The sequence below is a fragment of the Scyliorhinus torazame genome, unplaced genomic scaffold (assembly GCF_047496885.1).
Source record: "Scyliorhinus torazame isolate Kashiwa2021f unplaced genomic scaffold, sScyTor2.1 scaffold_111, whole genome shotgun sequence".
Lineage (NCBI taxonomy): Eukaryota > Metazoa > Chordata > Chondrichthyes > Carcharhiniformes > Scyliorhinidae > Scyliorhinus > Scyliorhinus torazame.
The window spans coordinates 312585-384673 of record NW_027307838.1 but is presented as its reverse complement, the minus strand read 5'-3'; positions in this window follow the sequence as shown (position 1 = coordinate 384673).

Below are 72089 nucleotides of genomic sequence, written 5' to 3'. Positions count from 1 at the left end.
CACTGTGTGGCCAGGGTGTGCTCTGTATAACACCTGCAGCTCCTGGTCAACATTCCCATCTCTGTGTGACCAGTGTGTGCTCTGCATAACCCCTGCAGCTCCTGGTCAACATTCCCATCTCTGTGTGTCCAGTGTGTGCTCTGCATAACCCCTGCAGCTCCTGGTCAACATTCCCATCTCTGTGTGTCCAGTGTGTGCTCTGCATACCCCCTGCAGCTCCTGGTCAACATTCCCATCTCTGTGTGTCCAGTGTGTGCTCTGTATAACACCTGCAGCTCCTGGTCAACATTCCCATCTCTTTGTGTCCAGTGTGTGCTCTGCATAACCCCTGCAGCTCCTGGTCAACATTCCCATCTCTGTGTGGACAGTGTGTGCTCTGCATAACCCCTGCAGCTCCTGATCAACATTCCCATCTCTGTGAGGCCAGGGTGTGCTCTGTATAACTCCAGCAGCTACAGGTCAACATTCCCATGTCTGTGTGGACTGGGTGTGCTCTGTATAATCCCTGCAGCTCCTGGTCAACATTCCCATCTCTGCGTGGCCAGGGTGTGCTCTGTATATCCCCTGCTCCTGGTCAACATTCCCATCTCTGTGTGGCCAGGGTGTGCTCTGTATAACCCCTGCTACAGTTTAAAATTCCCATCTCACTGTGTGGCCAGTGTGTGCTCTGTCTAACCACAGCAGCTACTGGTCAACACTCCCATCTGTCTGTGGCCAGGGTGTGCTCTGTATAACCCCTGCATCGCCTGGTCAACATTCCCATCTCTGTGTGGCCAGGGTGTGCTCTGTATAACCCCTGCAGCCCCTGGTCAACTTTCCCATCTCTGTGTGGCCAGGGTGTGCTCGGTATAACCCCTGCAGCTCCTGGTCAACATTCCCATCTCTGTGTGGCCAGGGTGTGCTCTGTATAACCCCTGCAGCCCCTGGTCAACATTCCCATCTCTGTGTGGCCAGGGTGTGCTCTGTATAACCCCTGCAGCTCCTGGTCAACATTCCCATCTCTGTGTGGCCAGAGTGTGCTCTGTATAGCCCGTGAAGCTCCTGTTTAACATTCCCTTCCCTGTGTGGCCAGGGTGTGCTCTGTATAGCTCCAGCAGCTCCTGGTCAACATTCCCATGTCTGTGTGGCCAGGATGTGCTCTGTATAACCCCACCAGCTCCTGGTCAACATTCCCATCTCTGTGTGGCCAGGGTGTGCTCTGTATAACCCCAGCAGCTCCTGGAGTGCATTCCCATCTCTGTGTGAACAAGGTGTGCACTGTTTAACCCGCTCAGCTCCTGGTCAACATTCCCATCTCTGTGTGAGGCCAGGGTGTGCTCTGTATAACCCCTGCAGCTCCTGGTCAACATTCCCAACTCTGTTTGAGGCCAGAGTGTGCTCTGTATAACTCCTGCAGCTCCTGGTCAACATTCACATCTGTGTGTGTGGCCAGGGTGTGCTCTGTATATCCCCAGCAGGTCCTGGTCAACATTCCCATCTCTGTGTGGCCAGGGTGTGCTCTGTGTAACCCCTGCAGCTCCTGGTCAACATTCCCTCTCTGTGTGGCCAGGGTGTGCTCTCTATAACTACTGCAGCTCCTGGTCAACATTCCCATCTCTGTGTGGCCAGGGTGTGTTCTGTGTAACCCCTGCAGCCCCTGGTCAACATTCCCATCTCTGTGTGGCCAGTGAGCGCTCTGTATAACCCCTGCAGCTCCTGGTCAACATTTGGATTTCTGTGTGGCCAGAGTGTGCTCTGTATATCCCCATCAGCTCCTGGTCAACATTCCCATCTCTGTGTGGCCAGGGTGTGCTCTGTATAACCCCAGCAGCTCCTGGAGAACATTCCCATCTCTGTGTGGACAAGGTGTGCACTGTATAACCCGCTCAGCTCCTGGTCAAAATTCCCATCTCTGTGTCTGGCCTGGGTGTGCTCTGTATAACTCCTGCAGCTCCTGGTCAACATTCACATCTGTCTGTGTGGCCAGGTTGTGCTCTGTATAACTCCAGCAGATACAGGTCAACATTCCCATGTCTGTGTGGACTGGGTGTGCTCTGTATAATCCCTGCAGCTTCTGGTCAACATTCCCATCTCTGTGTGGCCAGTGTGCGCTCTGTGTAACCCCGGCTCCTGGTCAACATTCCCATCTCTGTGTGGCCAGTGTGCGCTCTGTATAACCCCTGCAGCTCCTGGTCAACATTTGGATTTCTGTGTGGCCAGGGTGTGCTCTGTATAACCCCTGCAGCTCCTGGTCAACATTCCCATCTCTGTGTGGCCAATGCGCGCTCTGTGTAACCCCGGCTCCTGGTCAACATTCCCATCTCTGTGTGGCCAGTGTGCGCTCTGTATAACCCCTGCAGCTCCTGGTCAACATTTGGATTTCTGTGTGGCCAGGGTGTGCTCTGTATAACCCCTGCAGCTCCTGGTCAACATTCCCATCTCTGTGTGGCCAGGGTGTGCTCTGTTTAGCCCCTGCAGCTTCTGGTCAACATTCCCATCTCAGTGTGGCCAGGGTGTGCTCTGTATAACCCCAGCAGCTCCTGGTCTACATTCCCATCTCTGTGTGGCCAGGGTGTGCTCTGTATGATCCCTGCATCTCCTGGGCAACATTCCCATCTCTGTGGGTCCAGGGTGTGCTCTGTATAACACCTGCTACTGTTTAACATTCCCTTCCCTGTGTGGCCAGGGTGTGCTCTGTATAACCCCTGCAGCTCCTGGTCAACATTCCCATCTCTGTGTGGCCAGGGTGTGCTCTGTATAACCCCTGCATCTCCTGGACAACATTCCCATCTCTGTGTGGCCAGGGTGTGCTCTGTATAGCCCCTGCAGCTCCTGGTAAACAGTCCCAACTCAGTGTGGCCAGGGTGTGCTCTGTAAAACTTCTGCAGCTCCTGGTCAACATGCCCATCTCTGTGTGGCCAGGGTGTGCTCTGTATAACCCCTGCAGCTCCTGGTCAACATTCCCATCACTGTGTGGCCAGGGTGTGCTCTGTATAACACCTGCAGCTCCTGGTCAACATTCCCATCTCTGTGTGTCCAGTGTGTGCTCTGCATAACCCCTGCAGCTCCTGGTCAACATTCCCATCTCTGTGTGTCCAGTGTGTGCTCGGCATAACCCCTGCAGCTCCTGGTCAACATTCCCATCTCTGTGTGTCCAGTGTGTGCTCTGCATACCCCCTGCAGCTCCTGGTCAACATTCCCATCTCTGTGTGTCCAGTGTGTGCTCTGTATAACACCTGCAGATCCTGGTCAACATTCCCATCTCTTTGTGTCCAGTGTGTGCTCTGCATAACCCCTGCAGCTCCTGGTCAACATTCCCATCTCTGTGTGGACAGTGTGTGCTCTGCATAACCCCTGCAGCTCCTGGTCAACATTCCCATCTATATGTGGCCAGGGTGTGCTCTGTATAACCCCTGCATCTCCTCGTCAACATCCCTATCTCTGTGTGGCCAGGGTGTGCTCTGTATAACCCCTGCAGCTCCTGGTCAACATTCCCATCTCTGTGTGGCCAGGGTGTGCTCTGTATAACACCTGCAGCTCCTGGTCAACATTCCCATCTCTGTGTGTCCAGTGTGTGCTCTGCAAAACCCCTGCAGCTCCTGGTCAACATTCCCATCTCTGTGTGGACAGGGTGTGCTCTGCATAACCCCTGCAGCTCCTGGTCAACATTCCCATCTATGTGTGGCCAGGGTGTGCTCTGTATAACTCCTGCAGCTCCTGGTCAACATTCTCATCTCTGTGTGGCCAGGGTGTGCTCTGTATATCCCCTGCTCTTGGTCAACATTCCCATCTCTGTGTGGCCAGGCTGTGCTCTGTATAACCCCTGCTACAGTTTAACATTCACATCTCACTGTGTGGCCAGTGTGTGCTTTGTCTAACCACAGCAGTTACTGGTCAACACTCCCATATCTGTGTGGCCAAGGTGTGTTCTGTATAACTCCTGCAGCTCCTCGTCAACATTCTCATCTCTGTGTGGCCAGAGTGTGCTCTGTATAACTCCTGCAGCTCCTGGTCAACACTCCCATCTCTGTGAGGCCAGGGTGTGCTCTGTATAACCCCTGCAGCTCCTGGACAACAATCCCATCTCTGTGTGGCCAGGGTGTGCTCTGTATAACCCCTGCAGCTACTGGTCAACATTCCCATGTCTGTGTGGACAGGGTGTGCTCTGTATTATCCCTGCAGCTCCTGGTCAACATTCCCATCACTGTGTGGCCAGGGTGTGCTCTGTATAACACCTGCAGCTCCTGGTCAACATTCCCATCTCTGTGTGACCAGTGTGTGCTCTGCATAACCCCTGCAGCTCCTGGTCAACATTCCCATCTCTGTGTGTCCAGTGTGTGCTCTGCATAACCCCTGCAGCTCCTGGTCAACATTCCCATCTCTGTGTGTCCAGTGTGTGCTCTGCATACCCCCTGCAGCTCCTGGTCAACATTCCCATCTCTGTGTGTCCAGTGTGTGCTCTGTATAACACCTGCAGCTCCTGGTCAACATTCCCATCTCTTTGTGTCCAGTGTGTGCTCTGCATAACCCCTGCAGCTCCTGGTCAACATTCCCATCTCTGTGTGGACAGTGTGTGCTCTGCATAACCCCTGCAGCTCCTGATCAACATTCCCATCTCTGTGAGGCCAGGGTGTGCTCTGTATAACTCCAGCAGCTACAGGTCAACATTCCCATGTCTGTGTGGACTGGGTGTGCTCTGTATAATCCCTGCAGCTCCTGGTCAACATTCCCATCTCTGCGTGGCCAGGGTGTGCTCTGTATATCCCCTGCTCCTGGTCAACATTCCCATCTCTGTGTGGCCAGGGTGTGCTCTGTATAACCCCTGCTACAGTTTAAAATTCCCATCTCACTGTGTGGCCAGTGTGTGCTCTGTCTAACCACAGCAGCTACTGGTCAACACTCCCATCTGTCTGTGGCCAGGGTGTGCTCTGTATAACCCCTGCATCGCCTGGTCAACATTCCCATCTCTGTGTGGCCAGGGTGTGCTCTGTATAACCCCTGCAGCCCCTGGTCAACTTTCCCATCTCTGTGTGGCCAGGGTGTGCTCGGTATAACCCCTGCAGCTCCTGGTCAACATTCCCATCTCTGTGTGGCCAGGGTGTGCTCTGTATAACCCCTGCAGCCCCTGGTCAACATTCCCATCTCTGTGTGGCCAGGGTGTGCTCTGTATAACCCCTGCAGCTCCTGGTCAACATTCCCATCTCTGTGTGGCCAGAGTGTGCTCTGTATAGCCCGTGAAGCTCCTGTTTAACATTCCCTTCCCTGTGTGGCCAGGGTGTGCTCTGTATAACCCCACCAGCTCCTGGTCAACATTCCCATCTCTGTGTGGCCAGGGTGTGCTCTGTATAACCCCAGCAGCTCCTGGAGAGCATTCCCATCTCTGTGTGAACAAGGTGTGCACTGTTTAACCCGCTCAGCTCCTGGTCAACATTCCCATCTCTGTGTGAGGCCAGGGTGTGCTCTGTATAACCCCTGCAGCTCCTGGTCAACATTCCCAACTCTGTTTGAGGCCAGAGTGTGCTCTGTATAACTCCTGCAGCTCCTGGTCAACATTCACATCTGTGTGTGTGGCCAGGGTGTGCTCTGTATATCCCCAGCAGGTCCTGGTCAACATTCCCATCTCTGTGTGGCCAGGGTGTGCTCTGTGTAACCCCTGCAGCTCCTGGTCAACATTCCCTCTCTGTGTGGCCAGGGTGTGCTCTCTATAACTACTGCAGCTCCTGGTCAACATTCCCATCTCTGTGTGGCCAGGGTGTGTTCTGTGTAACCCCTGCAGCCCCTGGTCAACATTCCCATCTCTGTGTGGCCAGTGAGCGCTCTGTATAACCCCTGCAGCTCCTGGTCAACATTTGGATTTCTGTGTGGCCAGAGTGTGCTCTGTATATCCCCATCAGCTCCTGGTCAACATTCCCATCTCTGTGTGGCCAGGGTGTGCTCTGTATAACCCCAGCAGCTCCTGGAGAACATTCCCATCTCTGTGTGGACAAGGTGTGCACTGTATAACCCGCTCAGCTCCTGGTCAAAATTCCCATCTCTGTGTCTGGCCTGGGTGTGCTCTGTATAACTCCTGCAGCTCCTGGTCAACATTCACATCTGTCTGTGTGGCCAGGTTGTGCTCTGTATAACTCCAGCAGATACAGGTCAACATTCCCATGTCTGTGTGGACTGGGTGTGCTCTGTATAATCCCTGCAGCTTCTGGTCAACATTCCCATCTCTGTGTGGCCAGTGTGCGCTCTGTGTAACCCCGGCTTCTGGTCAACATTCCCATCTCTGTGTGGCCAGTGTGCGCTATGTATAACCCCTGCAGCTCCTGGTCAACATTTCCATCTCTGTGTGGCCAGGGTGTGCTCTGTATAACCCCTGCAGCTCCTGGTCAACATTCCCATCTCTGTGTGGCCAATGCGCGCTCTGTGTAACCCCGGCTCCTGGTCAACATTCCCATCTCTGTGTGGCCAGTGTGCGCTCTGTATAACCCCTGCAGCTCCTGGTCAACATTTGGATTTCTGTGTGGCCAGGGTGTGCTCTGTATAACCCCTGCAGCTCCTGGTCAACATTCCCATCTCTGTGTGGCCAGGGTGTGCTCTGTATAGCCCCTGCAGCTTCTGGTCAACATTCCCATCTCAGTGTGGCCAGGGTGTGCTCTGTCTCACCCCAGCAGCTCCTGGTCTACATTCCCATCTCTGTGTGGCCAGGGTGTGCTCTGTATGATCCCTGCATCTCCTGGGCAACATTCCCATCTCTGTGGGTCCAGGGTGTGCTCTGTATAACACCTGCTACTGTTTAACATTCCCTTCCCTGTGTGGCCAGGGTGTGCTCTGTATAACCCCTGCAGCTCCTGGTCAACATTCCCATCTCTGTGTGGCCAGGGTGTGCTCTGTATAACCCCTGCATCTCCTGGACAACATTCCCATCTCTGTGTGGCCAGGGTGTGCTCTGTATAGCCCCTGCAGCTCCTGGTAAACAGTCCCAACTCAGTGTGGCCAGGGTGTGCTCTGTAAAACTTCTGCAGCTCCTGGTCAACATGCCCATCTCTGTGTGGCCAGGGTGTGCTCTGTATAACCCCTGCAGCTCCTGGTCAACATTCCCATCACTGTGTGGCCAGGGTGTGCTCTGTATAACACCTGCAGCTCCTGGTCAACATTCCCATCTCTGTGTGTCCAGTGTGTGCTCTGCATAACCCCTGCAGCTCCTGGTCAACATTTCCATCTCTGTGTGTGGTCAGGGTGTGCTCTGTATAACCCCTGCAGCTCCTGGTCAACATTCCCATCTCTGTGTGGCCAGTGTGTGCTCTGTATAACCCCTGCAGCTCCTGGTCAACATTCCCATCTCTGTGTGGCTAGGATGTGCACTGTATAATCCCAGTAGCTCCTGGTCAACATTCCCATCTTTGTGTGTGGTCAGGGTGTGCTCTGTGTAACCCCTGCAGCTCCTGGTTAACATTCCCATCTCTGTGTGTGGCCAGGATGTGCTCTGTATAACTCCTGCAGCTCCTGGTCAACAATCCCATCTCTGTGTGGCCAGGGTGTGCTCTGTATAACCCCTGCAGCTCCTGGTCAACATTCCCATCTCTGTGTGGCCAGTGTGTGCTCTGTATAACCCCTGCAGCTCCTGGTCAACATTCCCATCTCTGTGTGGCCAGGGTGTGCTCTGTATAACTCCTGCAGCTCCTGGTCAACATGTCGTTCTCTGTGAGGCCAGGTGGCGCTCTGTATAACCCCTGCAGCTCCTGGTCAATATTCCCATTTCTGTGTGTTAGGGTGTGCTCTGTATAATCCCTGCAGCTCCTGGTCAACATTCCCATCAGTGTGTGGCCAGGGTGTGCTCTGTATAACCCCTGCAGCTCCTGGTCCACATTCCCATCTGTGTGTGTGTCCAGGGTGTGCTCTGTATAACCCCTGCAGCTCCTGGTCAACATTCCAATCTCTGTGTGGCCAGGGTGTGCTCTGTATAATCCCTGCAGCTCCTGGTCAACATTTCCATCTCTGTGTGGCCAGAGTGCGCTCTGTATAACTCCTGCAGCTCCTGGTCAACATTTCCATCTCTGTGTGGCCAGAGTGTGCTCTGTATAACCCCTGCAGCTCCTGGTCAACATTCCCATCTCTGTGTGGCCAGGATGTGCTCTGTATACTCCTGCAGCTCCTGTTCAACATTCCCATCTCTGTGTGTGGTCAGGGTGTGCTCTGTATAACTCCTGCAGCTCCTGGTCAACATTCCCATCTCTGTGTGGCCAGGATGTGCTCTGTATACTCCTGCAGCTCCTGGTCAACATTCCCATCTCTGTGTGTGGTCAGGATGTGCTCTGTATAACCCCTGCAGCTGCTGGTCAACATTCCCATCTCTGTGTGGCCAGGGTGTGCTCTGTATAACCCCTGCAGCTCCTGGTCAACATTCCTATCTCTGTGTGGCCAGGATGTGCACTGTATAATCCCAGTAGCTCCTGGTCAACATTCCCATCTCTGTGTGTGGTCAGGGTGTGCTCTGTATAACTCCTGCAGCTTCTGGTCAACATTCCCATCTCTGTGTGGCCAGGGTGTGCTCTGCATAACCGCTGCAGCTCCTGGTTAACATTCCCATCTCTGTGTGTGGCCTGGATGTGCTCTGTATAACCCCTGCAGCTCCTGGTCAATATTCCCATTTCTGTGTGCCAGGGTGTGCTCTGTATAATCCCTGCAGCTCCTGGTCAACATTCCCATCTCTGTGTGGCCAGGGTGTGCTCTGTATAACCCCTGCAGCTCCTGGTCAATATTCCCATTTCTGTGTGCCAGGGTGTGCTCTGTATAATCCCTGCAGCTCCTGGTCAACATTCCCATCTGTGTGTGGCCAGGGTGTGCTCTGTATAACCCCTGCAGCTCCTGGTCCACATTCCCATCTGTGTGTGTGTCCACGGTGTGCTCTGTATAACCCCAGCAGCTCCTGGTCAACGCTCCCATCTGTGTGTGGACAGCGTGCGCACTGTATAACCCCTGCAGCTCCTGGTTAACATTCCCATCTCTGTGTGTGTCCAAGGTGTGCTCTGTATAACCCCTGCAGCTCCTGGTCAACATTCCTATCACTGTGTGGCCAGGATGTGCTCTGTATAACCCCAGCAGCACCTGGTCAACATTTCCATCTCTGTGTGGCCAGGATGTGCTCTGTCTAACCCCTGCATCTCCTGGTCATCATTCCCATCTCTGTGTGGCCAGGGTGTGCTCTGTATAACCCCAGCAGCACCTGGTCAACACTTCCATCTCTGTATGGCCAGGATGTGCTCTGTATAACACCTGCAGCTCCTGGTCATCATTCCCATCTCTGTGTGGCCAGGGGGTGCTCTGTATAAAACCTGCAGCTCCTGGTCAACATTCCCATCTGTGTGTGGCCAGGGTGTGCTCTGTATAACCCCTGCAGCCCCTGGTCAACATTCCCATCTGTGTGTGCCCAGGGTATGCTCTGTATAACTCCTGCAGCTCCTGGTTAACATTCCCATCTGTGTGTGGCCAGGTTGTGCTCTGTATAACTCCTGCAGCTCCTGGTCAATATTCCCATTTCTGTGTGCCAGGATGTGCTCTGTATAATCCCTGCAGCTCCTGGTCAACATTCCCATCTGTGTGTGGCCAGGGTGTGCTCTGTATAACCCCTGAAGCTCCTGGTCAACGCTCCCATCTGTGTGTGGCCAGGATGTGCTCTGTACAACCCCAGCAGCACCTGGTCAACATTTCCATCTCTGTGTGGCCAGAGTGTGCTCTGTATAACCCCAGCAGCTCCTGGTCAACATTCCCATCTCTGTGTGGCCAGGATGTGCTCTGTCTAACCCCTGCATCTCCTGGTCAACATTCCCATCTATATGTGGCCAGGGTGTGCTCTGTATACCCCCTGCAGCTCCTCGTCAACATTCCCATCTCTGTGTGGCCAGGGTGTGCTCTGTATAACTCCTGCAGCTCCTGGTCAACATTCCCATCTCTGTGTGGCCAGTGTGTGCACTGTATAACACCTGCAGCTCCTGGTCAACATTCCCATCTCTGTGTGGCCAGTGTGTGCTCTGTATAACCCCTGCAGCTCCTGGTCAACATTCCCATCTCTGTGTGGCCAGGGTGTGCTCAGTATAACTCCTGCAGCTCCTGGTCGACATTCCCATGTCTGTATGACCAGGGTGTGCTCTGTATAACCTCAGCAGCTCCTGGTCAACATTCCCATATCTGTGTGGCCAGGGTGTGCTCTGTATAACCCCAGCAGCTCCTGGTCAACATTCCATCTCAGTGTATCCAGGCTGTGCTCTGTATAACCCCTGCAGCTCCTGGTCAACATTCCCATCTCTGTGTGGCCAGACTGCGCTCTGTATAACCCCTGCAGCTCCTGGTCAACATTCCCAACTCTCTGTGGCCAGGATGTGCTCTGTATAACTCCTGCAGCTCCTGGTCAACATTCCCATCTTTGTGTGGCCAGGATGTGCTCTGTATACTCCTGCAGCTCCTGGTCAACATTCCCATCTCTGTGTGTGGTCAGGGTGTGCTCTGTACACTCCTGCAGCTCCTGGTCAACATTTCCATCTCTGTGTGTGGTCAGGGTGTGCTCTGTATAACCCCTGCAGCTCCTGGTCAACATTCCCATCTCTGTGTGGCCAGTGTGTGCTCTGTATAACCCCTGCAGCTCCTGGTCAACATTCCCATCTCTGTGTGGCTAGGATGTGCACTGTATAATCCCAGTAGCTCCTGGTCAACATTCCCATCTTTGTGTGTGGTCAGGGTGTGCTCTGTGTAACCCCTGCAGCTCCTGGTTAACATTCCCATCTCTGTGTGTGGCCAGGATGTGCTCTGTATAACTCCTGCAGCTCCTGGTCAACATTCCCATCTCTGTGTGGCCAGGGTGTGCTCTGTATAACCTCAGCAGCTCCTGGTCAACATTCCCATATCTGTGTGGCCAGGGTGTGCTCTGTATAACCCCAGCAGCTCCTGGTCAACATTCCATCTCAGTGTATCCAGGCTGTGCTCTGTATAACCCCTGCAGCTCCTGGTCAACATTCCCATCTCTGTGTGGCCAGAGTGCGCTCTGTATAACCCCTGCAGCTCCTGGTCAACATTCCCAACTCTCTGTGGCCAGGATGTGCTCTGTATAACTCCTGCAGCTCCTGGTCAACATTCCCATCTTTGTGTGGCCAGGATGTGCTCTGTATACTCCTGCAGCTCCTGGTCAACATTCCCATCTCTGTGTGTGGTCAGGGTGTGCTCTGTACACTCCTGCAGCTCCTGGTCAACATTTCCATCTCTGTGTGTGGTCAGGGTGTGCTCTGTATAACCCCTGCAGCTCCTGGTCAACATTCCCATCTCTGTGTGGCCAGTGTGTGCTCTGTATAACCCCTGCAGCGCCTGGTCAACATTCCCATCTCTGTGTGGCTAGGATGTGCACTGTATAATCCCAGTAGCTCCTGGTCAACATTCCCATCTTTGTGTGTGGTCAGGGTGTGCTCTGTGTAACCCCTGCAGCTCCTGGTTAACATTCCCATCTCTGTGTGTGGCCAGGATGTGCTCTGTATAACTCCTGCAGCTCCTGGTCAACATTCCCATCTCTGTGTGGCCAGGGTGTGCTCTGTATAACCCCTGCAGCTCCTGGTCAACATTCCCATCTCTGTGTGGCCAGTGTGTGCTCTGTATAACCCCTGCAGCTCCTGGTCAACATTCCCATCTCTGTGTGGCCAGGGTGTGCTCTGTATAACTCCTGCAGCTCCTGGTCAACATGTCGTTCTCTGTGAGGCCAGGTGGCGCTCTGTATAACCCCTGCAGCTCCTGGTCAATATTCCCATTTCTGTGTGTTAGGGTGTGCTCTGTATAATCCCTGCAGCTCCTGGTCAACATTCCCATCAGTGTGTGGCCAGGGTGTGCTCTGTATAACCCCTGCAGCTCCTGGTCCACATTCCCATCTGTGTGTGTGTCCAGTGTGTGCTCTGTATAACCCCAGCAGCTCCTGGTCAACGCTCCCATCTGTGTGTGGACAGCGTGCGCACTGTATAACCCCTGCAGCTCCTGGTCAACATTCCCATCTCTGTGTGTCCAGGGTGTGCTCTGCATAACCCTGCAGCACCTGGTCAACATTTCCATCTCTGTGTGGCCAGAGTGTGCTCTGTATAACCCCAGCAGCTCCTGGTCAACATTCCCATCTCTGTGTGGCCAGGATGTGCTCTGTATAACCCCTGCAGCTCCTGGTCAACATTCCCATCTATGTGTGGCCACGGTGTGCTCTGTATAACCCCAGCAGCTCCTGGTCAACATTCCCATCTCTGTGTGTCCAGGGTGCGCTCTGTATACCCCCTGCAGCTCCTGGTCAACATTTCCATCTCTGTGTGGCCAGGGTGTGCTCTGTACAACTCCTGCAGCTCCTGGTCAACATTCCCATCTCTGTGTGGCCAGGGTGTGCTCTGTATACCCCCTGCAGCTCCTGGTCAACATTTCCATCTCTGTGTGGCCAGGGTGTGCTCTGTATAACTCCTGCAGCTCCTGGTCAACATTCCCATCTCTGTGTGGCCAGGGCGTGCTCTGTATAACCCCTGCTCCTGGTCATCATTCCCATCTCTGTGTGGCCACGGTGTGCTCTGTATAACCCCTGCAGCTCCTGGTCAACATTCCCATCTCTGTGTGGCCAGGCTGTCCTCTGTATAACCCCTGCAGCTCATGGTCAACAGTCCCCTGAGCTTACTGAAATATCTAAACCCCAGCACCTGCAACAACCATTCCTGTCCCTACTCTATCCATGTCTCCGAAATGGCCACAATATCGATGTGCCAGGTACCAACCCATGCTGCAAGTTCACCCACCCATTCCGGACGCTCAAAGCATTGAAGAAGACACACTTTAAACCACCTTCCTGCCTGCCGGTACACTCCTGCAACTTTGAAACCTTACTCATGACCTCACTACTCTCAACCTCCTGTATACTGGAGTTCCAATTCAGGTTCCCAAGCCCCTGCTGAACTAGATTAAACCCTCCCAAAGAGCATTAGCAAATTTCCCCCCCAAAGATATTGGTACCCCTCTGGTCCAGGTGTAGACCATCCCATTTGTAGAGTTCCCACCGACCCCAGAATGAGCCCCAATTATCCAGAAATCTGAAACCCTCCCTCCTGCACCATCCCTGTAGCCACGTGTTCAACTCCTCTCTGTCCCTATTCCTCGTCTCGCTATAACGTGGCACAGGTAACAACCCAGAGATAATAACTCTGTTTGTCCTAGATCTAAGTTTCCTCCCTAGCTCGCTGAATTCCTGCCTTACATCCCTATCCCTTTTCCTACCTATGTCGTTGGTACCTATGTGGACCATGACTTGGGGCTGCTCCCCCTCCCCATTAAGGATCCCGAAAACACGATCCGAGACATCACGCACCGTGGCACCTGGGAGGCAACACACCAGCTACGAGTCTCTCACCTTCCCACAGTATCTCATATCTATTCCCCTAACTATGGAGCCTCCAATGACTAATGCTCTACTCCTCTCCCCGCTTCCCATCTGAGCAACAGGGACAGACTCTGTGCCACAGACTTCGGAGTAACTACATCCCTGAAACTTCTATCTATGACCACCTCTGCCTCCCGAATGTTCGGAAGTTCATCCAGCTCCAGCTCCAGTTCCCGAACGCGCTTTCTGAGGAGCTGGAGATGGTGCACTTCCCACAGCTGAAATCAGGAGGGACACTGTCGACGTCCCTCACCTCAAACATTCTGCAGGAGGAACACTGCACTACCTTCCCTGCCATCCCCCTCGATAAAAAAAGAAAAAGAAAGAGCTAACCTGTTATTCACTCCCCTTCTCAGCAAGCACTCACTCAGCAACCTCTGCGCCCCGCACGATAACACCAGCCAATGAACTTATTGTTTTGCTGTGATGTCACTACTGAATTGTTTTTTAATTTCAGCCTGGTGTCCAGAGTTGTCCCTCTTAGCTCCCGCTGTGTTCAAACCTCCGCGACTCTCAGCTCCCGCTCTGTTCAAACCTCCGTGACTCTCAGCTCCCGCTCTGTTCAAACCTCGGTGACTCTCAGCTCCCGCTCTTTTCAAACCTCCGCGACTCTCAGCTCCCGCTCTGTTCAAACCTCGGTGACTCTCAGCTCCCGCTCTTTTCAAACCTCCGCGACTCTCAGCTCCCACTCTGTTCAAATCTCCGTGACTCTCAGCTCCCGCTCTGTTCAAACCTCGGTGACTCTCAGCTCCCGCTCTGTTCAAACCTCCGTGACTCTCAGCTCCCGCTCTGTTCAAACCTCGGTGACTCTCAGCTCCCGCTCTTTTCAAACCTCCGCGACTCTCAGCTCCCGCTCTGTTCAAACCTCGGTGACTCTCAGCTCCCGCTCTTTTCAAACCTCCGCGACTCTCAGCTCCCGCTCTTTTCAAACCTCCGCGACTCTCAGCTCCCGCTCTGTTCAAACCTCCGCAACTCTCAGCTCCCGCTCTGTTCAAACCTCCGCGACTCTCAGCTCCCGCTCTGTTCAAACCTCCGCGACTCTCAGCTCCCGCTCTGTTCAAACCTCCGCGACTCTCAGCTCCCGCTCTGTTCAAACCTCCGCGACTCTCAGCTCCCGCTCTGTTCAAACCTCCGTGACTCTCAGCTCCCGCTCTGTTCAAACCTCCGCGACTCTCAGCTCCCGCTCTGTTCAAACCTCCGTGACTCTCAGCTCCCGCTGTATTCAAACCTCCGCAACTCTCAGCTCCCGCTCTGTTCAAACCTCCGCGACTCTCAGCTCCCGCTCTGTTCAAACCTCAGCGACTCTTAGCTCCCGCTCTGTTCAAACCTCCGCGACTCTCAGCTCCCGCTCTGTTCAAACCTCCGCAACTCTCAGCTCCCGCTGTGTTCAAACCTCCGCGACTCTCAGCTCCCGCTGTGTTCAAACCTCCGCGACTCTCAGCTCCCGCTCTATTCAAACCTTCGCGACTCTCAGCTCCCGCTCTTTTCAAACCTCTGCGACTCTCAGCTCCCGCTCTGTTCAAACCTCCGCAACTCTCAGCTCCCGCTCTGTTCAAACCTCCGCGACTCTCAGCTCCCGCTCTGTTCAAACCTCCGCGACTCTCAGCTCCCGCTGTGTTCAAACCTCCGCGACTCTCAGCTCCCGCTCTGTTCAAACCTCCGTGACTCTCAGATCCCGCTGTGTTCAAACCTCTGTGACTCTCAGCTCCCGCTCTGTTCAAACCTCTGTGACTCTCAGCTCCCGCTCTGTTCAAACCTCCGCGACTCTCAGCTCCCGCTGTGTTCAAACCTCCGCGACTCTCAGGTCCCGCTGTGTTCAAACCTCCGCGACTCTCAGCTCCCGCTCTGTTCAAACCTCCGCAACTCTCAGCTCCCGCTCTGTTCAAACCTCCGCGACTCTCAGCTCCCGCTCTGTTCAAACCTCCGCAACTCTCAGCTCCCGCTCTGTTCAAACCTCCGCAACTCTCAGCTCCCGCTCTGTTCAAACATCCGCGACTCTCAGCTCCCGCTCTTTTCAAACCTCAGCGACTCTCAGCTCCCGCTCTGTTCAAACCTCCGCGACTCTCAGCTCCCGCTCTGTTCAAACCTCCGCAACTCTCAGCTCCCGCTCTGTTCAAACTTCCGCGACTCTCAGCTCGCGCTCTGTTCAAACCTCCGCGACTCTCAGCTCCCGCTCTGTTCAAACCTCCGTGACTCTCAGCTCCCGCTCTTTTCAAACCTCCGCGACTCTCAGCTCCCGCTCTGTTCAAACCTCCGCAACTCTCAGCTCCCGCTCTGTTCAAACATCCGCGACTCTCAGCTCCCGCTCTTTTCAAACCTCCGCGACTCTCAGTTCCCGCTCTGTTCAAACTTCCGCGACTCTCAGCTCGCGCTCTTTTCAAACTTCCGCAACTCTCAGCTCCCGCTCTGTTCAAACTTCCGCGACTCTCAGCTCGCGCTCTTTTCAAACCTCCGCGACTCTCAGCTCCCGCTGTGTTCAAACCTCCGCGACTCTCAGCTCCCGCTCTTTTCAAACCTCCGCGACTCTCAGCTCCCGCTCTGTTCAAACCTCCGTGACTCTCAGCTCCCGCTCTTTTCAAACCTCTGTGACTCTCAGCTCCCGCTCTGTTCAAACCTCCGCGACTCTCAGCTCCCGCTCTTTTCAAACCTCCGCGACTCTCAGCTCGCGCTCTGTTCAAACCTCCGTGACTCTCAGCTCCCGCTCTGTTCAAATCTCCGCGACTCTCAGCTCCCGCTCTTTTCAAACCTCCGCGACTCTCAGCTCCCGCTCTTTTCAAACCTCCGCGACTCTCAGCTCCCGCTCTTTTCAAACCTCCGCAACTCTCAGCTCCCGCTCTGTTCAAACCTCCGCAACTCTCAGGTCCCGCTCTTTTCAAACTTCCGCGACTCTCAGCTCGCGCTCTGTTCAAACCTCCGCGACTCTCAGCTCCCGCTCTGTTCAAACCTCCGCGACTCTCAGCTCCCGCTCTTTTCAAACCTCCGCGACTCTCAGCTCGCGCTCTGTTCAAACCTCCGTGACTCTCAGCTCCCGCTCTGTTCAAACCTCCGCAACTCTCAGCTCCCGCTCTGTTCAAACCTCCGCAACTCTCAGCTCCCGCTCTGTTCAAACCCCCGCGACTCTCAGCTCGCGCTCTGTTCAAACCTCCATGACTCTCAGCTCCCGCTCTTTTCAAAGCTCCGCGACTCTCAGCTCCCGCTCTGTTCAAACCTCCGCAACTCTCAGCTCCCGCTCTGTTCAAACCTCCGCGACTCTCAGCTCGCGCTCTGTTCAAACCTCCGTGACTCTCAGCTCCCGCTCTTTTCAAACCTCCGCGACTCTCAGCTCCCGCTCTGTTCAAACCTCCGCGACTCTCAGCTCGCGCTCTGTTCAAACCTCCGTGACTCTCAGCTCCCGCTCTGTTCAAACCTCCGCAACTCTCAGCTCCCGCTCTGTTCAAACATCCGTGACTCTCAGCTCCCGCTCTGTTCAAACCTCCGCAACTCTCAGCTCCCGCTCTGTTCAAACCTCCGCGACTCTCAGCTCCCGCTCTGTTCAAACCTCCGCGACTCTCAGCTCCCGCTCTTTTCAAACCTCCGCGACTCTCAGCTCACGCTGTTTTCAAACCTCTGTGACTCTCAGCTCCCGCTCTGTTCAAACCTCCGCAACTCTCAGCTCCCGCTCTTTTCAAACCTCAGCAACTCTTAGCTCCCGCTCTTTTCAAACCTCCGCGACTCTCAGCTCCCGCTCTTTTCAAACCTCCGCGACTCTCAGCTCCCGCTGTGTTCAAACCTCCGCGACTCTCAGCTCCCGCTCCGTTCAAACCTCCGCGACTCTCAGCTCCCGCTCTGTTCAAACCTCCGCGACTCTCAGCTCCCGCTCTGTTCAAACCTCCGCTACTCTCAGCTCCCGCTCTTTTCAAACCTCCGCGACTCTCAGCTCCCGCTCTTTTCAAACCTCCGCGACTCTCAGCTCGCGCTCTGTTCAAACCTCCGTGACTCTCAGCTCCCGCTCTGTTCAAACCTCCGCGACTCTCAGCTCCCGCTCTTTTCAAATCTCCGCGACTCTCAGCTCCCGCTCTTTTCAAACCTCCGCGACTCTCAGCTCCCGCTCTTTTCAAACCTCCGCGACTCTCAGCTCCCGCTCTTTTCAAACCTCCGCAACTCTCAGCTCCCGCTCTGTTCAAACCTCCGCAACTCTCAGGTCCCGCTCTTTTCAAACTTCCGCGACTCTCAGCTCGCGCTCTGTTCAAACCTCCGCGACTCTCAGCTCCCGCTCTGTTCAAACCTCCGCGACTCTCAGCTCCCGCTCTTTTCAAACCTCCGCGACTCTCAGCTCGCGCTCTGTTCAAACCTCCGTGACTCTCAGCTCCCGCTCTGTTCAAACCTCCGCAACTCTCAGCTCCCGCTCTGTTCAAACCTCCGCAACTCTCAGCTCCCGCTCTGTTCAAACCTCCGCGACTCTCAGCTCGCGCTCTGTTCAAACCTCCATGACTCTCAGCTCCCGCTCTTTTCAAAGCTCCGCGACTCTCAGCTCCCGCTCTGTTCAAACCTCCGCAACTCTCAGCTCCCGCTCTGTTCAAACCTCCGCGACTCTCAGCTCGCGCTCTGTTCAAACCTCCGTGACTCTCAGCTCCCGCTCTTTTCAAACCTCCGCGACTCTCAGCTCCCGCTCTGTTCAAACCTCCGCGACTCTCAGCTCGCGCTCTGTTCAAACCTCCGTGACTCTCAGCTCCCGCTCTGTTCAAACCTCCGCAACTCTCAGCTCCCGCTCTGTTCAAACATCCGTGACTCTCAGCTCCCGCTCTGTTCAAACCTCCGCAACTCTCAGCTCCCGCTCTGTTCAAACCTCCGCGACTCTCAGCTCCCGCTCTGTTCAAACCTCCGCGACTCTCAGCTCCCGCTCTTTTCAAACCTCCGCGACTCTCAGCTCACGCTGTTTTCAAACCTCTGTGACTCTCAGCTCCCGCTCTGTTCAAACCTCCGCAACTCTCAGCTCCCGCTCTTTTCAAACCTCAGCAACTCTTAGCTCCCGCTCTTTTCAAACCTCCGCGACTCTCAGCTCCCGCTCTTTTCAAACCTCCGCGACTCTCAGCTCCCGCTGTGTTCAAACCTCCGCGACTCTCAGCTCCCGCTCCGTTCAAACCTCCGCGACTCTCAGCTCCCGCTCTGTTCAAACCTCCGCGACTCTCAGCTCCCGCTCTGTTCAAACCTCCGCTACTCTCAGCTCCCGCTCTGTTCAAACCTCCGCGACTCTCAGCTCCCGCTGTGTTCAAACCTCTGCGACTCTCAGCTCCCGCTGTGTTCAAACCTCCGCAACTCTCAGCTCCCGCTCTGTTCAAACCTCCGCGACTCTCAGCTCCCGCTCTGTTCAAACCTCCGCAACTCTCAGCTCCCGCTCTGTTCAAACATCCGCGACTCTCAGCTCCTGCTCTGTTCAAACCTCCGCGACTCTCAGCTCCCGCTCTGTTCAAACCTCCGCAACTCTCAGCTCCCGCTCTGTTCAAACCTCCGCGACTCTCAGCTCCTGCTCTGTTCAAACCTCCGTGACTCTCAGCTCCCGCTCTGTTCAAACCTCCGCGACTCTCAGCTCCCGCTCTGTTCAAACCTCCGCGACTCTCAGCTCCCGCTCTGTTCAAACCTCCGCGACTCTCAGCTCCCGCTCTGTTCAAACCTCCGCAACTCTCAGCTCCCGCTGTGTTCAAGCCTCCGTGACTCTCAGCTCCCGCTCTGTTCAAACATCCGTGACTCTCAGCTCCCGCTCTGTTCAAACCTCCGCGACTCTCAGCTCCCGCTGTGTTCAAACCTCCGCGACTCTCAGGTCCCGCTGTGTTCAAACCTCCGCGACTCTCAGCTCCCGCTCTGTTCAAACCTCCGCAACTCTCAGCTCCCGCTGTGTTCAAACCTCAGCGACTCTCAGCTCCCGCTGTGTTCAAACCTCCGCAACTCTCAGCTCCCGCTCTGTTCAAACCTCCGCGACTCTCAGCTCCCGCTCTGTTCAAACCTCCGCAACTCTCAGCTCCCGCTCTGTTCAAACCTCCGCGACTCTCAGCTCCCGCTGTGTTCAAACCTCCGCGACTCTCAGCTCCCGCTGTGTTCAAACCTCCGCGACTCTCAGCTCGCGCTCTGTTCAAACCTCCGTGACTCTCAGCTCCCGCTCTGTTCAAACCTCCGCGACTCTCAGCTCCCGCTGTGTTCAAACCTCCGCGACTCTCAGCTCGCGCTCTGTTCAAACCTCTGTGACTCTCAGCTCCTGCTCTGTTCAAACCTCCGCGACTCTCAGCTCCCGCTGTGTTCAAACCTCCGCGACTCTCAGCTCCCGCTCTGTTCAAACCTCCGCGACTCTCAGCTCCCGCTCTTTTCAAACCTCCGCGACTCGCAGCTCCCGCTCTTTTCAAACCTCCGCGACTCTCAGCTCCCGCTCTTTTCAAACCTCCGCGACTCTCAGCTCCAGCTCTTTTCAAACCTCCGTGACTCTCAGCTCCCGCTCTTTTCAAACCTCCCCGACTCTCAGCTCCAGCTCATTTCAAACCTCCGCGACTCTCAGCTCCCGCTCTTTTCAAACCTCCGCGACTCTCAGCTCCTGCTCTGTTCAAACCTCCGCGACTCTCAGCTCCCTCTCTTTTCAAACCTCCGCGACTCTCAGCTCCCGCTCTGTTCAAACCTCCGCGACTCTCAGCTCCCGCTCTGTTCAAACCTCCGTGACTCTCAGCTCCCGCTCTTTTCAAACCTCCGCGACTCTCAGCTCCAGCTCTTTTCAAACCTCCGCGACACTCAGCTCCCGCTCTTTTCAAACCTCCGCGACTCTCAGCTCCAGCTCTTTTCAAACCTCTGCGACTCTCAGCTCCCGCTCTTTTCAAACATCCGCGACTCTCAGCTCCAGCTCTGTTCAAACCTCCGCGACTCTCAGCTCCCGCTCTTCTCAAACCTCCGCGACTCTCAGCTCCAGCTCTTTTCAAACCTCCGTGACTCTCAGCTCCCGCTCTGTTCAAACCTCCGCGACTCTCAGCTCCCGCTCTGTTCAAACCTCCGTGACTCTCAGCTCCCGCTCTTTTCAAACCTCTGCGACTCTCAGCTCCCGCTCTTTTCAAACCTCCGCGACTCTCAGCTCCCGCTCTTTTCAAACCTCCGCGACTCTCAGCTCCCGCTCTTTTCAAACCTCCGCGAATCTCAGCTCCTGCTCTTTTCAAACCACCGGCAATCTCGGGTCCCGCTCTTTTCAAATCTCCGCTACTCTCAGGTCCCGCTCTTTTCAAACCTCCGCGACTCTCAGCTCCCGCTCTTTTCAAACCTCCGCGACTCTCAGCTCCCGCTCTTTTCAAACCTCCGCGACTCTCAGCTCCCGCTCTTTTCAAACTTCCGCGACTCTCAGCTCCCGCTCTTTTCAAATCTCCGCTACTCTCAGGTCCCGCTCTTTTCAAACCTCCGCGACTCTCAGCTCCCGCTCTTTTCAAACCTCCGCGACTCTCAGCTCCCGCTCTTTCAAACCTCCGCGACTCTCAGCTCCCGCTCTTTTCAAACCTCCGCGACTCTCAGCTCCCGCTCTTTTCAAACCTCCGCGACTCTTAGCTCCCGCTCTTTTCAAACCTCCGCGACTCTCAGCTCCCGCTCTTTTCAAACCTACGCGACTCTTAGCTCCCGCTCTTTTCAAACCTCCGCGACTCTCAGCTCCCGCTCTTTTCAAACATCCGCGACTCTCAGCTCCCGCTCTGTTCAAACCTCCGCAACTCTCAGCTCCCGCTCTGTTCAAACCTCCGCGACTCTCAGCTCCCCTCTTTTCAAACCTCTGCGACTCTCAGCTCCCGCTCTATTCAAACCTCCGAGGCTCTCAGCTCCCGCTCTTTTCAAACCTCCGCGACTCTCAGATCCCGCTTTTTTTAAACCTCCGCGACTCTCAGCTCCCGCTCTTTTCAAACCTCCGCGACTCTCAGCTCCCGCTCTTTTCAAACCTCCGCGACTCTCAGCTCCCGCTCTTTTCAAACCTCCGCGACTTTCAGGTCCCGCTCTTTTCAAACCTCCGCGACTCTCAGCTCCCGCTCTTTTCAAACCTCCGCGACTCTCAGCTCCCGCTCTTTTCAAACCTCGGAGACTCTCAGCTTCCGCTCTTTTCAAACCTCCGCGACTCTCAGCTCCCGCTCTTTTCAAACCTCCGCGACTTTCAGGTCCCGCTCTTTTCAAATCTCCGCGACTCTCAGCTCCCGCTCTTTTCAAACCTCCGCGACTCTCAGCTCCCGCTCTTTTCAAACCTCCGCGACTCTCAGCTCCAGCTCTGTTCAAACCTCCGCGACTCTCAGCTCCCGCTCTTTTCAATCCTCCGCGACTCTCAGCTCCCGCTCTTTTCAAACCTCTGCCACTCTCAGCTCCCGCTCTTTTCAAACCTCCGCGACTCTCAGCTCACGCTGTTTTCAAACCTCTGTGACTCTCAGCTCCCGCTCTGTTCAAACCTCCGCGACTCTCAGCTCCCGCTCTGTTCAAACCTCCGCGACTCTCAGCTGCCGCTCTTTTCAAACCTCCGCGACTCTCAGCTCCCGCTCTTTTCAAACCTCCGCGACTCTCAGCTCCCGCTCTGTTCAAACCTCCGCGACTCTCAGGTCCCGCTCTTTTCAAACCTCCGCGACTCTCAGCTCCCGCTCTTTTCAAACCTCCGTGACTCTCAGCTCCTGCTCTTTTCAAACCTCCGCGACTCTCAGCTCCCGCTCTTTTCAAACCTCCGCGACTCTCAGCTCCCGCTCTTTTCAAACCTCCGTGACTCTCAGCTCCTGCTCTTTTCAAACCTCCGAGACTCTCAGCTCCCGCTCTGTTCAAACCTCCGCGACTCTCACGCCCCGCTCTTTTCAAACCTCCGCGACTCTCAGCTCCCGCTCTTTTCAAACCTCCGTGACTCTCAGCTCCCACTCTTTTCAAACCTCCGCGACTCTCAGCTCCCGCTCTGTTCAAACCTCGGTGACTCTCAGCTCCCGCTCTTTTCAAACCTCCGCGACTCTCAGCTCCCGCTCTATTCAAACCTCCGCGACTCTCAGGCCCCGCTCTTTTCAAACCTCTGCGACTCTCAGTTCCCGTTCATTTCACACCTCCGCGACTCTCAGTTCCCGCTCTTTTCAAACCTCCGCGACTCTCAGCTCCCGCAATTATTAAACCTCCGCGACTCTCACAGCCCCTTTAGGCACCCAGCACAGTAGCATTGTGGATAGCACAATTGCTTCACAGCTCCAGGGTCCCAGGTTCGATTCTTGCTTGGGTCACTGTCTGTGCGGAGTCTGCACATCCTCCCCGTGTGCGCGTGGGTTTCCTCCGGGTGCTCTGATTGTCTCCCACAGTCCAAAGATGTGCAGGTTAGGTGGGTTGGCCATGATAAATTGCCCTTAGTGTCCAAGAGTGCTCTCAGTGTTTGGTGGGGTTACCGGGTTATGGGGATAGGGTGGAGGTGCTGACCTTGGGTAGGGTGCTCTTTCCAAGAGCCAGTGCAGACTCGATGGGCCGAATGGCCTCCTTCTGCACTGTAAATTCTATGATCTATGATACACAATGTACCACAGTCCCATCAGGCACCCAGCTTCAATCACACCACTGACAGTACACAATGTACCACAGCCCCATCAGGCACCCAGCACACCGCACACCACTGACAGTACACAATGTACCACAGCACCATCAGACACCCAGCACACCGCACACCACTGACAGTACACAATGTACCACACCCCCATCAGACACCCAGCTCACCACACACCACTGACAGTACACAATGTACCACACCCCCATCAGACACCCAGCACACCGCACACCACTGACAGTACACAATATACCACACCCCCATCAGACACCCAGCACACCGCACACCACTGACAGTACACAATGTACCACATCCCCAACAGGCACCCAGCACACCGCACACCACTGACAGTACACAATGTACCACACCCCCATCAGGCACTCAGCACACCGCACACCACTGACAGTACACAATGTACCACACCCCCATCAGACACCCAGCACACCGCACACCACTGACAGTACACAATGTACCTCACCCCCATCAGACACCCAGCACGCCGCACACCACTGACAGTACACAATGTACCACACCCCCATCAGACACCCAGCACACCGCACACCACTGACAGTACACAATGTACCACACCCCAATCAGGCACCCAGCACACCACACACCACTGACAGTACACAATGTACCACATCCCCAACAGGCACTCAGCACACCGCACACCACTGACAGCACACAATGTACCACACCCCCATCAGAAACCCAGCTCACCACACACCACTGACAGTACACAATGTACCACACCCCCATCAGAAACCCAGCTCACCACACACCACTGACAGTACACAATGTACCACACCCCCATCAGAAACCCAGCACACCGCACACCACTGACAGTACACAATGTACCACATCCCCAACAGGCACTCAGCACACCGCACACCACTGACAGCACACAATGTACCACACCCCCATCAGACACCCAGCACACCGCACACCACTGACAGTACACAATGTACCACACCCCCCATCAGACACCCAGCACACCGCACACCACTGACAGTACACAATGTACCACACCCCCATCAGGCACCCAGCACACCGCACACCACTGACAGTACTCAATGTACCACACCCCCATCAGACACCCAGCACACCGCACACCACTGACAGTACACAATGTACCACATCCCCAACAGGCACTCAGCACACCGCACACCACTGACAGTACACAATGTACCACACCCCCATCAGACACCCAGCACACCACACACCACTGACAGTACACAATGTACCACACCCCCATCAGACACCCAGCACACCGCACACCACTGACAGTACACAATGTACCACAGCCCCATCAGACACCCAGCACACCGCACACCACTGACAGTACACAATGTACCACACCCCCATCAGATTCCCAGCACACCACACACCACTGACAGTACACAATGTACAACACCCCCATCAGACACCCAGCACACCGCACACCACTGACAGTACACAATGTACCACACCCCCATCAGGCACCCAGCACACCGCACACCACTGACAGTACACAATGTACCACAGCCCCATCAGACACCCAGCACACCGCACACCACTGACAGTACACAATGTACCACACCCCCATCAGACACCCAGCACACCGCACACCACTGACAGTACACAATGTACCACACCCCCATCAGGCACCCAGCACACCACACACCACTGACAGTACACAATGTACCACACCCCCATCAGGCACCCAGCACACGGCACACCACTGACAGTACACAATGTACCACACTCCCATCAGGCACCCAGCACACGGCACACCACTGACAGTACACAATGTACCACACCCCCATCAGACACCCAGCACACCGCACACCACTGACAGTGCACAATGTAACACACCCCCATCAGACACCCAGCACACCACACACCACTGACAGTACACAATGTACCACACCCCCATCAGGCACCCAGCACACCGCACACAACTGACAGTACACAATGTACCAAACCCCCATCAGGGACACAGCACACCGCACACCACTGACAGTACACAATGTACCACACCCCCATCAGGGACACAGCACACCGCACACCACTGACTGTACACAATATACCACACCCCCAACAGGCACCCAGCACACCACACACCACTGACAGTACACAATGTACCACACCCCCATCAGACACCCAGCACACCACACACCACTGACAGTACACAATGTACCACACCCCCATCAGGCACCCAGCACACCGCACAGCACTGACAGTACACAATGTACCACACCCCCATCAGACACTCAGCACACCACACACCACTGACAGTACACAATGTTCTACACCCCCATCAGGGACACAGCACACCGCACACCACTTACAGGACACAATGTTACACACCCCCATCAGGCACCCAGCACACCACACACCACTGACAGTACACAATGTACCACACCCCCATCAGGCACCCAGCACACCGCACACCACTGACAGTACACAATGTACCACACCCCCATCAGACACCCAGCACACCACACACCACTGACAGGACACAATGTACCACACCCCCATCAGACACCCAGCACACCGCACACCACTGACAGTACACAATGTACAACACCCCCATCCGGCACCCAGCACACAACACACCACTGGCAGTACACAATGTACCACAACCCCATCAGACACCCAGCACACCGCACACCTCTGACAGTACACAATGTACCACACCCCCATCAGACACCCAGCACACCGCACACCACTGACAGTACACAATGTACCACACCCCCATCAGGCACCCAGCACACCGCACACCACTGACAGTACACCATGTACCACACCCCCATCAGACACCCAGCACACCACACACCACTGACAGTACACAATGTACCACACCCCCATCAGACACCCAGCACACCGCACACCACTGACATTACACAATGTACCACACCCACATCAGACACCCAGCACACCGCACACCACTGACAGTAGACAATGTACCACAGCCCCATCAGACACCCAGCACACCGCACACCACTGACAGTACACAATGTACCACACCCACATCAGACACCCAGCACACCGCACACCACTGGCAGTACACAATGTACCACACCCCCATCTGGCACCCAGCACACCACACACCACTGACAGTACACAATATACCACAGCCCCATCAGACACCCAGCACACCACACACCACTGACAGTACACAATGTACCACACCCCCATCCGGCACCCAGCACACCGCACACCACTGACAGTACATAATGTATCACAGCCCCATCAGGCAGCCAGCACACCGCACACCACTGACAGTACACAATGTACCACACCCCCATCAGACACCCAGCACACCGCACACCACTGACAGTACACAATGTACCACACCCCCATCAGACACCCAGCACACCGCACACCACTGACAGTACACAATGTACCACACCCCCATCAGACACCCAGTACACCAAAAACAACTGACAGTACACAATGTACCACACCCATCAGACACCCAGCACACCACACACCACTGACAGTACACAATGTACCTCACCCCCATCAGACACCCAGCACACCACACACCACTGACAGTACACAATGTACGGCACCCCCATCAGACACCCAGCACACCACACACCACTGACAGTGCATAATGTATCACAGCCCCATCAGACACCCAGCACACTGCACACCACTGACAGTACACAATGTACCACACCTTCATCAGACACCCAGCACACCGCACACCACTGACAGTACACAATGTACCACAGCCTCATCAGACACCCAGCACACCGCACACCACTGACAGTGCACAATGTACCACACCCCCATCAGACACCCAGCACACCGCACACCACTGACAGTACATAATGTACCACACCACCATCAGACACACAGCAAACCGCACACCACTGACAGTACACAATGTACCAATCACCCATCAGACACCCAGCACACCGCACACCACTGACAGTACACAATGTACCACACCCCCATCAGACACCCAGCACACCACACACCACTGACAGTACACAATGTACCAATCACCCATCAGACACCCAGCACACCGTACACCACTGACAGTACACAATGTACCACACCCCCATCAGACACCCAGCACACCGCACACCACTGACAGTACACAATGTACCACACACCCATCAGACACCCAGCACACCACACACCACTGACAGTACACAATGTACCACACCACCATCAGGCACCCAGCACTCCACACACCACTGACAGTACACAATGTACCACACCCCCATCAGACACCCAGCACACCGCACTCCACTGACAGTACACAATGTACCACACCCCGATCAGACACCCCGCACACCGCACACCACTGACAGCACACAATGTACCACACCCCCATCAGACACCCAGCACACCGCACACCACTGACAGTACACAATGTACCACACCCCCATCAGACACCCAGCACACCGCACACCACTGACAGTACACAATGTACCACACCCCCATCAGACACCCAGCACACCACACACCACTGACAGTACACAATGTACCACAGCCCCATCAGGCACCCAGCACATCGCACACCACTGGGAGTACACAATGTACCACAGTCCCATCAGACACCCAGCACACCGCACACCACTGACAGTACACAATGTACCACAGCCTCATCAGGCACCCAGCACACCGCACACCACTGACAGTACACAATGTACCACACCCCCATCAGACACCCAGCACACCACACACCACTGACAGTACACAATGTACCACACCCCCATCAGACACCCAGCACACCGCACACCACTGACAGTACACAATGTACCACCCCCCCCATCAGACACCCAGCACACCACACACCACTGACAGTACACAATATACCACACACCCATCAGGCACCCATCACACCGCACACCACTGACAGTACACAATGTACCACACCCCCATCAGACACCCAGCACACCGCACACCACTGACAGTACACAATGTACAACACCCCCATCCGGCACCCAGCACACAGCACACCACTGACAGTACACAATGTACCACACCCCCATCAGACACTCAGCACACCGCACACCACTGACAGCACACAATGTACCACACCCCCATCAGACACCCAGCACACCGCACACCTCTGACAGTACACAATGTACCACACCCCCATCAGACACCCAGCACACCGCACACCACTGACAGTACACAATGTACCACACCCCCATCAGACACCCAGCACACCGCACACCACTGACAGTACACAATGTACCACACCCCCATCAGACACCCAGGACACCGCACACCACTGACAGTACACAATGTACCACACCCACATCAGACACCCAGCACACCGCACACCACTGACAGTACACAATGTACCACACCCACATCAGACACCCAGCACACCGCACACCACTGACAGTACACAATGTACCACACCCCCATCAGACACCCAGCACACCGCACACCACTGGCAGTACACAATGTACCACACCCCCATCAGACACCCAGCACACCGCACACCACTGACAGTACACAATATACCACAGCCCCATCAGACACCCAGCACACCACACACAACTGACAGTACACAATGTACCACACCCCCATCCGGCACCCAGCACACCACACACCACTGACAGTCATAATGTATCACAGCCCCATCAGGCAGCCAGCACACCGCACACCACTGACAGTACACAATGTACCACACCCCCATCAGACACCCAGCACACCGCACACCACTGACAGTACACAATGTACCACACCCCCATCAGACACCCAGCACACCGCACACCACTGACAGTAAACAATGTACCACACCCCCATCAGACACCCAGTACACCAAAAACAACTGACAGTACACAATGTACCACACCCATCAGACACCCAGCACACCACACACCACTGACAGTACACAATGTACCTCACCCCCATCAGACACCCAGCACACCACACACCACTGACAGTACACAATGTACGGCACCCCCATCAGACACCCAGCACACCACACACCACTGACAGTGCATAATGTATCACAGCCCCATCAGACACCCAGCACACTGCACACCACTGACAGTACACAATGTACCACACCTTCATCAGACACCCAGCACACCGCACACCACTGACAGTACACAATGTACCACAGCCCCATCAGACAGCCAGCACACCGCACACCACTGACAGTGCACAATGTACCACACCCCCATCAGACACCCAGCACACCGCACACCACTGACAGTACATAATGTACCACACCCCCATCAGACACACAGCAAACCGCACACCACTGACAGTACACAATGTACCACACCCCCATCAGACACCCAGCACACCGCACACCACTGACAGTATACAATGTACCACAGCCCCATCAGACACCCAGCACACCGCACACCACTGACAGTACACAATGTACCAATCACCCATCAGACACCCAGCACACCGCACACCACTGACAGTACACAATGTACCACACCCGCATCAGACACCCAGCACACCACAGACCACTGACATACACAATGTACCAATCACCCATCAGACACCCAGCACACCGCACACCACTGACAGTACACAATGTACCACACCCCCATCAGACACCCAGCACACCACACACCACTGACAGTACACAATGTACCACACCCCCATCAGACACCCAGCACACCGCACACCACTTACAGTACACAATGTACCACACCCCCATCAGGCACACAGCACACCACACACCACTGACAGTACACAATGTACCACACCCCCATCAGACACCCAGCACACCGCACACCACTGACAGTACACAATGTACCACACCACCATCAGGCACCCAGCACTCCACACACCACTGACAGTACACAATGTACCACCCCCCCATCAGACACCCAGCACACCGCACTCCACTGACAGTACACAATGTACCACACCCCGATCAGACACCCCGCACACCGCACACCACTGACAGTACACAATGTACCACACCCCCATCAGACACCCAGCACACCGCACTCCACTGACAGTACACAATGTACCACACCCCGATCAGACACCCCGCACACCGCACACCACTGACAGTACACAATGTACCACAGCCCCATCAGGCACCCAGCACATCGCACACCACTGGGAGTACACAATGTACCACAGTCCCATCAGACACCCAGCACACCACACACCACTGACAGTACACAATGTACCACACCCCCATCAGACACTCAGCACACCACACACCACTGACAGTACACAATGTACCACACCCCCATCAGACACCCAGCACACCGCACACCACTGACAGTACACAATGTACCACCCCCCCCATCAGACACCCAGCACACCACACACCACTGACAGTACACAATATACCACACACCCATCAGGCACCCATCACACCGCACACCACTGACAGTACACAATGTACCAGACCCCCATCAGGCACCCAGCACACCGCACACCACTGACAGTACACAATGTTCCACACCCCCATCAGACACCCAGCACACCACACACCACTGACATTACACAATGTACCACACCCCCATCAGACACCCAGCACACCGCACACCACAGACAGTACACAATGTACCACACCCCCATCAGACACCCAGCACACCGCACACCACTGACAGTACACAATGTACCACAGCCCCAACATTCACCCAGCACACCGCACACCACTGACAGTACACAATGTACCACAGCCCCATCAGGCACCCAGCACACCACACACCACTGACAGTACACAATATACCACACCCCCATCAGGCACCCAGCACACCACACACCACTGACAGTACACAATGTACCACACCCCCATCAGGCACCCATCACACCGCACACCACTGACAGTACACAATGTACCACAGCCCCATCAGACACCCAGCACACCGCACACCACTGACAGTACACAATGTACCACACCCCCATCAGACACCCAGCACACCGCACACCACTGACAGTACACAATATACCACACCCCCATCAGGCACCCAGCACACCGCACACCACTGACAGTACACAATGTACCACACCCCCATCAGGCACCCAGCACACCACACACCACTGACAGTACACAATGTACCACACCCCCATCAGACACCTAGCACACCGCACACCACTGACAGTACACAATGTACCACACCCCCATCAGACACCCAGCACACCACACACCACTGACAGTACACAATGTACCACACCCCCATCAGACACCCAGCACACCACACACCACTGACAGTACACAATGTACCACAGCCCCATCAGGCACCCAGCACACCGCACACCACTGACAGTACACAATGTACCACATCCCCATCAGGCACCCAGCACACCACACACCACTGACAGGACACAATGTACCACAGCCCCATCAGACACCCAGCACACCAAACACCACTGACAGTACACAATGTACCACACCCCCATCAGGCACCCATCACACCGCACACCACTGACAGTACACAATGTACCACATCCCCATCAGGCACCCAGCACACCACACACCACTGACAGGACACAATGTACCACACCCCCATCAGGCACCCATCACACCGCACACCACTGAAAGTACACAAAGTACCACAGCCCCATCAGGCACCCAGCACACCGCACACCACTGACAGTACACAAGGTACCACACCCCCATCAGACACCCAGCACACCACACTCCACTGACAGTACACAATGTACCACACCCCCATCAGGCACCCATCACACCGCACACCACTGACAGTACACAATGTACCACACCCCCATCAGGCACCCATCACACTGCACACCACTGACAGTACACAATGTACCACACCCCCATCAGGCACCCATCACACCACACACCACTGACAGTACACAATGTACCACAGCCCCATCAGACACCCAGCACACCGCACACCACTGACAGTACACAATGTTCCACACCACCATCAGGCACCCAGCACACCGCACACCACTGACAATACACAATGTACCACACCCCCATCAGACACCCAGCACACCGCACACCACTGACAGTACACAATGTACCACAGCCCCATCAGACACCCAGCACACCGCACACCACTGACAGTACACAATGTACCACAGCCCCATCAGGCATCCAGCACACCGCACACCACTGACAGTACACAATGTACCACACCCTCATCAGACACCCAGCACACCGCACACCACTGACAGTACACAATGTACCACACCCCCATCAGGCACCCAGCACACCGCACACCACTGACAGTACACAATGTACCACACCCCCATCAGACACCCAGCACACCGCACACCACTGACAGTACACAATGTACCACACCCCCATCAGACACCCAGCACACCACACACCACTGACAGTACACAATGTACCACACCCCCATCAGGCACCCAGCACACCGCACACCACTGACAGTACACAATGTACCACACTCCCATCAGACACCCAGCACACTGCACACCACTGACAGTACACAATGTACCACACCCCCATCAGACACCCAGCACACCTCACACCACTGACAGTACACAATGTACCATACCCCCATCAGGCACCCAGCACACCGCACACCACTGACAGTACACAATGTACCACACTCCCATCAGACACCCAGCACACTGCACACCACTGACAGTACACAATGTACCACACCCCCATCAGACACCCAGCACACCACACACCACTGACAGTACACAATGTACCACACTCCCATCAGACACCCAGCACACCGCACACCACTGACAGTACACAATGTACCACACCCCCATCAGACACCCAGCACACCGCACACCACTGACAGTACACAATGTACCACACCCCCATCAGAACACCCAGCTCACCGCACACCACTGACAGTACACAATGTACCACACCCTCATCACGCACTCAGCACACCACACACCACTGACAGTACACAATGTACCACAGCCCCATCAGACACCCAGCACACCGCACACCACTGACAGTACACAGTGTAACACAGCCCCATCAGGCACCCAGCACTCCGCACACCACTGACAGTACACAATGTACCACACCCCCATCAGGCACCCAGCACACCGCACACCACTGACAGTACACAATGTACCACACCCCCATCAGACACCCAGCACACCGCACACCACTGACAGTACACAATGTACCACACCCCCATCAGAACACCCAGCTCACCGCACACCACTGACAGTACACAATGTACCACACCCTCATCACGCACTCAGCACACCACACACCACTGACAGTACACAATGTACCACACCCCCATCAGACACCCAGCACACCACACACCACTGACAGTATACAATGTACCACACCCCCATCAGACACCCAGCACACCACACACCACTGACAGTACACAATGTACCACACCCCCATCAGGCACCCAGCACACCGCACACCACTGACAGTACACAATGTACCACACCCCCATCAGGCACCCAGCTCACCGCACACCACTGACAGTACACAATGTACCACAACCCCATCAGACACCCAGCACACCGCACACCACTGACAGTACACAATGTACCACACCCCCATCAGACACCCAGCACACTGCACACCACTGACAGTACACAATGTACCACACCCCCATCAGGGACCCAGCTCACCACACACCACTGACAGTACACAATGTACCACAGCCCCATCAGACACCCAGCACACCGCACACCACTGACAGTACACAGTGTAACACAGCCCCATCAGGCACCCAGCACTCCACACACCACTGACAGTACACAATGTACCACACCCTCATCACGCAATCAGCACACCACACACCACTGACAGTACACAATGTACCACACCCCCATCAGGCACCCAGCACACCGCACACCACTGACAGTACACAATGTACCACACCCCCATCAGACACCCAGCACACCGCACACCACTGACAGTACACAATGTACCACACCCCCATCAGGCACCCAGCACACCGCACACCACTGACAGTACATAATGTACTACACCCCCATCAGACACCCAGCACACCGCACACCACTGACAGTACACAATGTACCACACCCCCATCAGGCACCCAGCACACCGCACACCACTGACAGTACACAATGTACCACACCCCCATCACGCACTCAGCACACCACACACCACTGACAGTACACAATGTACCACACCCCCATCAGGCACCCAGCACACCGCACACCACTGACAGTACACAATGTACCACACCCCCATCAGGCACCCAGCACACCGCACACCACTGACAGTACACAATGTACCACACCCCCATAAGGCACCCAGCACACCGCACACCACTGACAGTACACAATGTACCACACCCCCATCAGACACCCAGCACACCGCACACCACTGACAGTACACAATGTACCACACCCCCATCAGACACCCAGCACACCGCACACCACTGACAGTACACAATGTACCACACCCCCATCAGGCACCCAGCTCACCGCACACCACTGACAGTACACATTGTACCACACCCCCATCAGACACCCAGCACACCGCACACCACTGACAGTACACATTGTACCACACCCCCATCAGACACCCAGCACACCGCACACCACTGACAGTACACAATGTACCTCACCCCCATCAGACACCCAGCACACCGCACACCACTGACAGTACACAATGTACCACAGCCACATCAGACACCCAGCACACCGCACACCACTGACAGTACACAATGTACCACACCCCCATCAGACACCCAGCACACCGCACACCACTGACAGTACACAATGTACCACACCCCCATCAGACACCCAGCACACCGCACACCACTGACAGTACACAATGTACCACACCCCCATCAGACACCCAGCACACCACACACCACTGACAGTACACAATGTACCACACCCCCATCAGACACCCAGCACACCGCACACCACTGACAGTACACAATGTACCACACCCCCATCAGACACCCAGCACACCGCACAACACTGACAGTACACAATGTACCACAGCCACATCAGACACCCAGCACACCGCACACCACTGACAGTACACAATGTACCACACCCCCATCAGACACCCAGCACACCGCACACCACTGACAGTACACAATGTACCACAGCCACATCAGACACCCAGCACACCGCACACCACTGACAGTACACAATGTACCACACCCCCATCAGACACCCAGCACACCGCACACCACTGACAGTACACAATGTACCACAGCCACATCAGACACCCAGCACACCGCACACCACTGACAGTACACAATGTACCACAGTCCCATCAGACACCCAGCACACCGCACACCACTGACAGTACACAATGTACCACACCCCCATCAGACACCCAGCACACCGCACACCACTGACAGTACACAATGTCCCACACCCCCATCAGACACCCAGCACACCGCACACCACAGACAGTACACAATGTACCACAGCCCCATCAGACACCCAGCACACCGCACACCACTGACAGTACACAATGTACCACAACCCCATCAGACACCCAGCACACCGCACACCACTGACAGTACACAATGTACCACACCCACATCAGACACCCAGCACACCACACACCACTGACAGTACACAATGTACCACAACCCCATCAGACACCCAGCACACCGCACACCACTGACAGTACACAATGTACCACAACCCCATCAGGCACCCAGCACACCGCACACCACTGACAGTACACAATGTACCACACCCCCATCAGACACCCAGCTCACCACACACCACTGACAGTACACAATGTACCTCACCCCCATCAGGCACCCAGCACACCACACACCACTGAGAGTACACAATGTACCACACCCCCATCAGACACCCAGCACACCGCACACCACTGACAGTACACAATGTACCACACCCCCATCAGACACCCAGCACACCGCACACCACTGACAGTACACAATGTACCACACCCCCATCAGACACCCAGCACACCGCACACCACTGACAGTACACAATGTACCACAGCCCCATCAGACACCCAGCACACCACACACCACTGACAGTACACAATGTACCACACCCCCATCAGACACCCAGCACACCGCACACCACTGACAGTACACAATGTACCACACCCCCATCAGACACCCAGCACACCGCACACCACTGACAGTACACAATGTACCACACCCCCATCAGACACCCAGCACACCGCACACCACTGACAGTACACAATGTACTACACCCCCATCAGACACCCAGCACACCGCACACCACTGACAGTACACAATGTACTACACCCCCATCAGACACCCAGCACACCGCACACCACTGACAGTACACAATGTACCACACCCCCATCAGACACCCAGCACACCGCACACCACTGACAGTACACAATGTACCACACCCCCATCAGACACCCAGCACACCGCACACCACAGACAGTACACAATGTACCACAGCCCCATCAGACACCCAGCACACCACACACCACTGACAGTACACAATGTGCCACACCCCCATCAGACACCCAGCACACCGCACACCACTGACAGTACACAATGTACCACACCCATCAGACACCCAGCACACCACACACCACTGACAGTACACAATGTACCACAGCCCCATCAGACACCGAGCACACCACACACCACTGGCAGTACACAATGTACCACACCCCCATCAGACACCCAGCACACCGCACACCACTGACAGTACACAATGTGCCACAGCCCCATCAGACACCCAGCACACCACACACCACTGACAGTACACAATGTGCCACACCCCCATCAGACACACAGCACACCGCACACCACTGACAGTACACAATGTACCACACCCCCATCAGGCACCCAGCACACCGCACAACACTGACAGTACACAATGTACCACACCCCCATCAGACACCCAGCACACCGCACACCACTGACAGTACACAATGTACCACACCCCCATCAGACACCCAGCACACCGCACAACACTGACAGTACACAATGTACCACACCCCCATCAGACACCCAGCACACCACACACCACTGACAGTACACAATGTACCTCACCCCCATCAGGCACCCAGCACACCGCACACCACTGACAGTACACAATGTACCACACCCCCATCAGACACCCAGCACACGGCACACCACTAACAGTACACAATGTACCACACCCCCATCAGGCACCCAGCACACCGCACACCACTGACAGTACACAATGTACCACACCCCCATCAGACACCCAGCACACCGCACACCACTGACAGTACACAATGTACCACACCCCCTTCAGACACCCAGCACACCACACACCACTGACAGTACACATTGTACCACACCCCCATCAGGCACCCAGCACACCGCACACCACTGACAGTACACAACGTACCACAGCCCCATCAGACACCCAGCACACCACACAACACTGACAGTACACAATGTACCACACCCCCATCAGGCACCCAGCACACCGCACACCACTGACAGTACACAATGTTCCACACCCCCATCAGGGACACAGCACACCACACACCACTGACAGTACACAATGTACCACACCCCCATCAGGCACCCAGCACACCACACAACACTGACAGTACACAATGTACCACACCCCCATCAGGCACCCAGCACACCGCACACCACTGACAGTACACAATTTACCACACCCCCATCAGGACACCCAGCACACCGCACACCACTGACAGTACACAATGTACCACAGACCCATCAGACACCCAGCACACCGCACACCACTGACAGTACACAATGTTCCACACCCCCATCAGGGACACAGCACACCGCACACCACTGACAGATCACAATGTACCACACCCCCATCAGACACCCAGCACACCGCACACCACTGACAGTACACAATGTACCACACCCCCATCAGGCACCCAGCACACCGCACACCACTGACAGTACACAATGTACCACACCCCCATCAGGGACCCAGCACACCGCACACCACTGACAGTACACAATGTACCACACCCCCATCAGACACCCAGCACACCGCACACCACTGACAGTACACAATGTACCACAGACCCATCAGACACCCAGCACACCGCACACCACTGACAGTACACAATGTACCACACCCCCATCAGGACACCCAGCACACCGCACACCACTGACAGTACACAATGTTCCACAGCCCCATCAGACACCCAGCACACCGCACACCACTGACAGTACACAATGTACCACACCCCCATCAGGACACCCAGCACACCGCACACCACTGACAGTACACAATGTACAACACCCCCATCAGACACCCAGCACACCGCACACCACTGACAGTACACAATGTACCACACCCCCATCAGACACCCAGCACACCGCACACCACTGACAGTACACAATGTACCACACCACCATCAGACACCCAGCACACCGCACACCACTGACAGTACACAATGTACCACACCCCCATCAGACACCCAGCACACCGCACACCACTGACAGTACACAATGTACCACAGACCCATCAGACACCCAGCACACCGCACACCACTGACAGTACACAATGTACCACACCCCCATCAGGACACCCAGCACACCGCACACCACTGACAGTACACAATGTTCCACAGCCCCATCAGACACCCAGCACACCGCACACCACTGACAGTACACAATGTACCACACCCCCATCAGGACACCCAGCACACCGCACACCACTGACAGTACACAATGTACCACACCCCCATCAGCCACCCAGCACACCGCACACCACTGACAGTACACAATGTACCACACACCCCTCAGACACCCAGCACCCCGCACACCACTGACAGTACACAATGTACCACACCCCCATCAGACACCCAGCACACCACACACCACTGACAGTACACAATGTACCACAGCCCCATCAGACACCCAGCACACCGCACACCACTGTCAGTACATAATGTACCACACCCCCATCAGACAGCCAGCACACCGCACACCACTGACAGTACACAATGTACCACACCCCCATCAGACACCCAGCACACCGCACACCACTGACAGTACACAATGTACCACACCCCCATCAGACACCCAGCACACCGCACACCACTGACAGTACACAATGTACCACATCCCCAACAGGCACTCAGCACACCGCACACCACTGACAGTACACAATGTACCACACCCCCATCAGGCACTCAGCACACCGCACACCACTGACAGTACACAATGTACCACACCCCCATCAGACACCCAGCACACCGCACACCACTGACAGTACACAATGTACCTCACCCCCATCAGACACCCAGCACGCCGCACACCACTGACAGTACACAATGTACCACACCCCCATCAGGCACCCAGCACACCACACACCACTGACAGTACACAATGTACCACAGTCCTATCAGACACCCAGCACACCGCACACCACTGACAGTACACAATGTACCACACCCCAATCAGGCACCCAGCACACCGCACACCACTGACAGTACACAATGTACCACATCCCCAACAGGCACTCAGCACACCGCACACCACTGACAGCACACAATGTACCACACCCCCATCAGACACCCAGCACACCGCACACCACTGACAGTACACAATGTACCACACCCCCCATCAGACACCCAGCACACCGCACACCACTGACAGTACACAATGTACCACACCCCCATCAGGCACCCAGCACACCGCACACCACTGACAGTACTCAATGTACCACACCCCCATCAGACACCCAGCACACCGCACACCACTGACAGTACACAATGTACCACATCCCCAACAGGCACTCAGCACACCGCACACCACTGACAGTACACAATGTACCACACCCCCATCAGACACCCAGCACACCACACACCACTGACAGTACACAATGTACCACACCCCCATCAGACACCCAGCACACCGCACACCACTGACAGTACACAATGTACCACAGCCCCATCAGACACCCAGCACACCGCACACCACTGACAGTACACAATGTACCACACCCCCATCAGATTCCCAGCACACCACACACCACTGACAGTACACAATGTACCACACCCCCATCAGACACCCAGCACACCGCACACCACTGACAGTACACAATGTACCACACCCCCATCAGGCACCCAGCACACCGCACACCACTGACAGTACACAATGTACCACAGCCCCATCAGACACCCAGCACACCGCACACCACTGACAGTACACAATGTACCACACCCCCATCAGGCACCCAGCACACCACACACCACTGACAGTACACAATGTACCACACCCCCATCAGACACCCAGCACACCGCACACCACTGACAGTACACAATGTACCACAGCCCCATCAGACACCCAGCACACCGCACACCACTGACAGTACACAATGTACCACACCCCCATCAGACACCCAGCACACCGCACACCACTGACAGTACACAATGTACCACACCCCCATCAGGCACCCAGCACACGGCACACCACTGACAGTACACAATGTACCACACTCCCATCAGGCACCCAGCACACCACACACCACTGACAGTACACAATGTACCACACCCCCATCAGGCACCCAGCACACGGCACACCACTGACAGTACACAATGTACCACACTCCCATCAGGCACCCAGCACACGGCACACCACTGACAGTACACAATGTACCACACCCCCATCAGACACCCAGCACGCCGCACACCACTGACAGTACACAATGTACCACACCCCCATCAGACACCCAGCACACCACACACCACTGACAGTACACAATGTACCACACCCCCATCAGGGACACAGCACACCGCACACCACTGACAGTACACAATGTACCACACCCCCATCAGACACCCAGCACACCGCACACCACTGACAGTACACAATGTACCACACCCCCAGCAGACACCCAGCACACCGCACACCACTGACAGTACACAATATACCACACCCCCAACAGGCACCCAGCACACCACACACCACTGACAGTACACAATGTACCACACCCCCATCAGACACCCAGCACACCACACACCACTGACAGTACACAATGTACCACACCCCCATCAGGCACCCAGCACACCACACACCACTGACAGTACACAATGTACCACACCCCCATCAGACACCCAGCACACCGCACACCACTGACAGTACACAATGTACCACACCCCCATCAGGCACCCAGCACACCGCACACCACTGACAGTACACAATGTACCACACCCCCATCAGACACTCAGCACACCACACACCACTGACAGTACACAATGTACCACACCCCCATCAGACACCCAGCACACCACACACCACTGACAGTACACAATGTACCACAGCCCCATCAGACACCCAGCACACCGCACACCACTGACAGTACACAATGTACCACACCCCCATCAGGCACCCAGCACACCACACACCACTGACAGTACACAATGTACCTCACCCCCATCAGACACCCAGCACACCGCACACCATTGACAGTACACAATGTACAACACCCCCATCCGGCACCCAGCACACAGCACACCACTGGCAGTACACAATGTACCACAACCCCATCAGACACCCAGCACACCGCAGACCTCTGACAGTACACAATGTACCACACCCCCATCAGACACCCAGCACACCGCACACCACTGACAGTACACAATGTACCACACCCCCATCAGGCACCCAGCACACCGCACACCACTGACAGTACACAATGTACCACACCCCCATCAGACACCCAGCACACCGCACACCACTGACAGTACACAATGTACCACACCCACATCAGACACCCAGCTCACCACACACCACTGACAGTACACAATGTACCACACCCCCCATCAGGCACCCAGCACACCGCACACCACTGACAGTACACAATGTACCACACCCCCCATCAGGCACCCAGCACACCGCACACCACTGACAGTACACAATGTACCACACCCACATCAGACACACAGCACACCACACACCACTGACAGTACACAATGTACCACACCCCCATCAGACACGCAGCACACCGCACACCACTGACAGTACACAATGTACCTCACCCCCATCAGACACCCAGCACACCACACACCACTGACAGTACACAATGTACCACACCCCCATCAGACACCCAGCACACCGCACACCACTGACATTACACAATGTACCACACCCACATCAGACACCCAGCACACCGCACACCACTGACAGTACACAATGTACCACACCCACATCAGACACCCAGCACACCGCACACCACTGGCAGTACACAATGTACCACAGCCCCATCAGACACCCAGCACACCACACACCACTGACAGTACACAATGTACCACACCCCCATCAGACACCCAGCACACCGCACACCACTGACAGTACACAATGTACCACACCCCCATCAGGCACCCAGCTCACCGCACACCACTGACAGTACACAATGTACCACAGCCCCATCAGACACCCAGCGTACCACACACCACTGACAGTACACAATGTACCACACCCCCATCAGGCACCCAGCACACCACACACCACTGACAGTACACAATGTACCACACCCCCATCAGACACCCAGCACACCACACACCACTGACAGTACACAATGTACCACACCCCCATCAGACACCCAGCACACCGCACACCACTGACAGTACACAATGTACCACACCCCCATCAGACACCCAGCACACCGCACACCACTGACAGTACACAATGTACCACACCCCCATCAGACACCCAGCACACCGCACACCACTGACAGTACACAATGTACCACACCCCCATCAGGCACCCAGCACACCGCACACCACTGACAGTACACAATGTACCACAGCACCATCAGGGACACAGCACACCGCACACCACTGACAGTACACAATGTACCACACCCCCTTCAGACACCCAGCACACCACACACCACTGACAGTACACATTGTACCACACCCCCATCAGGCACCCAGCACACCGCACACCACTGACAGTACACAACGTACCACAGCCCCATCAGACACCCAGCACACCACACAACACTGACAGTACACAATGTACCACACCCCCATCAGGCACCCAGCACACCGCACACCACTGACAGTACACAATGTTCCACACCCCCATCAGGGACACAGCACACCACACACCACTGACAGTACACAATGTACCACACCCCCATCAGGCACCCAGCACACCACACAACACTGACAGTACACAATGTACCACACCCCCATCAGGCACCCAGCACACCGCACACCACTGACAGTACACAATGTACCACACCCCCATCAGGACACCCAGCACACCGCACACCACTGACAGTACACAATGTACCACACCCCCATCAGGCACCCAGCACACCGCACACCACTGACAGTACACAATGTACCACAGCACCATCAGACACCCAGCACACCGCACACCACTGACAGTACACAATGTACCACACCCCCATCAGACACCCAGCACACCGCACACCACTGACAGTACACAATTTACCACACCCCCATCAGGACACCCAGCACACCGCACACCACTGACAGTACACAATGTACCACAGACCCATCAGACACCCAGCACACCGCACACCACTGACAGTACACAATGTACCACACCCCCATCAGGCACCCAGCACACCGCACACCACTGACAGTACACAATGTACCACAGCACCATCAGACACCCAGCACACCGCACACCACTGACAGTACACAATGTACCACACCCCCATCAGACACCCAGCACACCGCACACCACTGACAGTACACAATTTACCACACCCCCATCAGGACACCCAGCACACCGCACACCACTGACAGTACACAATGTACCACAGACCCATCAGGCACCCAGCACACCACACACCACTGACAGTACACAATGTTCCACACCCCCATCAGGGACACAGCACACTGCACACCACTGACAGTACACAATGTACCACACCCCCATCAGACACCCAGCACACCGCACACTACTGACAGTACACAATGTACCACACCCCCATCAGACACCCAGCACACCGCACACCACTGACAGTACACAATGTACCACACCCCCATCAGGCACCCAGCACACCGCACACCACTGACAGTACACAATGTACCACACCCCCATCAGACACCCAGCACACCGCACACCACTGACAGTACACAATGTACCACACCCCCATCAGACACCCAGCTCACCGCACACCACTGACAGTACACAATGTACCACACCCCCATCAGACACCCAGCACACCACACACCACTGACTGTACACAATGTACCACAGCCCCATCAGACACCCAGCACACCGCACACCACTGACAGTACACAATGTACCACACCCCCATCAGACACCCAGCACACCGCACACCACTGACAGTACACAATGTACCACACCCCCATCAGACACCCAGCACACCGCACACCACTGACAGTACACAATGTACCACAGACCCATCAGACACCCAGCACACCGCACACCACTGACAGTACACAATGTTCCACAGCCCCATCAGACACCCAGCACACCACACACCACTGACAGTACACAATGTACCACACCCCCATCAGACACCCAGCACACCGCACACCACTGACAGTACACAATGTACCACACCCCCATCAGGACACCCAGCACACCGCACACCACTGACAGTACACAATGTACCACACCCCCATCAGCCACCCAGCACACCACACACCACTGACAGTACACAATGTACCACACCCCCATCAGACACCCAGCTCACCACACACCACTGACAGTACACAATGTACCACACCCACATCAGACACCCAGCACACCGCACACCACTGACAGTACACAATGTACCACACCCCCATCAGACACCCAGCACACCGCACACCACTGACAGTACACAATGTACCACACCCCCATCAGACACCCAGCACACCGCACACCACTGACAGTACACAATGTACCACACCCCCATCAGACACCCAGCACACCGCACACCACTGACAGTACACAATGTACCACAGACCCATCAGACACCCAGCACACCGCACACCACTGACAGTACACAATGTTCCACAGCCCCATCAGACACCCAGCACACCACACACCACTGACAGTACACAATGTACCACACCCCCATCAGACACCCAGCACACCGCACACCACTGACAGTACACAATGTACCACACCCCCATCAGGACACCCAGCACACCGCACACCACTGACAGTACACAATGTACCACACCCCCATCAGACACCCAGCACACCACACACCACTGACAGTACACAATGTACCACAGCCCCATCAGACACCCAGCACACCGCACACCACTGTCAGTACATAATGTACCACACCCCCATCAGACACCCAGCACACCGCACACCACTGACAGTACACAATGTACCACACCCCCATCAGACACCCAGCACACCGCACACCACTGACAGTACACAATGTACCACACCCCCATCAGACACCCAGCACACCGCACACCACTGACAGTACACAATGTACCACACCCCCATCAGACACCCAGCTCACCACACACCACTGACAGTACACAATGTACCACATCCCCAACAGGCACTCAGCACACCGCACACCACTGACAGTACACAATGTACCACACCCCCATCAGGCACTCAGCACACCGCACACCACTGACAGTACACAATGTACCACACCCCCATCAGACACCCAGCACACCGCACACCACTGACAGTACACAATGTACCTCACCCCCATCAGACACCCAGCACGCCGCACACCACTGACAGTACACAATGTACCACACCCCCATCAGGCACCCAGCACACCACACACCACTGACAGTACACAATGTACCACAGTCCTATCAGACACCCAGCACACCGCACACCACTGACAGTACACAATGTACCACACCCCAATCAGGCACCCAGCACACCGCACACCACTGACAGTACACAATGTACCACATCCCCAACAGGCACTCAGCACACCGCACACCACTGACAGCACACAATGTACCACAGCCTCATCAGGCAGCCAGCACACCACACACCACTGGCTGTACACAATGTACCTCACCCCCATCAGAAACCCAGCACACCACACACCACTGACAGTATACAATGTACCACACCCCCATCAGAAACCCAGCTCACCACACACCACTGACAGTACACAATGTACCACATCCCCAACAGGCACTCAGCACACCGCACACCACTGACAGCACACAATGTACCACACCCCCATCAGACACCCAGCACACCGCACACCACTGACAGTACACAATGTACCACACCCCCCATCAGACACCCAGCACACCGCACACCACTGACAGTACACAATGTACCACACCCCCATCAGGCACCCAGCACACCGCACACCACTGACAGTACTCAATGTACCACACCCCCATCAGACACCCAGCACACCGCACACCACTGACAGTACACAATGTACCACATCCCCAACAGGCACTCAGCACACCGCACACCACTGACAGTACACAATGTACCACACCCCCATCAGACACCCAGCACACCACACACCACTGACAGTACACAATGTACCACACCCCCATCAGACACCCAGCACACCGCACACCACTGACAGTACACAATGTACCACAGCCCCATCAGACACCCAGCACACCGCACACCACTGACAGTACACAATGTACCACACCCCCATCAGATTCCCAGCACACCACACACCACTGACAGTACACAATGTACCACAGCCCCATCAGACACCCAGCACACCTCACACCACTGACAGTACACAATGTACCACACCCCCATCAGGGACACAGCACACCACACACCACTGACAGTACACAATGTACCACACCCCCATCAGGCACCCAGCACACCGCACACCACTGACAGTACACAATGTACCACACCCCCATCAGACACACAGCACACCGCACACCACTGACAGTACACAATGTACCACACCCCCATCAGGCACCCAGCACACCGCACACCACTGACAGTACACAATGTACCACACCCCCATCAGACACCCAGCACACCGCACACCACTGACAGTACACAATGTACCACACCCCCATCAGGCACCCAGCACACCACACACCACTGACAGTACACAATGTACCACACCCCCATCAGGCACCCAGCACACGGCACACCACTGACAGTACACAATGTACCACACCCCCATCAGACACCCAGCACGCCGCACACCACTGACAGTACACAATGTACCACACCCCCATCAGACACCCAGCACACCACACACCACTGACAGTACACAATGTACCACACCCCCATCAGGGACATAGCACACCGCACACCACTGACAGTACACAATGTACCACACCCCCATCAGACACCCAGCACACCGCACACCACTGACAGTACACAATGTACCACACCCCCATCAGACACCCAGCACACCGCACACCACTGACAGTACACAATATACCACACCCCCAACAGGCACCCAGCACACCACACACCACTGACAGTACACAATGTACCACACCCCCATCAGGCACCCAGCACACCGCACACCACTGACAGTACACAATGTACCACAGCCCCATCAGACACCCAGCACACCGCACACCACTGACAGTACACAATGTACCACACCCCCATCAGACACCCAGCACACCACACACCACTGACAGTACACAATGTACCACACCCCCATCAGGCACCCAGCACACCGCACACCACTGACAGTACACAATGTACCACACCCCCATCAGACACTCAGCACACCACACACCACTGACAGTACACAATGTTCTACACCCCCATCAGGGACACAGCACACCGCACACCACTTACAGGACACAATGTTACACACCCCCATCAGACACCCAGCACACCACACACCACTGACAGTACACAATGTACCACAGCCCCATCAGACACCCAGCACACCGCACACCACTGACAGTACACAATGTACCACACCCCCATCAGGCACCCAGCACACCACACACCACTGACAGTACACAATGTACCTCACCCCCATCAGACACCCAGCACACCGCACACCATTGACAGTACACAATGTACAACACCCCCATCCGGCACCCAGCACACAGCACACCACTGGCAGTACACAATGTACCACAACCCCATCAGACACCCAGCACACCGCACACCTCTGACAGTACACAATGTACCACAGCCCCATCAGACACCCAGCACACTGCACACCACTGACAGTACACAATGTACCACACCCCCATCAGACACCCAGCACACCGCACACCACTGACAGTACACAATGTACCACACCCCCATCAGGCACCCAGCACACCGCACACCACTGACAGTACACAATGTACCACACCCCCATCAGACACCCAGCACACCACACACCACTGACAGTACACAATGTACCACACCCCCATCAGACACCCAGCACACCGCACACCACTGACATTACACAATGTACCACACCCACATCAGACACCCAGCACACCGCACACCACTGACAGTACACAATGTACCACACCCACATCAGACACCCAGCACACCGCACACCACTGGCAGTACACAATGTACCACACCCCCATCTGGCACCCAGCACACCACACACCACTGACAGTACACAATGTACCACACCCCCATCAGACACCCAGCACACCGCACACCACTGACAGAACACAATGTACCACACCCCCAACAGGCACCCAGCGTACCACACACCACTGACAGTACACAATGTACCACACCCCCATCAGGCACCCAGCACACCACACACCACTGACAGTACACAATGTACCACACCCCCATCAGACACCCAGCACACCACACACCACTGACAGTACACAATGTACCACACCCCCATCAGACACCCAGCACACCACACACCACTGACAGTACACAATGTACCACACCCCCATCAGACACCCAGCACACCGCACACAACTGACAGTACACAATGTACGACACCCCCATCAGACACCCAGCACACCACACACCACTGACAGTACACAATATACCACAGCCCCATCAGACACCCAGCACACCGCACACCACTGACAGTACACAATGTACCACACCCCCATCAGACACCCAGCACACCGCACACCACTGACAGTACACAATGTACCACAGACCCATCAGACACCCAGCACACCGCACACCACTGACAGTACACAATGTACCACAGACCCATCAGACACCCAGCACACCGCACACCACTGACAGTACACAATGTACCACATCCCCATCAGACACCCAGCACACCGCACACCACTGACAGTACACAATGTACCACAGACCCATCAGACACCCAGCACACCGCACACCACTGACAGTACACAATGTTCCACAGCCCCATCAGACACCCAGCACACCACACACCACTGACAGTACACAATGTACCACACTCCCATCAGACACCCAGCACACCACACACCACTGACAGTACACAATGTACCACACCCCCATCAGACACCCAGCACACCGCACACCACTGACAGTACACAATGTACCACAGACCCATCAGACACCCAGCACACCGCACACCACTGACAGTACACAATGTTCCACAGCCCCATCAGACACCCAGCACACCACACACCACTGACAGTACACAATGTACCACACCCCCATCAGACACCCAGCACACCGCACACCACTGACAGTACACAATGTACCACACCCCCATCAGCCACCCAGCACACCGCACACCACTGACAGTACACAATGTACCACACCCCCCTCAGACACCCAGCACCCCGCACACCACTGACAGTACACAATGTACCACACCCCCATCAGACACCCAGCACACCGCACACCACTGACAGTACACAATGTACCACACCCCCATCAGACACCCAGCACACCGCACACCACTGACAGTACACAATGTACCACATCCCCAACAGGCACTCAGCACACCGCACACCACTGACAGTACACAATGTACCACACCCCCATCAGGCACTCAGCACACCGCACACCACTGACAGTACACAATGTACCACACCCCCATCAGACACCCAGCACACCGCACACCACTGACAGTACACAATGTACCTCACCCCCATCAGACACCCAGCACGCCGCACACCACTGACAGTACACAATGTACCACAACACCCATCAGGCACCCAGCACACCACACACCACTGACAGTACACAATGTACCACAGTCCTATCAGACACCCAGCACACCGCACACCACTGACAGTACACAATGTACCACACCCCAATCAGGCACCCAGCACACCACACACCACTGACAGTACACAATGTACCACATCCCCAACAGGCACCCAGCACACCACACACCACTGACAGTACACAATGTACCACACCCCCATCAGACACCCAGCACACCGCACACCACTGACAGTACACAATGTACCACACCCCCATCAGAAACCCAGCTCACCACACACCACTGACAGTACACAATGTACCACATCCCCAACAGGCACTCAGCACACCGCACACCACTGACAGCACACAATGTACCACACCCCCATCAGACACCCAGCACACCGCACACCACTGACAGTACACAATGTACCACACCCCCATCAGGCACCCAGCACACCACACACCACTGACAGTACACAATGTACCACACCCCCATCAGACACCCAGCACACCGCACACCACTGACAGTACACAATGTACCACATCCCCAACAGGCACCCAGCACACCGCACACCACTGACAGTACACAATGTACCACACCCACATCAGACACCCAGCACACCGCACACCACTGGCAGTACACAATGTACCACACCCCCATCTGGCACCCAGCACACCACACACCACTGACAGTACACAATGTACCACACCCCCATCAGACACCCAGCACACCGCACACCACTGACAGAACACAATGTACCACACCCCCAACAGGCACCCAGCGTACCACACACCACTGACAGTACACAATGTACCACACCCCCATCAGGCACCCAGCACACCAAACACCACTGACAGTACACAATGTACCACACCCCCATCAGACACCCAGCACACCACACACCACTGACAGTACACAATGTACCACACCCCCATCAGACACCCAGCACACCACACACCACTGACAGTACACAATGTACCACACCCCCATCAGACACCCAGCACACCGCACACAACTGACAGTACACAATGTACGACACCCCCATCAGACACCCAGCACACCACACACCACTGACAGTACACAATATACCACAGCCCCATCAGACACCCAGCACACCGCACACCACTGACAGTACACAATGTACCACACCCCCATCAGACACCCAGCACACCGCACACCACTGACAGTACACAATGTACCACAGACCCATCAGACACCCAGCACACCGCACACCACTGACAGTACACAATGTACCACAGACCCATCAGACACCCAGCACACCGCACACCACTGACAGTACACAATGTACCACATCCCCATCAGACACCCAGCACACCGCACACCACTGACAGTACACAATGTTCCACAGCCCCATCAGACACCCAGCACACCACACACCACTGACAGTACACAATGTACCACAGACCCATCAGACACCCAGCACACCGCACACCACTGACAGTACACAATGTTCCACAGCCCCATCAGACACCCAGCACACCACACACCACTGACAGTACACAATGTACCACACTCCCATCAGACACCCAGCACACCACACACCACTGACAGTACACAATGTACCACACCCCCATCAGACACCCAGCACACCGCACACCACTGACAGTACACAATGTACCACAGACCCATCAGACACCCAGCACACCGCACACCACTGACAGTACACAATGTACCACAGCCCCATCAGACACCCAGCACACCGCACACCACTGACAGTACACAATGTTCCACAGCCCCATCAGACACCCAGCACACCACACACCACTGACAGTACACAATGTACCACACCCCCATCAGACACCCAGCACACCGCACACCACTGACAGTACACAATGTACCACACCCCCATCAGCCACCGAGCACACCGCACACCACTGACAGTACACAATGTACCACACCCCCCTCAGACACCCAGCACCCCGCACACCACTGACAGTACACAATGTACCACACCCCCATCAGACACCCAGCACACCGCACACCACTGACAGTACACAATGTACCACACCCCCATCAGACACCCAGCACACCGCACACCACTGACAGTACACAATGTACCACATCCCCAACAGGCACTCAGCACACCGCACACCACTGACAGTACACAATGTACCACACCCCCATCAGACACCCAGCACACCACACACCACTGACAGTACACAATGTACCACACCCCCATCAGGCACTCAGCACACCGCACACCACTGACAGTACACAATGTACCACACCCCCATCAGACACCCAGCACACCGCACACCACTGACAGTACACAATGTACCTCACCCCCATCAGACACCCAGCACGCCGCACACCACTGACAGTACACAATGTACCACAACACCCATCAGGCACCCAGCACACCACACACCACTGACAGTACACAATGTACCACAGTCCTATCAGACACCCAGCACACCGCACACCACTGACAGTACACAATGTACCACACCCCCATCAGGCACCCAGCACACCGCACACCACTGACAGTGCACAATGTACCACAGCCCCATCAGACACCCAGCACACCACACACAACTGACAGTACACAATGTACCACATCCCCAACAGGCACCCAGCACACCACACACCACTGACAGTACACAATGTACCACACCCCCATCAGACACCCAGCACACCGCACACCACTGACAGTGCACAATGTACCACACCCCAATCAGGCACCCAGCACACCACACACAACTGACAGTACACAATGTACCACATCCCCAACAGGCACCCAGCACACCACACACCACTGACAGTACACAATGTACCACACCCCCATCAGACACCCAGCACACCGCACACCACTGACAGTACACAATGTACCACACCCCCATCAGAAACCCAGCTCACCACACACCACTGACAGTACACAATGTACCACATCCCCAACAGGCACTCAGCACACCGCACACCACTGACAGCACACAATGTACCACACCCCCATCAGACACCCAGCACACCGCACACCACTGACAGTACACAATGTACCACACCCCCATCAGGCACCCAGCACACCACACACCACTGACAGTACACAATGTACCACACCCCCATCAGACACCCAGCACACCGCACACCACTGACAGTACACAATGTACCACATCCCCAACAGGCACTCAGCACACCGCACACCACTGACAGTACACAATGTACCACACCCCCATCAGTCACCCAGCACACCACACACCACTGACAGTACACAATGTACCACACCCCCATCAGATTCCCAGCACACCACACACCACTGACAGTACACAATGTACCACACCCCCATCAGACACCCAGCACACCGCACACCACTGACAGTACACAATGTACCACACCCCCATCAGGCACCCAGCACACCGCACACCACTGACAGTACACAATGTACCACACCCCCATCAGATTCCCAGCACACCACACACCACTGACAGTACACAATGTACCACACCCCCATCAGACACCCAGCACACCGCACACCACTGACAGTACACAATGTACCACACCCCCATCAGGCACCCAGCACACCGCACACCACTGACAGTACACAATGTACCACACCCCCATCAGACACCCAGCACACCGCACACCACTGACAGTACACAATGTACCACACCCCCATCAGGCACCCAGCACACCACACACCACTGACAGTACACAATGTACCACACACCCATCAGACACCCAGCACACGGCACACCACTGACAGTACACAATGTACCACACTCCCATCAGGCACCCAGCACACGGCACACCACTGACAGTACACAATGTACCACACCCCCATCAGGCACCCAGCACACGGCACACCACTGACAGTACACAATGTACCACACTCCCATCAGGCACCCAGCACACGGCACACCACTGACAGTACACAATGTACCACACCCCCATCAGACACCCAGCACACCGCACACCACTGACAGTACACAATGTACCACACCCCCATCAGACACCCAGCACACCACACACCACTGACAGTACACAATGTACCACACCCCCATCAGGGACACAGCACACCGCACACCACTGACAGTACACAATGTACCACACCCCCATCAGGCACCCAGCACACCGCACACCACTGACAGTACACAATGTACCACACCCCCATCAGACACCCAGCACACCGCACACCACTGACAGTACACAATGTACCACACCCCCATCAGACACCCAGCACACCGCACACCACTGACAGTACACAATGTTCCACACCCCCATCAGACACCCAGCACACCGCACACCACTGACAGTACACAATGTACCACACCCCCATCAGGCACCCAGAACACCGCACACCACTGACAGTACACAATGTACCACACCCCCATCAGACACCCAGCACACCGCACACCACTGACAGTACACAATATACCACACCCCCAACAGGCACCCAGCACACCAAACACCACTGACAGTACACAATGTACCACACCCCCATCAGACACCCAGCACACCACACACCACTGACAGTACACAATGTTCCACAGCCCCATCAGACACCCAGCACACCGCACACCACTGACAGTACACAATGTACCACACCCTCATCAGACACCCAGCACACCACACACCACTGACAGTACACAATGTACCACACACCCATCAGGCACCCAGCACACCGCACACCACTGACAGTACACAATGTACCACACCCCCATCAGACACCCAGCACACCACACACCACTGACAGTACACAATGTACCACACACCCATCAGGCACCCAGCACACCGCACACAACTGACAGTACACAATGTACAACACCCCCATCAGACACCCAGCACACCACACACCACTGACAGTACACAATGTACCACACCCCCATCAGGCACCCAGCACACCGCACACCACTGACTGTACACAATGTACCACACCCCCATCAGACACCCAGCACACCGCCCACCACTGACAGTACACAATGTACCACACCCCCATCAGACACCCAGCACACCGCACACCACTGACAGTACACAATGTACCACACCCCCATCAGACACCCAGTACACCAAAAACAACTGACAGTACACAATGTACCACACCCATCAGACACCCAGCACACCACACACCACTGACAGTACACAATGTACGGCACCCCCATAAGACACCCAGCACACCACACACCACTGACAGTGCATAATGTATCACAGCCCCATCAGACACCCAGCACACTGCACACCACTGACAGTACACAATGTACCACACCTTCATCAGACACCCAGCACACCGCACACCACTGACAGTGCACAATGTACCACACCCCCATCAGACACCCCGCACACCGCACACCACTGACAGTACACAATGTACCACAGCCTCATCAGACACCCAGCACACCGCACACCACTGACAGTGCACAATGTACCACACCCCCATCAGACACCCAGCACACCGCACACCACTGACAGTACATAATGTACCACACCCCCATCAGACACACAGCAAACCGCACACCACTGACAGTACACAATGTACCAATCACCCATCAGACACCCAGCACACCGCACACCACTGACAGTACACAATGTACCACACCCCCATCAGGCACCCAGCACACCACACACCACTGACAGTACACAATGTACCAATCACCCATCAGACACCCAGCACACCGTACACCACTGACAGTACACAATGTACCACACCCCCATCAGACACCCAGCACACCGCACACCACTGACAGTACACAATGTACCACACCCCCATCAGGCACCCATCACACCGCACACCACTGACAGTACACAATGTACCACACCCCCATCAGACACCCAGCACACCGCACACCACTGACAGTACACAATATACCACACCCCCATCAGGCACCCAGCACACCGCACACCACTGACAGTACACAATGTACCACACCCCCATCAGGCACCCATCACACCGCACACCACTGACAGTACACAATGTACCACACCCCCATCAGACACCTAGCACACCGCACACCACTGACAGTACACAATGTACCACACCCCCATCAGACACCCAGCACACCACACACCACTGACAGTACACAATGTACCACACCCACATCAGGCACCCATCACACCACACACCACTGACAGTACACAATGTACCACAGCCCCATCAGACACCCAGCACACCAAACACCACTGACAGTACACAATGTACCACACCCCCATCAGGCACCCATCACACCGCACACCACTGACAGTACACAATGTACCACATCCCCATCAGGCACCCAGCACACCACACACCACTGACAGTACACAATGTACCACACCCCCATCAGGCACCCAGCACACCGCACACCACTGACAGTACACAAGGTACCACACCCCCATCAGACACCCAGCACACCACACTCCACTGACAGTACACAATGTACCACACCCCCATCAGGCACCCATCACACCGCACACCACTGACAGTACACAATGTACCACACCCCCATCAGGCACCCATCACACCGCACACCACTGACAGTACACAATGTACCACACCCCCATCAGGCACCCATCACACCGCACACCACTGACAGTACACAATGTACCACATCCCCATCAGGCACCCAGCACACCGCACACCACTGACAGTACACAATGTTCCACACCACCATCAGGCACCCAGCACACCGCACACCACTGACAGTACACAATGTACCACACCCCCATCAGACACCCAGCACACCGCACACCACTGACAGTACACAATGTACCACAGCCCCATCAGACACCCAGCACACCGCACACCACTGACAGTACACAATGTACCACACCCCCATCAGACACCCACCACACCGCACACCACTGACAGTACACAATGTACCACAGCCCCATCAGGCACCCAGCACTCCGCACACCACTGACAGTACACAATGTACCACACCCCCATCAGGCACCCAGCACACCACACACCACTGACAGTACACAATGTACCACACCCCCATCAGGCACCCAGCACACCACACACCACTGACAGTACACAATGTACCACACCCTCATCACGCACTCAGCACACCACACACCACTGACAGTACACAATGTACCACAGCCCCATCAGACACCCAGCACACCGCACACCACTGACAGTACACAATGTACCACAGCCCCATCAGGCACCCAGCACACCACACACCACTGACAGTACACAATGTACCACACCCCCATCAGACACCCAGCACACCACACACCACTGACAGTACACAATGTACCACACCCTCATCACGCACTCAGCACACCACACACCACTGACAGTACACAATGTACCACAGCCCCATCAGACACCCAGCACACCGCACACCACTGACAGTACACAATGTACCACAGCCCCATCAGGCACCCAGCACACCGCACACCACTGACAGTACACAATGTACCACACCCCCATCAGGCACCCAGCACACCGCACACCACTGACAGTACACAATGTACCACAGCCCCATCAGGCATCCAGCACACCACACACCACTGACAGTACACAATGTACCACACCCCCATCAGGCACCCAGCACACCGCACACCACTGACAGTACACAATGTACCACAGCCCCATCAGACACCCAGCACACCGCACACCACTGACAGTACACAATGTACCACAGCCCCATCAGGCACTCAGCACACCACACACCACTGACAGTACACAATGTACCTCACCCCCATCAGGCACCCAGCACACCGCACACCACTGACAGTACACAATGTACCACACCCCCATCAGGCACCCAGCACACCACACACCACTGACAGTACACAATGTACCACAGCCCCATCAGACACCCAGCACACCGCACACCACTGACAGTACACAATGTACCACAGCCCCATCAGGCACTCAGCACACCACACACCACTGACAGTACACAATGTACCACACCCCCATCAGACACCCAGCACACCGCACACCACTGACAGTACACAATGTACCACACCCCCATCAGACACCCAGCACACCGCACACCACTGACAGTACACAATGTACCACAGCCCCATCAGACACCCAGCACACCGCACACCACTGACAGTACACAATGTACCACACCCCCATCAGACACTCAGCACACGGCACACCACTGACAGTACACAATGTACCACACCCCCATCAGGCACCCAGCACACCGCACACCACTGACAGTACACAATGTACCACACCCCCATCAGACACTCAGCACACGGCACACCACTGACAGTACACAATGTACCACACCCCCATCAGACACCCAGCACACCACACACCACTGACAGTCCACAATGTACCACAGCCCCATCAGACACCCAGCACACCGCACACCACTGACAGTACACAATGTACCACAGCCCCAACCGACACCCAGCACACCGCACACCACTGACAGTACACAATGTGCCACACCCCCATCAGGCACCCAGCACACCGCACACCACTGACAGTACACAATGTACCACACCCACATCAGGCACCCAGCACACCGCACACCACTGACAGTACACAATGTACCACACCACCATCAGACACTCAGCACACCGCACACCACTGACAGTACACAATGTACCACAACCCCATCAGGGACACCCAGCACACCGTACACCACTGACAGTACACAATGTACCACAGCCCCATCAGACACCCAGCTCACCGCACACCACTGACAGTACACAATGTACCACACCCCCATCAGACACCCAGCACACCACACACCACTGACAGTACACAATGTACCACACCCCCATCAGACACCCAGCACACCACACACCACTGACAGTACACAATGTTCCACACCCCCATCAGACACCCAGCACACCGCACACCACTGACAGTACACAATGTACCACACCGTCATCACGCACTCAGCACACCACACACCACTGACAGTACACAATGTACCACACCCCCATCAGACACCCAGCACACCGCACACCACTGACAGTACACAATGTACCACACCCACATCAGACACCCAGCAGACCGCACACCACTGACAGTACACAATGTACCACACCCCCATCAGGCACCCAGCACACCGCACACCACTGACAGTACACAATGTACCACACCCCCATCAGGGACACCCAGCACACAGCACACCACTGACAGTACACAATGTACCACAGCCCCATCAGACACCCAGCAGACCACACACCACTGACAGTACACAATGTACCACACCCCCATCAGACACCCAGCACACCGCGCACCACTGACAGTACACAATGTACCACACCCCCATCAGGCACCCAGGACACCACACACCAATGACAGTACACAATGTACCACACCCCCATCAGGCACCCAGCACACCGCACACCACTGACAGTACACAATGTACCACAGCCCCATCAGACACCCAGCATACCACACACCACTGACAGTACACAATGTACCACACCCCCATCAGACACGCATCACACCGCACACCACTGACAGTACACAATGTACCACAGCCCCATCAGACACCCAGCACACCGCACACCACTGACAGTACACAATGTACCACAGCCCCATCAGACACCCAGCTCACCACACACCACTGACAGTACACAATGTACCACACCCCCATCAGACACCCAGCACACCGCACACCACTGACAATACACAATGTACCACACCCCCATCAGACACCCAGCACACCGCACACCACTGACAGTACACAATGTACCACACCCCCATCAGACACCCAGCACACCGCACACCACTGACAGTACACAATGTACCACACCCCCATCAGATACCCAGCACACCGCACACCACTGACAGTACACAATGTACCACAGCCCCATCAGATACCCAGCACACCGCACACCACTGACAGTACACAATGTACCACACCCCCATCAGGCACCCAGCACACCACACACCACTGACAGTAAACTATGTACCACACCCCCATCAGACACCCAGCACACCGCACACCACTGACAGTACACAATGTACCACACCCCCATCAGACACCCAGCACACCACACACCACTGACAGTACACAATGTACCACACCCCCATCAGGCACCCAGCACACCGCACACCACTGACAGTACACAAAGTACCACACCCCCATCAGACACCCAGCACACGGCACACCACTAACAGTACACAATGTACCACACCCCCATCAGGCACCCAGCACACCGCACACCACTGACAGTACACAATGTACCACACCCCCATCAGACACCCAGCACACCGCACACCACTGACAGTACACAATGTACCACACCCCCATCAGGCACCCAGCACACCGCACACCACTGACAGTACACAATGTACCACAGCCCCATCAGGGACACAGCACACCGCACACCACTGACAGTACACAATGTACCACACCCCCATCAGGCACCCAGCACACCACACACCACTGACAGTACACAATGTACCACACCCCCATCAGGCACCCAGCACACCGCACACCACTGACAGTACACAATGTACCACACCCCCATCAGGCACCCAGCACACCTCACACCACTGACAGTACACAATGTACCACACCCCCATCAGGCACCCAGCACACCGCACACCACTGACAGTACACAATGTACCACACCCCCATCAGGCACCCAGCACACCTCACACCACTGACAGTACACAATGTACCACACCCCCATCAGGCACCCAGCACACCTCACACCACTGACAGTACACAATGTACCACACCCCCATCAGGACACCCAGCACACCGCACACCACTGACAGTACACAATGTACCACACCCCAATCAGGCACCCAGCACACCGCACACCACTGACAGTACACAATGTACCACAGCACCATCAGACACCCAGCACACCGCACACCACTGACAGTACACAATGTACCACACCCCCATCAGACACCCAGCACACCGCACACCACTGACAGTACACAATTTACCACACCCCCATCAGGACACCCAGCACACCGCACACCACTGACAGTACACAATGTACCACAGACCCATCAGACACCCAGCACACCGCACACCACTGACAGTACACAATGTTCCACACCCCCATCAGGGACACAGCACACCGCACACCACTGACAGATCACAATGTACCACACCCCCATCAGACACCCAGCACACCGCACACCACTGACAGTACACAATGTACCACACCCCCATCAGGCACCCAGCACAACGCACACCACTGACAGTACACAATGTACCACACCCCCATCAGGCACCCAGCACACCGCACACCACTGACAGTACACAATGTACCACACCCCCATCAGGCACCCAGCACAACGCACACCACTGACAGTACACAATGTACCACATCCCCATCAGACACCCAGCACACCGCACACCACTGACAGTACACAATGTACCACATCCCCATCAGACACCCAGCACACCACACACCACTGACAGTACACAATGTACCACATCCCCATCAGACACCCAGCACACCACACACCACTGACAGTACACACTGTACCACACCCCCATCAGACACCCAGCACACCGCACACCACTGACAGTACACAATGTACCACAGCCCCATCAGACACCCAGCACACCGCACACCACTGACAGTACACAATGTACCACACCCCCATCCGACACCCAGCTCACCGCACACCACTGACAGTACACAATGTACCACACCCCCATCAGACACCCAGCACACCACACACCACTGACAGTACACACTGTACCACACCCCCATCAGACACCCAGCACACCACACACCACTGACAGTACACACTGTACCACACCCCCATCAGACACCCAGCACACCGCACACCACTGACAGTACACAATGTACCACAGACCCCATCAGACACCCAGCACACCACACACCACTGACAGTACACACTGTACCACACCCCCATCAGGCACCCAGCACACCGCACACCACTGACAGTACACAATGTACCACATCCCCTTCAGGCACCCAGCACAACGCACACCACTGCCAGTACACAATGTACCACACCCCCATCAGACACCCAGCACACCGCACACCACTGACAGTACACAATGTACCACAGCCCCATCAGACACCCAGCACACCACACACCACTGACAGTACACAATGTACCACAACCCCATCAGACACCCAGCACACCGCACACCACTGACAGTACACAATGTACCACAACCCCATCAGGCACCCAGCACACCGCACACCACTGACAGTACACAATGTACCACAACCCCATCAGACACCCAGCACACCGCACACCACTGACAGTACACAATGTACCACAGCCCCATCAGACACCGAGCACACCACACACCACTGACAGTACACAATGTACCACAACCCCATCAGACACCCAGCACACCGCACACCACTGGCAGTACACAATTTACCACAGCCCCATCAGGCACCCAGCACACCACACACCACTGACAGTAAACTATGTACCACACCCCCATCAGACACCCAGCACACCGCACACCACTGACAGTACACTATGTACCACACCCCCATCAGACACCCAGCACACCACACACCACTGACAGTACACAATGTACCACAGCCCCATCAGACACCCAGCACACCACACACCACTGACAGTACACAATGTACCACACCCCCATCAGACACCCAGCACACCACACACCACTGACAGTACACAATGTACCACACCCCCATCAGACACCCAGCACACCGCACACCACTGACAGTACACAATGTACCACACCCCCATCAGGCACCCAGCACACCACACACCACTGACAGTAAACTATGTACCACACCCCCATCAGACACCCAGCACACCGCACACCACTGACAGTACACAATGTACCACACCCCCATCAGACACCCAGCGCACCGCACACCACTGACAGTACACAATGTACCACACCCCCATCAGACACCCAGCACACCGCACACCACTGACAGTACACAATGTACCACACCCCCATCAGACACCCAGCACACCGCACACCACTGACAGTACACTATGTACCACACCCCCATCAGACACCCAGCACACCACACACCACTGACAGTACACAATGTACCACACCCCCATCAGGCACCCAGCACACCGCACACCACTGACAGTACACAATGTACCACACCCCCATCAGACACCCAGCACACCGCACACCACTGACAGTACACAATGTACCACAGCCCCATCAGGCACACAGCCCACCGCACACCACTGACAGTACACAATGTACCACACTCCCATCAGGGACACAGCACACCACACACCACTGACAGTACACAATGTACCACACCCCCATCAGGCACCCAGCACACCACACACCACTGACAGTACACAATGTACCACAGCCCCATCAGACACCCAGCACACCGCACACCACTGACAGTACACTATGTACCACACCCCCATCAGGCACCCAGCACACCGCACCACTGACAGTACACAATGTACCACACCCCCATCAGGCACCCAGCACACCTCACACCACTGACAGTACACAATGTACCACACCCCCATCAGGACACCCAGCACACCGCACACCACTGACAGTACACAATGTACCACACCCCCATCAGGCACCCAGCACACCGCACACCACTGGCAGTACACAATGTACCACAGCACCATCAGACACCCAGCACACCGCACACCACTGACAGTACACAATGTACCACACCCCCATCAGACACCCAGCACACCGCACACCACTGACAGTACACAATTTACCACACCCCCATCAGGACACCCAGCACACCGCACACCACTGACAGTACACAATGTACCACAGACCCATCAGACACCCAGCACACCGCACACCACTGACAGTACACAATGTTCCACACCCCCATCAGGGACACAGCACACCGCACACCACTGACAGTACACAATGTACCACACCCCCATCAGACACCCAGCACACCGCACACCACTGACAGTACACAATGTACCACACCCCCATCAGACACCCAGCACACCACACACCACTGACTGTACACAATGTACCACACCCCCATCAGACACCCAGCACACCACACACCACTGACAGTACACAATGTACCACACCCCCATCAGACACCCAGCACACCGCACACCACTGACAGATCACAATGTACCACACCCCCATCAGACACCCAGCACACCGCACACCACTGACAGTACACAATGTACCACAGCCCCATCAGGCACCCAGCACACCGCACACCACTGACAGTACACAATGTACCACACCCCCATCAGACACCCAGCACACCGCACACCACTGACAGTACACAATGTACCACACACCCATCAGACACCCAGCACACCGCACACCACTGACAGTACACAATGTACCACAGACCCATCAGACACCCAGCACACCGCACACCACTGACAGTACACAATGTACCACACCCCCATCAGACACCCAGCACACCACACACCACTGACAGTACACAATGTACCACACCCCCATCAGGACACCCAGCACACCGCACACCACTGACAGTACACAATGTTCCACAGCCCCATCAGACACCCAGCACACCGCACACCACTGACAGTACACAATGTACCACACCCCCATCAGACACCCAGCACACCGCACACCACTGACAGTACACAATGTACCACACCCCCATCAGACACCCAGCACACCGCACACCACTGACAGTACACAATGTACCACACCCCCATCAGGCACCCAGCACACCACACACCACTGACAGTACACAATGTACCACACCCCCATCAGGCACCCAGCACACCGCACACCACTGACAGTACACAAAGTACCACACCCCCATCAGACACCCAGCACACGGCACACCACTAACAGTACACAATGTACCACACCCCCATCAGGCACCCAGCACACCGCACACCACTGACAGTACACAATGTACCACACCCCCATCAGACACCCAGCACACCGCACACCACTGACAGTACACAATGTACCACACCCCCATCAGGCACCCAGCACACCGCACACCACTGACAGTACACAATGTACCACAGCCCCATCAGGGACACAGCACACCACACACCACTGACAGTACACAATGTACCACACCCCCATCAGGCACCCAGCACACCACACACCACTGACAGTACACAATGTACCACACCCCCATCAGGCACCCAGCACACCGCACACCACTGACAGTACACAATGTACCACACCCCCATCAGGCACCCAGCACACCTCACACCACTGACAGTACACAATGTACCACACCCCCATCAGGACACCCAGCACACCGCACACCACTGACAGTACACAATGTACCACACCCCCATCAGGCACCCAGCACACCGCACACCACTGACAGTACACAATGTACCACAGCACCATCAGACACCCAGCACACCGCACACCACTGACAGTACACAATTTACCACACCCCCATCAGGACACCCAGCACACCGCACACCACTGACAGTACACAATGTACCACACCCCCATCAGACACCCAGCACACGGCACACCACTGACAGTACACAATGTACCACACCCCCATCAGACACCCAGCACACCGCACACCACTGACAGTACACAATGTACCACACCCCCATCAGGCACCCAGCACACCGCACCACACTGACAGTACACAATGTACCACACCCCCATCAGGCACCCAGCACACCGCACACCACTGACAGTACACAATGTACCACAGCCCCATCAGGCATCCAGCACACCGCACACCACTGACAGTACACAATGTACCACACCCCCATCAGGCACCCAGCACACCGCACACCACTGACAGTACACAATGTACCACAGCCCCATCAGGCACCCAGCTCACCGCACACCACTGACAGTACACAATGTACCACAGCCCCATCAGTCACCCAGCACACCGCACACCACTGACAGTACACAATGTACCACACCCCCATCAGACACCCAGCACACCACACACCACTGACAGTACACAATGTACCACAGCCCCATCAGGCACCCAGCTCACCGCACACCACTGACAGTACACAATGTACCACAGCCCCATCAGTCACCCAGCACACCACACACCACTGACAGTACACAATGTACCACACCCCCATCAGACACCCAGCACACCGCACACCACTGACAGTACACAATGTACCACACCCCCATCAGACACCCAGCACACCGCACACCACTGACAGTACACAATGTACCACACCCCCATCGGACACCCAGCACACCGCACACCACTGACAGTACACAATGTACCACACCCCCATCCGACACCCAGCACACCGCACACCACTGACAGTACACAATGTACCACACCCCCATCAGGCACCCAGCACACCTCACACCACTGACAGTACACAATGTACCACACCCCCATCAGGACACCCAGCACACCGCACACCACTGACAGTACACAATGTACCACACCCCCATCGGACACCCAGCTCACCACACACCACTGACAGTACACAATGTACCACAGCCCCATCAGACACCCAGCACACCACACACCACTGACAGTACACAATGTACCCACACCCCCATCAGGCACCCAGCACACCGCACACCACTGACAGTACACAATGTACCACAGCCCCATCAGGCACCCAGCACACCGCACACCACTGACAGTACACAATGTTCCACACCACCATCAGGTACCCAGCACACCGCACACCACTGACAGTACACAATGTACCACACCCCCATCAGACACCCTGCACACCACACACCACTGACAGTACACAATGTACCACACCCCCATCAGACACCCAGCACACCGCACAACACTGACAGTACACAATGTACCACACCCCCATCAGACACCCAGCACACCGCACACCACTGACAGTACACAATGTACCACAGCCCCATCAGACACCCAGCACACCACACACCACTGACAGTACACAATGTACCACAGCCCCATCAGTCACCCAGCACACCGCACATCACTGACAGTACACAATGTACCACACCCCCATCAGACACCCAGCACACCGTACACCACTGACAGTACACAATGTACCACAGCCCCATCAGACACCCAGCACACCGCACACCACTGACAGTACACAATGTACCACACCCCCATCAGACACCCAGCACACCGCACACCACTGTCAGTACACAATGCACCACACCCCCATCAGACACCCAGCACACCGCACACCACTGACAGTACACAATGTTCCACAGCCCCATCAGGGACACAGCTCACCGCACACCACTGACAGTACACAATGTACCTCACCCCCATCAGGCACCCAGCACACCGCACACCACTGACAGTACACAATGTACCACACCCCCATCAGACACCCAGCACACCGCACACCACTGACAGTACACAATGTACCACAGCCCCATCAGACACTCAGCACACCACACACCACTGACAGTACACAATGTACCACACCCCCATCAGACACTCAGCACACCACACACCACTGACAGTACACAATTTACCACATCCCCATCAGACACCCAGCACACCGCACACCACTGTCAGTACACAATGCACCACACCCCCATCAGACACCCAGCACACCGCACACCACTGACAGTACACAATGTTCCACAGCCCCATCAGGGACACAGCACACCGCACACCACTGACAGTACACAATGTTCCACACCCCCATCAGACACCCAGCACACCACACACCACTGTCAGTACACAATGCACCACACCCCCATCAGACACCCAGCACACCGCACACCACTGGCAGTACACAATGCACCACACCCCCATCAGACACCCAGCTCACCACACACCACTGACAGTACACAATGTTCCACACCCCCATCAGGCACCCAGCACAACGCACTCCACTGACAGTACACAATGTACCACACCCCCATCAGGCACCCAGCACACCGCACACCACTGTCAGTACACAATGCACCACACCCCCATCAGACACCCAGCTCACCACACACCACTGACAGTACACAATGCACCACACCCCCATCAGGCACCCAGCACACCACACATCACTGACAGTACACAATGTACCACACCCCCATCAGACACCCAGCACACCGCACACCACCGACAGTACACAATGCACCACACCCCCATCAGACACCCAGCAAACCGCACACCACTGTCAGTACACAATGTACCACACCCCCATCAGGCACCCAGCACACCGCACACCACTGTCAGTACACAATGCACCACACCCCCATCAGACACCCAGCACACCGCACACCACCGACAGTACACAATGTACCACACCCCCATCAGACACCCAGTACACCGCACACCACTGACAGTGCACAATGTACCACACCCCCATCAGACACCCAGCACACCGCACACCACTGACAGTACACAATGTACCACACCCCCATCAGGCACCCAGCACACCACACACCACTGACAGTACACAATGTACCACACCCCCATCAGGGACACAGCACACCGCACACCACTGACAGTACACAATGTACCACACCTCCATCAGGCACCCAGCACACCACACACCACTGACAGTACACAATGTACCACATCCCCATCAGACACCCAGCACACCACACACCACTGACAGTACACAATGTACCACATCCCCATCAGACACCCAGCACACCACACACCACTGACAGTACACACTGTACCACACCCCCATCAGACACCCAGCACACCGCACACCACTGACAGTACACAATGTACCACATCCCCATCAGACACCCAGCACACCGCACACCACTGACAGTACACAATGTACCACACCCCCTTCAGGCACCCAGCACAACGCACACCACTGCCAGTACACAATGTACCACACCCCCATCAGGCACCCAGCACAACGCACACCACTGACAGTACACAATGTACCACACCCCCATCAGGCACCCAGCACACCGCACACCACTGACAGTACACAATGTACCACACCCCCATCAGACACCCAGCACACCGCAAACCACTGACAGTACACAATGTACCACAGCCCCATCAGACACCCAGCACACCACACACCACTGACAGTCCACAATGTACCACACCCCCATCTGGCACCCAGCACAACGCACACCACTGACAGTACACAATGTACCACAGCCCCATCAGGCACCCAGCACAACGCACACCACTGACAGTACACAATGTACCACACCCCCATCAGACACCCAGCACACCGCACACCACTGACAGTACACAATGTACCACACCCCCATCAGGCACCCAGCACACCGCACACCACTGACAGTACACAATGTACCACACCCCCATCAGGCACCCAGCACACCGCACACCACTGACAGTACACAATGTACCACACCCCCATCAGACACCCAGCACACCGCACACCACTGACAGTACACAATGTACCTCACCCCCATCAGACACCCAACACACCGCACACCACTGACAGTACACAATGTGCCACAGCCCCATCAGACACCCAGCACACCGCACACCACTGACAGTGCACAATGTACCACACCCCCATCAGACACCCAGCACACCGCACACCACTGACAGTACACAATGTACCACAGCCCCATCAGACACCCAGCACACCGCACACCACTGACATTACACAATGTACCACAGCCCCATCAGACACCCAGCACACCGCACACCACTGACAGTACACAATGTACCTCACCCCCATCAGACACCCAACACACCGCACACCACTGACAGTACACAATGTGCCACAGCCCCATCAGACACCCAGCACACCGCACACCACTGACAGTGCACAATGTACCACACCCCCATCAGACACCCAGCACACCGCACACCACTGACAGTACACAATGTACCACAGCCCCATCAGACACCCAGCACACCGCACACCACTGACATTACACAATGTACCACAGCCCCATCAGACACCCAGCACACCGCAAACCACTGACAGTATACAATGTACCACACCCCCATCAGGCACCCAGCACACCACACACCACTGACAGTACACAATGTACCACAGTCCCATCAGACACCCAGCACACCGCACACCACTGACAGTACACAATGTACCACACCCCCATCAGGCACCCAGCACACCGCACACCACTGACAGTACACAATGTACCACACCCCCATCAGACACCCAGCACACCACACACCACTGACAGTACACAATGTACCACACCCCCATCAGACACCCAGCACACCGCACACCACTGACAGTACACAATGTACCACACCCCCATCAGACACCCAGCTCACCACACACCACTGACAGTACACAATGTACCACACCCCCATCAGACACACAGCACACCACACACCACTGACAGTACACAATGTACCACACCCCCATCAGACACCCAGCACACCACACACCACTGACAGTACACAATGTACCACACCCCCATCAGACACACAGCACACCACACACCACTGACAGTACACAATGTACCACACCCCCATCAGACACCCAGCACACCGCACACCACTGACAGTACACAATGTACCACACCCCCATCAGACACCCAGCACACCGCACACCACTGACAGTACACAATGTACCACAACCCCATCAGACACCCAGCACACCGCACACCACTGACAGTACACAATGTACCACACCCCCATCAGACACCCAGCTCACCACACACCACTGACAGTACACAATGTACCACAGCCCCATCAGGCACCCAGCTCACCACACACCACTGACAGTACACAATGTACCACAGCCCCATCAGGCACCCAGCTCACCACACACCACTGACAGTACACAATGTACCACAGCCCCATCAGGGACACAGCACACCGCACACCACTGACTGTACACAATGTACCACACCCCCATCAGGCACCCAGCACACCACACACCACTGACAGTACACAATGTACCACACCCCGCATCAGACACCCAGCACACGGCACACCATTGACAGTACACAATGTACCACAGCCCCATGAGACACCCAGCTCACCGCACACCACTGACAGTACACAATGCACCACACCCCCCATCAGACACCCAGCTCACCACACACCACTGACAGTACACAATGTACCACACCCCCATCAGACACCCAGCACACCACACACCACTGACAGTACACAATGTACCACACCCCGATCAGACACCCCGCACACCGCACACCACTGACAGTACACAATGTACCACAGCCCCATCAGGCACCCAGCACATCGCACACCACTGGGAGTACACAATGTACCACAGTCCCATCAGACACCCAGCACACCACACACCACTGACAGTACACAATGTACCACACCCCCATCAGACACCCAGCACACCGCACACCACTGACAGTACACAATGTACCACCCCCCCCATCAGACACCCAGCACACCACACACCACTGACAGTACACAATATACCACACACCCATCAGGCACCCATCACACCGCACACCACTGACAGTACACAATGTACCACATCCCCATCAGGCACCCAGCACACCGCACACCACTGACAGTACACAATGTACCACATCCCCATCAGGCACCCAGCACACCACACACCACTGACAGTACACAATATACCACACCCCCATCAGGCACCCAGCACACCACACACCACTGACAGTACACAATGTACCACACCCCCATCAGGCACCCATCACACCGCACACCACTGACAGTACACAATGTACCACACCCCCATCAGACACCCAGCACACCGCACACCACTGACAGTACACAATATACCACACCCCCATCAGGCACCCAGCACACCGCACACCACTGACAGTACACAATGTACCACACCCCCATCAGGCACCCATCACACCGCACACCACTGACAGTACACAATGTACCACACCCCCATCAGACACCTAGCACACCGCACACCACTGACAGTACACAATGTACCACACCCCCATCAGACACCCAGCACACCACACACCACTGACAGTACACAATGTACCACACCCACATCAGGCACCCATCACACCGCACACCACTGACAGTACACAATGTACGACACCCCCATCAGACACCTAGCACACCACACACCACTGACAGTACACAATGTACCACAGCCCCATCAGACACCCAGCACACCAAACACCACTGACAGTACACAATGTACCACACCCCCATCAGGCACCCATCACACCGCACACCACTGACAGTACACAATGTACCACATCCCCATCAGGCACCCAGCACACCACACACCACTGACAGGACACAATGTACCACACCCCCATCAGGCACCCATCACACCGCACACCACTGACAGTACACAATGTACCACAGCCCCATCAGGCACCCAGCACACCGCACACCACTGACAGTACACAAGGTACCACACCCCCATCAGACACCCAGCACACCACACTCCACTGACAGTACACAATGTACCACACCCCCATCAGGCACCCATCACACCGCACACCACTGACAGTACACAATGTACCACACCCCCATCAGGCACCCATCACACCGCACACCACTGACAGTACACAATGTACCACACCCCCATCAGGCACCCATCACACCGCACACCACTGACAGTACACAATGTACCACATCCCCATCAGGCACCCAGCACACCGCACACCACTGACA